The sequence below is a fragment of the Heterocephalus glaber genome, unplaced genomic scaffold, assembly GCF_053883595.1.
Source record: "Heterocephalus glaber isolate CG9 unplaced genomic scaffold, H.glaber_assembly_v1.0 deba00001673, whole genome shotgun sequence".
Classification (NCBI taxonomy): Eukaryota; Metazoa; Chordata; class Mammalia; order Rodentia; family Bathyergidae; genus Heterocephalus; species Heterocephalus glaber.
This window is the reverse complement of record NW_028258410.1, coordinates 12,997,979-13,068,433: the sequence shown is the minus strand read 5'-3', so window position 1 is coordinate 13,068,433 and position 70,455 is coordinate 12,997,979. Positions and strand designations below refer to the sequence as shown.

The 70,455-nt window shown below is 53.8% G+C and overlaps 2 long non-coding RNA genes across 3 annotated transcripts; one reads left to right on the top strand and one right to left on the bottom strand.

Moving 5' to 3' along the window:
• The first annotated feature begins 17,552 nt into the window (after positions 1 to 17,552).
• Positions 17,553 to 23,698, top strand: LOC147822171 (uncharacterized). The gene is made up of 3 exons (XR_015446069.1): positions 17,553 to 17,855; positions 23,280 to 23,449; positions 23,525 to 23,698. It is a non-coding gene; the product is annotated as an uncharacterized LOC147822171 (long non-coding RNA).
• A 17,770-nt stretch (positions 23,699 to 41,468) lies between these two features.
• LOC147822170 (uncharacterized) lies at positions 41,469 to 47,186 on the bottom strand. 2 transcript variants are annotated; one of them, XR_015446012.1, is made up of 4 exons: positions 46,800 to 47,186; positions 45,271 to 46,012; positions 43,630 to 45,133; positions 41,469 to 43,393 (listed from the first exon to the last, which is right to left on the bottom strand). It is a non-coding gene; the product is annotated as an uncharacterized LOC147822170 (long non-coding RNA). The 2 variants fall into 2 exon arrangements; XR_015446011.1 differs by having other exon boundaries at positions 41,469 to 45,133.
• Between the last annotated feature and the right edge of the window lie 23,269 nt (positions 47,187 to 70,455).

Sequence of the window (70,455 nt, the reverse complement as noted above, 5' to 3'; positions counted from 1 at the left end):
CCCCTTTTCTTCCTATTTCACAGTACCTATTATACATTTTAGTCCTTATTTACACTTTCAGTTTCTCACACCAGAGAAACTATTCAGTATTTATACATGTGTGTCCTATTTATTTCACTTAAGAGTATCGTCTCAATGTGCATCCACTTAGCTATAAATCCCTCTAATTTCTCATTTTTTATGTCTGAGTAGTACTCCATTTTATTAAAAAACCACATTTTCTTTATCCAGTCTCCAGCTGATGGGCATTTGGGCTGTTTCCAAGTTTTAGCTATCACAAACTGTCCAGCTCCAACTTTTGAGTCTTTCCTCCACCAGCTCCTGCCTCCTGTGCTCAGCTCCCCAGTATATGCCACACCCCTCTCTTCCCTCCAGTTGCGACATTGACCACCCATCCCTCCAGACATGACATTATGGACCATTTGGCTTATTAATTGACCCCTAGAAGGAAAGCTCAAAGAGGCAGGAATTTGCCTTGTAGCCAGAGGCTGTGTCACAGACAGATCCTGGCCCCGGGCTCCCTCTTGCCCGGTTCTCCAGGGAAGGAATGGATGACCACACAGGAAGTAAATCACTGCTTACCTTCACCTCCGTTAGGCCTTATCGGCTCCTGTTTTTAATGTTTTCCCCAGGGCCAGCATCAGACAGGTCTGAAACTGGCTGTTTCTTTCATGAGTCATGCACTCATGACACTGGGTGACAGGGGAAGGGAGAGAGGGGACAGGCACAAACCCGGGAACCCCTAAGTGTTTGGCCCACGTGAGACACCCGTGGAGACTTCTCAGTGACTCAAGAGCACAGGGAGAATCCAGACTTTCACCTTCTCTCTGCTCCTTGGAAGAAGCTGATCATCCGGTTACACAGAGCCCCTCCTCCGGCAGGAGCCAGCAGTCTTGTTGGAACTCAACCTGGCAAAGGGTCAGGAAACTGGGATTTCCAAAGAACATGCAGGCCTCGGCCTGGAAAGATCCTCACCAGGGCACGGGTCCCAGAAGCCTAAAGTAAGGGTCAGCATGTACCATGAAGAGAATTTTCCAGCTTTCTACAGAAATTGATTGATGATCTACTATTTTGCTTTTTGGGGTCTAATCCTTAGGTGACTGCACTTACTAACAGAATTCACAGAATGAGGTTCAAGTCCCTTGAGAATGGAGCTTCTTCTATTTTGGAGATTTTTTTGTTTTTGCTTGAGGTTTAGGGTGGATGGTGTAGAAGAGATTTTGGAAATAGAAGCATTTGTTTATTAGAATGAAAGCACCAGACTTTCTGGGATTGTACCCCTCAGCAGGCCCCTGCCAGAAAAGTCTGGGTCTAACTTATCTCTCCAAAGCTTTCTTTTTTTCTAACAGCAATTCTACTTGAAAATGCTCTTCCACACGAAATAAGAGGGTTGTGGAGTTAAGACAAATTATCTAGGCAGCGAGAAAGGAAAACAGAGCGAAACTGCCCGCAGGGAAAATAGATGTGTTCAAGTAGGATTTCGACAAGTGATAGCTGATTGATTTAGAGACTTAACAGTTCCTCCTTGACTATGACAAGAGAGAAAGACAGCTGAGGACAGCTCAGGCTGCTGAGGGGCATCGTGCGAGTGCCAGTCCTGTGTTTCCAGGTCCCTAATTACTCGTGTGGGGCACAGAGGCCTCTACCTGGCCCCAAGAACACATCAGTTCAACTCGCTGAGTTTCTCCCTGAGGTGTCACAGTGGAAGAAAAGAATGTTCTGTCTTTTTTTTTCTTCCTCAGACCTGAAGGTGATATCATCGTGACTAACAGCAAAAGGTATTCTCAGATCCCAGTTTTGTTTTATGAACTGTTATATATTAAACGCTGCCCCTTTGGCAAGAGCTGTCAAAACAGTCTCATGTAATCTTCCCCGGGAGAGAGATCTTTGTGAAGCCACATAACTCAAATTATACAAATAACTGTCAGGAGTCATTAAAATCAGCCGCAGAGTGGGGGTGGGAGGAAAGCCGAGCTGGGCTTGATGTTAGGAGAGAAATCAAGCTGTGGCATCTGCGCCTGTTGAGGAACAAGAATTCCTCGTCCTTGTCCTCATCTGGGGTCCACGGGTGAGCGCTTTCTGAGCTTCAGCGCCCCAACAAGAGCAAATGTTGAGTCTGGGTGACAGGCATGGCTCTGCCAGGCTGCCTGGCCTTGAATTCTGGAGCCGTCATTGCCCCTGCGACCTTGGACCTCAGACAGATGCCCTGGAGTCGCCTCCCCCTGGAGATGGTTCATTCCCTTCTTGCACACTCCATCTGCCCTGAGATGGTCTAAATGTGGAGCCCAGGCTGTGGGCTGGGGTGAGCTTGATGACGGGGGACCATGGGGAGTGGCTGTGGGGTCCTCTTCCCACAGGTTTGCACCCCGACCCTTGAGGGACCACAGGGGCACCCTGCCCGAGCAGAGAGGTCAGGTCTCAGCCTTCTCTGCGCTGTGAAGTCTGAGCTGCAGACCTGAGGCATCCCCTGGGGGGTGGCAGGGTCCCCAGGAGGCCGAGCTTCCTTGACTCCCGCCCCACGAGGGATGGGAGAGCCCCACGGCCACATGCCTTCTGCGCCTCAACACAGACACAGCCGTGGGAGCAGAGGCAGCTCGGGTGACTGCTTCGTGACCCCTGCCTGGGTGGTCTGCCGCTGAAATCCTTGAGTCCCTCTTGGCAAGTGAATCCCCAAGTCCAGCACTGTGATTTGTGACTTGTAGCAGTTGTCAGTAACTGCATGCAACTTCTAAAACATATTAGAAAAAACTAACCTGGCTTGTGTGGTGCCGCACGCCTGTAATACCAGCACTCCAGAGGCTGAGGCAGGAGGATTGCCATGAGTTCGAGACTCAGCAGGAAGATCACAAGTTGAATCTCAGTCGGGGATAGTTAGTGATTTAGTGAGACCCTGTCGTAAAAAAAAAAAAAACTTGAGTGTGAGGTCCTGGATTCAATCCAGAACCTGAAGTTCCATTACAGAAGGCTGAGGCAGCTTCTCCCCAGTGCCTATCTGTGGGTGGTGTCACTGTCCCTTCACTTACCTCACAAGCAGCTGTGGCACCTGGCTCACAGGGTGGTACGCCTGCCCTGGGAGACCCCTGAGCCAAGTGAGGTCCCCAGGGAGCAACAGCACCCTCAGATCTAGCACTGAGTGGGGCTGGGCTCAGGCAGTTCAGGGCACAACCCCCTGCTCCACTGTGTAGCTGGTCTTGTGGGAGAAGCAGAGGGAGACAGCTAGAGGGCGGGGGGCCCACACTGTGACTCAGGGACACCTTTGGGGCAGCCCGAGGGCATCAGCGAAGGCATTTCCAAGGCAGCCCTGAACTGGTCATCGCACAGTTAAAAAGTAAGCGGAGAAGAGGGTGGACGTGAACGGTAACATCGCAGCGGGGTGAGAGGCACAGTGACCCAGGGAGAAAGCACACTGAGGGTAGGAGGTGCCACCGCTCAGTTGCTGGGTGTCAAGGGGCCAAATCTCAGTTTAGAGAGGTCACTGTGGCTCCTGGGTGAAGGAGAGTGTGTCGGGCCAGAGGGAGGCCAATGACTCAGCTGAGTGAACATCCAGCTGAGGGAAGTGGGGGCCTGGGTTTGGGGCACTGGGGAAGAAATGGATTCCAGGCTTGGGGGTTAGGGTGGGCAGAGTTATTTTTTAGGGGGGCCTCAGTCCTGTTAGATACAAGTTACAGGATGGTATTGTTTTGTGATCCTCTTGCTTCAGCCTTCCAGAGTGCTCGGATTACAGGTGTGCACCACCACGCTGGATGCTCTGAAGGGAAGACTGCAGACTTCCCAGGATCCCCAGGATGGTGAAGTGGTCCAAGGGCACATGGGCTGCAGGGACTTGTGTGTGCTGGTTGCCATGGAGACAGCATCCTGGTCCACTGGGCCCTTGAGCACCAGCTCCCCTGGCTTCTGCACAGACTTGAGGCTGAGAAGTCTTGTGTGGATGCTGACAGCTCCTTGCCAGAGTTGGGCCCCACAGGCCAGCAGCACCCAGACCTGGATCTCATCTCTCTCTTGCTCGATTATGGTTCATCTATTTCTCACATGCTTTAGTATTATTCCAGTATTACTATTATCTATGAGTATTTCTCTTTAAAAGGCAAAAATAAATCTTAAAAAATTTATTAATGATTTTCATTGATTCTGCACTTGTTCCCATGTTTTCCCTTGTTCTTGTTTTCTGATTTGATTCCTTCAGTCACTTAATAAAAATACATTTATCCCCCAAGTCACTCTGGTTAATTTTCATATCTCTTTTTCAGGGTTCTGACATTTGTGAAAACTTTCTCTGGGGTCAGTGAGTACCTGCTGCTGAAGAGATGCTTCTGGAATGCCATTCTGATTTTGTGTGACCTTTGTCAGCAAGTTCATGTCAAGGGTCACTGAACACAGAGTTGGGGCCCGCCAAGGCCGAAACACGTGCATACGTGTCAGAGGCAATCTTCAGAGAGTCCCTACCTTGAAGCAGCCGTTGGCCTGAGTGGCTTGAGCCCCAGCGCGTTCCAGATGTTTCTCCTGGGGCTGAGGATGGTTCCCTCCTGGGGTTTGTAAGAGGCCCCAGCTGCACCTGTGGGCTCCAACAGGGCCCTGCAGAACCCGGCAGGTGTTTCCTGAGGGGTTTGCCCCCAGTTAACCTGCTCATGGCATTAACGGCTGAGTCACTGGCTCTGCAGGGCAGTGGGTGCCCCTGACACCTTTGTCCTGGCGTCCTTCTGCTGCCATCTGCAGTTCCCACTCTGCCCAATGAGCTGCGCCTCCTCACCCAGCCTTCAGATGCCTTCGTGGACCAGGCTCTTGCATGGTGAAGGCCAACTCACCTGTCCTTTGATGATTTTCATATCCGTCAGTGCTCAAATGTGCTAGAGAATAAAACCGCTCCTTACCCCACCCCACATCGCGGCCAAGGGGTCCCCTCCCCAAGGGAATCAGTATCGATGGCTCCTTGCTTGCTCTCCAGCTAGGTCAGCACATGAATATACCCCTCCTTTTCCTACAAATGGCAGCAGGCATTCTCCACAGCTCGCAGGACACTGGGCCAGTCTTTGGAGAGCCGAAGGAACAGGAGGAGAGCGGTTGATGGGACATTCACCAGGGCTTTCTGAGCCATGCACTGGCGCTTTCGCACTTCATTCTCACATAAGATAGTGTTAAGGCCTCCTTGGTGGAGATATCATTGCAGACGGACCGGAGCGCAGACAGATTCAGTGGCTTTCAAGGGTCAAGCACGCAGCCAAGATGTGGCAGACTTGGGCTTGAACCCAGGTCTGATGCCAGAGTTCAATTTCACCTTTACCCTGTGCTATGTCAGGTTAGGTTACATTTTGTTTGCTGAGGACCCACCGCACGCCAGGCACAGCACCAAGGCCTGGGGCCACAGCAGGGAAAGAGACAGGCTCCCCCCTGCCGAGAGCTCACCACTCATGTGGGAAACAGACCTTCAGCGGATGCAGCGGGTCGAAGAGCATCTGTCTGCCCCACACTCACCTCCATCTGACTCGAGTGTGACCTTGGGGAACACAGGCCCTTGTGGATGTGCTTAGTGAAGAGGGGTCACACTGGACCGGGAAGGGCTCTGGAGCCAATAACGGGGTCCTTATTAGAACAGCATAGGACTCGGAAGAGCAACTTGGAGACAGAGCAGAGGTGGAGTGGCACAGCGGCAGGGACAGGAGGAGGCCAGGAAGGGACTTCCTCAGAGCTGTGCAGCAGGAGACCCTGCAGAAATGTGGGAAAATGAAACTGTCATTGTAAGCCACCTGGGCAGTGGTCATGTATCACAGCAGCTCTAGCAAAAACAATACCAATCCTAAACACACACAAATAAGGGTGTAAGATGCCAGGGGAAAACAGGAGCCCTGATCTAGGATTGGAAGGATAGCACAGAAACTGAAGGCTGCCACTGAAAAGCCAACATAAGCACTGCCCCAAGAGAAAGAAAACGATGCTCCAGGAGCTTGACTTATTTGGTAGTTCTTGTAATTTGATATTTATTAGGTACCCCAAGTTTTAAAAAGAAATAGGGAAGATTGATCTTATCAATTTAATAAAATGATTGCATAAATAACTCTTTAATGTTGTATAATTTAACAAGTAATAAATATTATTTAACCCATCATATTGAAATATTCTTATTGTGACATGAAATCAATATAAAAATCAATAGTAAGATATTTTATATATATTTTTTGTACTAAGCCTCCTAAATCTAGTATCTCTGTTTCAACCAGCCCTGTTTCTGTACTCAATAGGTACACATGGCTGCAGGAGCGGACACAGATCTAGAAGATTCTAGCTCTTTCCCTGACATTCATTCAGCCCTTGATGAAAAAAGTAGTAGACAACATGTGTTCGGAGCTTGCTGCATTCCAAGCACTGTGTACATCACCTCAGTATTCTTTCCTTTTCCTAATCCTGGCCATGAATTAGTCCACTAGGGACTCCCTAAGCATGAGTCACTCATTTTTGAGCCAGTGACAGCACATGGTTGTCCTAAGGCAGAGCAGGTCCCACAGGGCAGACCAGCTGGGTGCGGTGCACCAGGTAGCTATTGCTCATCCAGTGTGAGCTCGATGCTGAGCAGGCCACTCAAGGGTCCAAAGAATCTACTCTCTATGGAAAGGATCACTCTACTCGCCCAGTCTCTGTCTAGGGAAAACCAGCCAAGTGCTAGACGTTGTCATACCTAGAAAGAAGTTCTTGCCTCTTGGCCAGATCCAGGCCAGTTCCTCGAGGTAACAGCAAATCTGAAATGAGCACGAACCTCGGGTTATTATCATTATTGTTAGGTATGTAGAAATGAAAACTTTGGGGATGATCTGGTTGAAGCCAGACTCATCTTTCCAAGCAGCGTTCAGGAGGAAAGGAGTTGCTTGAGCGGAAAGACCTGTTAAAGGAAAGTGAAGAATGAGGCCACAGGAAACTTTCCCTACTTGCCTTCACTTCGTAAAGATCCCCTGGGGTGCAGGGTGCAGGGGGCAGAGAGGTGGGAGGTGACATCACAGGCCCTGAATTCATCTCTCACTTCTCAGCTTCCCGTTCTTCCTCCAGGAAGCTGTCCGTCCTGGCCACCAGGTAGCTCCAATTTCCTCCCTCTGGCTCCAATGCACCCGTGTCTAACACAACAGTTATCTCTTAGAATTCTAATTGCCTAGTTTGTTGAGTGTTTTCCTTAAATCAGAGGTCTGCAGGCTTTTTTAAAAATAAAGATCCAGATGGGAATTATTTTAGGCTTAGCAGGCCGTGTGGTTATTGTCATTGTGACACAAAAGCTAACCCTAGGGAAAACCTAACCAAGCTCGGCTCTGTTCCCATGAAACTTTATTTAGGGATGCTGAAATTTGACTTTGGTATAATTTTCATGTATCATAAATTATTGTTCTTCTCTTGACTTTTCCCCTCAAGCCATTTAAAGCTGTGGATTATTTTCTTAGCTGGTAGATTTTCCGAAGCAGGGAATGGGCCAGATTGGGCCCGAGGGTCCCAGTTTCCTGATCACTGCTCTCAGCCACAAGCTCAGTAAGGAGCAGAGCCTGATTGTAATTGTCTCTTTTAACCAGTGAATTCCCAAGGAGCAAGGCCCTGCTCAGAGCCGAACTTGACAACCAGTTGCTGAAGGAATAAATTACAGAAGAGGGGAGATAATGGTTAAAGACATTAACTCGTCAGAAAAAAATATTAAATTTACAAATGGGTTTTATTTGCTCTAAAGTGTCATTGCTTTTTCCTCCCCTGCCGAATGTTATGAAATGCTAATTAGTTCCCATCACAACCACGGTTCACAGATCTGCTTGATCTCCCTCACTGGGGTGCATACACAGTGCCCTACTCTGCAGACTGAATGACTTGGCACAGTCAGGGACAGCACTCAGCCCTGTTGGGGAAACTGAGACAAAGGACCGTTGGACCCAGGGGAGAGCACAGGAGCCTAAAGGAGGAAGAGAAGTGGCCACAAGAAATAAAACAGACTCCAGAAAGGTCTTGTTCCAGGTTTATGATGCTGGACTACTGGGTGTCTTTCCCAGATGACTGGAAAGTTCTTGGCCCCACAGGAAGAGAAGACTTTTGGGGTCCCTGAGTGCAAAGGTCCCTTCTGCCCTCAAAGGGGTGCATGGAGCACTGCGTTGTCGCCTTCCATGTCTCTCCAGACAGGCATGCCGGGTAGACAAGCAACCCTCCTGCATTTCACAGGAAGCTGGCTTGCTGTCCAGCCCCTTTTCCAAGCCCCAGCCTTTCCCAGTCAGCACTACTGAGACCCGGAGGGGTTCCTCTGCAAGGTGTCCGGGGCACTGCAGGGCAGTGAGCTGCATGCTTGACCGCTACCCACGAGATGCCAGGAGTGCCCCCAGCCCCAGGTGGTGAAATAAAGCCATGTCACCTAGCATTGCAAATGTCCTCCTGGGAGCAAAACTGTCCCCTTCTCCCAGCTGGAACCACTGCTGGAGAGCAGAAATCTGAGTGCAAGTCCTTATGCCACGGTAAACCTGGAATTCGTCTGGCCTTTGCCAATATAAAAGAAAAACAGGGCCGGGGATTTAGCTCAGTGGTTTCTCTGCCTGCTGCACAAGTGCAAGGACCCAAGTTTGATCCCCGGTACCAAAAAACCAAACCAAAACAAAGCAAAACAAAAAAACCCCAAAGATATCAGAGTAAAATGTTTCTTGTAGACTAGAATGTGACTGACATGAAGAAATGTCCTTTTCTAGGCTGGTCCTTCCTATGTCTGTGGACAAATGTCTCTTGTCAGGTGACGATTCTATAGAAAGCAGCCTTCTTCCCCCTATAAATGCTTATGCCTGGCAGAACTGAGAAGTGGCAATCCTGTGTTAATCCACTTTTTTGTTTTGTTTTGCTTTGGAAGTGTTAGTGGAATGAAACACCAGCCTACAAATGGGCCGGGCAACTGTGAAAGAAAAATTGAGGTTTTCCATTCTCTCTCCCTCGAAGGCTCCTTTAACCCCAGCAATTCCTGGGGATTTGGCTCCATTCTCTCAACTGTAAAATGAATGTGATTACTGTGCCCACCTCATAAGGTTTTGCAGATGAGATGAGAAAATACACTCAGAGCATAGGCTTAGTTTATATCCTGAAGATCCTTTGGCTTAGAGCCTATAATTTACCCAGATTCACGTAAGCCCAGGATAAATGTTAGGGATTATTATTATTGGTATCTCCCAGCTCTGTGGGATGCAAGACAGTATAGTTCTGTTTGCCTTAGGCAGGGGCTGCATTCTGGCAACCTTATAGCCGGGCATGAACTATTCCCTGCAGAACAGAACCAGGAGCCCCCCACCCCGAGCTGCCCAAGCCGTGCCCCAGAAGACACAACAAACACTGGAAACCCTTCTTATATCCTTCCCCCTGCAGCCCTGCCTCTACATCCAGAAAGAGAAGGGAGAGAGGCGTAATTACCGGCTCATGCTGCGGTTCCAAGGGACCAACACGCCCTTGCTGGCTGCACCCTTTAAAAACAGGTGTCATTGAAACGTCCACACCACTAATTATTGGGTAGGGAAAGTGAAAGGGGGGGTGCTGGGGGGCAGCCGACATCCCGCCCCTTTCCTTTTAAGTGCTCATTATGAAATATTTATCTGATTGACAACCCAGCCCAGTCCCCTTTCATGCAGGGGCCCTACGCTCTCCTCCCACTGGGGGCTCCCCCCACAGCCAGTGGGAGGAAAGGGCGCTGGGGTCACCTTGTCCACTGCCACACTGGCCTTCTGCCTCCTGAAGCCACCTGAAGTTTGGGGGCTCATCGCCCTCACTCTTGGCAGACAACTTCCTAATCCTCGGAAGGCAAAACAACAGCACTGAAGAGGCTGTTTTTTAACAGACATTTCAGACACAAAATGAGTCCCCCAGAAGGATGGGTTGGGGAGAAAAGCAGAAATGAGTCAGAAACATACGGATTAAATTTTCCTGATGCAAAACCTCAAAAACAACCTCAAAGGCAGCAAACAAAATGCCACTGATCTGTTCTCAGTGTTGAACAGCTGAGGAATTGTGACATCCTGGAGCCAGCAGCACCCTCATTCCAGATGGCTCCAGCATTCATTCATTCATTCACTCACTCAACAAATGCTTAGTCCTGTGTACCGAGGATCCAGAGGCCAGCCGAGGTCCTGCCCTGTGGCACACGCGGTCAGGCTGGGAACATGGTGCTGGCCAGGGAACTCCTCCAAGCAGCAGTGTGGGTCAGTACAGCAGGGGGCTTATGGAGGGCTGTGCAGCAGCCTTCACATGGACAGCACTTGGCTTTTATGACTTCCTTCCACTCAGCCAGTGTGGCCAAGCCAGGACTCCATCCAGCACTTCCGCCTGCCCCATCCACCTGTTCCTTCCCCACCCTGGATTGTGGCTCTGCCTCGGAGTCTGGAATCTGCCACTGTCCTGTCTGGAGTGGCTGCCCTGGAAAGTCAGGCCAGCGGAGCCCCCACTGCGAAGTCAGCTGCAGCGCTGACCCTAGCAATGTGGCTGAGGCTAGGAGGGACATCGTGCGCTCGATGCCAGGCAAACACACAGGGCAGGTTGGAGCAGGGGACATTGGAAGAGGCCTGGACAGGCCGATCTGGGGACGGGGACACACACAGGAGTGAGAGGGCCTGTCTCTCATCCACTGGTTTCTGCAGGGGGACATCAGTGTCCCTGGGCTCCCCACCCTCTGGGGGAGGCCGTGCCTCTGGCTCTCCTGGCCTCCTCTCATGGGGATTCATCTAACTGCTGCGCCGTGGCTGGAACCATGCCGCTGCGGAGCCCCCAGACCTTTGCATCGATTTCCTACTAGAAACCAAGCACCACCATGAAGACTCGATTCTCAGCCCTCTGCTGAAGGCCCAGGAAAATGTGGGAGCCCCTGCTGCAAGCCAGGTGACTTAAAATGATAACATTTTCTGTCCGAAGCTTCTTCACCATTTCTGCCTCTTCAGATCTCAGCTTCCTGCCTCTCCTGGCTCATCTCTCTGCCCTTTGCTTCTAAAACACACGCTTTTCACCAGCTCCCTGAGCGTTTTGTCCTTGTTTAACACTACGTTGTGTCCTCCTGAGGGTCTATAAGGCAATCTTCCTAGTGCCTAATTCTGACACCTGCTGGGTTGAGAGAGAGGATTATTTTTACTCTTCCACAGTAGAAGTTTTTTTCTCTGTAGAGGGTCAGACAGCAAATAGTTTCAGCTTGTGGGCCACAGAGCCTCAGGTCACTCTGCCCATGTGTCCTTCATAGGGCAAAATCAGCCACAGACAATATGTAGATGAATGGACAGGCCTAGGTTCCAATAAAACTTTATTCATAACACAGGATGCTGGCATTTGGAGATCCCTATTCTAAATAAATAATCCAGGTTGCCAAGTGGTAAGGAAACCACTGAGTCACTGGCAGGCCTCTTCCAAGCTCCCATTGCGTGTCTAGTGTTAGGCACAGGGTCCCCTGGCTGCAGGTAGGGCACCGCATGGGCCTCCATGCTTGTTCAGATGGTGATGTTGCTCCAAGACCCAGTTTTCCCCAGATATCTCATGGAGGACACAAATCCAGGCTGCTGAAATGGAGACCTCGGAGACCTCAGCAGCCACGACATGGATAGGAAACAGCTGTGCATAAAGAGGTGCTGATGCGGGTGAAGAATTCAGAGTTTTGTGAGCTGATTGCAGGGTTGAAAATTCTCCCCCTTGACTCAGGGTGCCATGTGCTATGGAGGAGATGCATTTCCCTGAAAGAGGGACACGGATAACACATGACTGTTACAGGAGGAGACCATCAACACAAAGCCGAGGGCTGGGAGTGAATCGTGTTTCACACACACTCGCTGATGACCTTAACTTCGATGTTAACGCTGATGGCTGCAGTTTGGCTCTAGATAGGACTGTGTCTGTGACCAGACTGCGGAATTCTTCACACTCATGTCGCAATCAGGTTCTGTGGGTGCAAGCAACAGAAGCAAACTGTTCCCACAAGGAGAGAGGATTTACTGGCAGGGTGTGGGACACTCGTGGGGATTGTGTGAGCTCTTTAGTTAATGAATATCCCCCACATCTCCTCTGGGGGCAAGAGGAAGTGCCAGGGCTGTCCCTGTGAGCAGCAGCATCAGTGAACTCTCTGGAACCTAATTTCCACCTATGCTTTTGGTGGGTGGTTGTGGGCCCAGAGTTATCCACTGTGTGCTCAAAGGACAGTAGTATCACTGTTTTCAGAGACTCTCATCATTGCAAATGTTTATGAAAGCCCCAGGAAATGCTGCTCCAAAGTGGGGGCAGCACCTCTGGCCCAGGCTGGTGCTATCTTCACCTGGTTTTGGGTCATCTTCTCTGGAACAAGTCCATGCCTTCAGATGCCAAGGATCCGGGCAGAGGCTGGCCAGTGATGACTTGGCCCAATTATATCCTCTCTCTGGGGAAGTGTGGGGAGGCAGTAAGACCTCAGAAGCCTGCAAGGTGTCCCCAGTGAAATCTTGGAGAAAAGCACTAACATCTACTCCAACCTTTCCCCACTTTCTTCACCTTGACTACTGCAGGACCTCAAGTCTACTTCACCACATAACATCCAAAACATGCGAGCTAAAGACAAAAAGAAAGAAAAGAAAACAACTTCCCAGCATGCCTTGGCCAAGTGGCTAAGCTCAAGCACAATGTTTTAGCCTTCAGAAAGATAGTTTCCTTTGTCCTTCCAAATTTCAGTGTCTCCAGTGATTTGGCCATTTGGTAGGATGGTGATGAGCCTTATTGTATAGATGAAGAAACAGTAAGCACTCAAAGGAGTGAGACTTGCTCCTTCAAAGATCCTCCAAGTTTCCCGGTTACAACCTCCAGATCTCAACTTTGCCTGAGCAGGGGACAAATGCACCATCTCTCCACAGTGAATCATTCTCCAACCAAGTTGAAGGCAAACTCCAGAAGATCCAAGCTGTCCTAGAAAGAAGCAGTGAGACAGTGGTTTCCATGGGTACAGATTTTGACATTATCAACTGCAAATGTTTGCCACCCCAGGATGACAAAACTCTGGTGACTTCAAAGCTGTTAAGGATAGCTTTGGGGCAAATTTTAATTAAAATTAGATAGTATATATGAAAAGCGTCTAATTTGTACTCTATAAAAGAGTTTGGGAGGCTCGACTCCAGAGCCTGAGGACTGTGGCTGTAACAATTATCTTGCAACTTTTCACAGCAGAATCACAACATGTTAATTTGTTAATGAGTCAGTCAGAGCCGGAGAGAGCTCCTGACAGCAGCGAGGAAAACATACAGATTACATTTACATTTCTATTTTTAAATAAATTAAATGTTTCAAGTCAAACTCAAACTTCACATCAAAGTTTGAATCCCTACTGATTTTTTTCAAACTCCTTTTGCCTGCTGAGATGTGGGTATTCAGATTCTTCGGATTTCTCAGAGAGAACTAAGTAATTTTCTTATTTGAAAGTGGCTGCAATTACCTATGTGCTAAATGTGACCATTAACAAGAGATGAAGTGGCATTTTTCTCTCTCTCTCTCTCTCTTTGCCTTTGTGAAGTTCTGTTTCTTCTAATTAATGTGGACGCAGGGAGGAAATAAAAGTAACAAAAGACATTGGTAGAAATTGCACTCTGCTGATTTCAGTTTTCGATGTACTAGAAAGAACGACAGATGACAGAGAGGGAGGGAGGGAGCCGTCGGGCAGGGATGGAGGTGGGTGAGGGCCAGGTGCACTTTGGATGCAGCCATGGCTCTGGTCCTGTGCCTGCCCCTTAAATCACGAGTCCTTGCAGCTTCGCCACCTCCCTATGTCCTGGTCCCCAGGTCAGAGGCTGAGCTCACGGAACCCCAGCTTGGTGATCCACTGTCCTCCATGCCCTGGGACACACGGGGACCCCGGAATGGAGCAGGGGAGTGGAAAGCGATGGAGTGAAACCACGGAACTCCTGCAAATGTCACAAAACCGTGCACCCCAGGACACCCTGCCTGGCTCAAGCCTGGGGGCATCATCTGGGTCCTCTCTACCAGACCCTGGGAGACGGGTGGGGTGCTGACCAGTACCAGAGAGAGGAAGAAGTCGAGGCAGAGAGGGGCTCCTGGCTGATCCCAGCCTACCCCCATCATCCACAGACCCACAGTCAGGACCCAGCTCTGTTGGTCCCCAAACCTTTGCTGTCACTTCCACCAGCCCCAGCAAAGGGTCTCTGCTCCAGGGGAATGAGACAAGGGCAGGTGTGACAAACAGAGGTGTGACAGGTTCAGGGATGACAAGAAAGGGGGCAGTGTAACACACAGGTGTAACAAATGCAGGCGTGACAAGCACAGGTGTAACAAGCACAGGGAACTAAGTGTGACAAGCACGAGAGACAGAGACTCGTGTAATGAGCCAGGTGTGACAACCACAGGTTTCCTGAGCGCAGGAGAACGAGGTAGAAATTCCAGCAGAGAAGACTTGTCCCCAGATCCGAGGTGAAAGGAGATTTCATCAGCCTTGGGGAGTGGAGGGAAAGAGGGGGAGATTCCGGCATCCCGAATCCTGGGGCCACTTCTTATTTTTTTTAACTTTTATCCTCCTGGATAGGTGAGGTATGATATTAGCTATCTCTGAGGCTCTTAGGAAGATTAAACTAAGCCATGGAACAACTTACAAAATGACAAGGAGCTATCACTGCACACCCGATAGAATGGCTATAATTTTGAAGAATGAAAATGCTGGGAGGATGTGCAGAAGTAGAAGCCCTGATGGGCAGCTGATATGGGAATGAAAAACCATTGTGAAAAGTAGTTTCTGAATTCCTTAGAAAAGTTAAACATGAAATATATTTCCAAAAAAATTAAAACATGGACTCAAATAGATATCTGTACTCCAGTGTTCAATGTGACATTATTCACAACAGTCAAAAGAAAACAGCCCAAGTGTCTGTCAGCAGATGAATGGATAAATGAAGTACAGTTCACCTATACAGTGGAATATTAGTCAGCCATAAAAATGAGTGAAGTTCGAATACATGCTACAATGTGGCTGACCCTTGAAACCAAAGGTTTCACACGCTAAGTGAAATAAACCATGAACAAAAGAGCAAATATTTTATGATCCCACTGATACGAACTATCTAGAATAGGCAAATTCATAGAGACAGAGTAGATTAGTGGCTCCCGGGGCTGGAAGAGGGGAGGATGGGGAATTATTGCTTAACCAGGCCACAGTTTCCATTTGAGATGATGAAATGGTTCTGGAAATAGGCAGTGGTCCTGGTTGCACAACACTGCAAATTTAATTAATGCCACTGAATTAAACGGAAAATTTTTATATATGCTCTTCCTAAAAAAAGTTTTTATATGATCTCTAAGCGCCATAACATCAAAATTGCTTCTGTTGCAGGTTTAAAAGCCTCTAGTGTGCTAGAGGAAGCATCTCAAGTTCTTTGCTTCCCTCTCTGGGCAGTGACCTTTATTTCTGTCCCACAGTGAATCACAGGAGAAAATCCAAACTCAACACACATACAGGCTTTTGCTTCAAAATGCTAGCCCAGTGGTTGGAGCGGAAGTTAACCTAAAAGGAATGAAAAGAAAAGGGATTGGTTTTTCTTTTTGCCAAATTCTGAGAAGGAGATGACAGCCCCTTTCAGGCAAAACAAAACCAAACCAAGCTGGCCTGAACTGTTGGTGAATCCAGACTTCTGGCAGCAGCAGAAACCAGCACCCAATCGCAAGGGAGACCCAGCCAGACACCAGCACAGGTTTGTTTTGGAAACTGGGGCTTTCATAAATAAAATTATAGCATTGTTTATTTAAAAACAAACAAAAGCCGAAATGCCGGATAACAAAGGGTTCAGGAAACAAATCGGGCCGCAACTACATGACGAGAGGCTGCAGCCCCCAGCTGATGGCACCACACTGCTCCCTGCATGTTGGGCAGACCGTGTCTCAGAGATGACGCATCTCCCCAAGGTCATGTTAGTACAACAGACCCAGGATGCAGGCCCGTCTGGCTCCAAAGATGGCACTCAGTGTTTTTTAGAAAAGTATTGGCTGAGGGGGAAGGGTGCTCACTGCACATTATGTGCGAAAATAAAGCCATTTTTGAAAGAAGCTCAGTAGTGAACTTCTGGGCAGAGATCTCCCCATCAGCCTCTGATCTCAGCACCGTCACTAACAGAGGTCCAGGGGCTAGTGCCTCCTGTGTCTCCACTGAAGAACAAAGGAAGGTCCCCAGGAACCTCCGACAGTTTCCTCCAACCTCTTGCTGGCCAGGATGGCCTTGCTGCCCATGCCTGGACCAACCACTGAGTGCAGAGTGATCATCACAGTTGGCTCCTATGGAGAGGGACTCTGTCCTGAGCTTGGGTGGGTACCGGAAGTGAATGGACTCTCTTAGCTGGGAAGGAGGGCCTGAATGTTTCACGAGACAACCAATTGTGTCAACTGCTAGAGAAAACTAATTTGGCTTGCAAACAAAGCATTGGTTCACCCATTGGCATTGGGTGTGGCTCAAATCCAGATTCAAGCAATGTCACTGGAATTGGAGTTGTGGTTTACATCATGGCAGCACTTCCCCACCAACATACAATGGAAGAGAAGGTACTGTGGACCTCAGCCAATCCACCTCACGCATTAGTGACTTTAACTGGATCATCAAGTGACCCTGAACTGCTAACTAACATCTGAGTTGCTCTCAAAATCCGGAGCTAAGGGCCAGGCATTTAGCATGCCTGCCTCGCAAGTGCAAGGTCCTGTTTTCAATCCCTGGTACTGGGGAAAAAAAAATCAGGAGCTAAGAAGGGGGCAGCACTTTGTGCTGGAAGCAGAGAAGAATAGATAAGGACATCCAGCTGTGGGTTCTGTCTCAAGATGACAAACCAGTGGCAAGACCAGGGAAAGCAAAGGCCTGGGAGCCACCTCAGGTGCCTTCCTGAGAACAGTCGCCACCCTGGATGGGTACAGACGGTGCCAATCACACAGGTGCAGAGAGAGAGCATGCAGGGGCCAAGTAGAGAGAGGCCTACAGACTTTGCTTCTGAACCAAACCAAGGTGGAATTTTCTCGACTCACTGAAGCAGGGAAAGAGGAAAAGCAAGCCTGTTTGAGCCGTCCCTCAGTGAAAGGGACCATTTCTATGTGTATTTGTCTAACCTTTTCTTTAACCAGGAAATCACAATGGGATTAGCAATTTTCTGCAAAGAAACTTCGGGTGACCTTCTCTAGGAACAAACCTGTGTGGCACCATGTGCAAGTGACATTATTTTGCCCCTAATGGATTATGCATGCTGAGAGAAGGATCTTGTATATTTCTACATCTGTGTCTACCTCAGTGTACAGCCTCTATTTTTCTGTCTCCCAATTTAACCTTTTTTAATATAATCCATCCACTCAGCCAGCTAGCCACCCCAATTTTCTATCTGTTGTTCCATCGCACCTTTATGGATTTTTATCTAATCTGCTGGACTTTAGGAGGGCAGCTGGCTCTATCTTCCCACTGCCCCCCACAAGCGGGTACGACTCCGTATCCTGCTTCTCCAAAGTGAAAGCGGAAGCCAGGCTGTGCGTCATGCAGGTGCTCAGCATTTATTGATCATGCACCCTGTGCAGGTGCGGCACTAGGAGCAGAACATGCAGAGTCCCAGAGCTCACAGACGGTTGGAAGGAACGGTATTCATCAGATAGCACTAGAAACAAATGCTACGTTACAGCCACGTGAGAGGCTGTGGAGCAGGAGAGGGGCGGAGATGCCCCAGCAGAGACGGCCGCGCATGCCCCATGGAGATGAGATCCGCTTCCGGTCCACAGTGTGGGCCCACGGAGGATGGGACGGGGACTGTGTAAGTCTCCGCCCCCCCAGCCGGCTGGATGAGTATCTTGCAGGGGATCAGACTCAAAAGGTGTGTTGACGGTTCAAGCCCAGCGGAAGGAGGAGGAAGTGTGACCGGGAGCGGGTGAGGAGAGGGCATTCTGGGAGAGGGACCCTTGTGTGCAGACCTGGGGCTGATGGGGGCACAATGAGTTCAGGGCACGTTCAAGTCCAGGTGCAGAGCCATGGGCAGACTGGGAAAGACCTGGGGTGCACGCGGAGCTCGAGTTTGACAGGGCCTGGTGGCTCTGGAAGGCTTGTAAATCCATTCCAAAGAGCAACAGGAAATTATGAGGGTTTTAAATAGGGAAGGCCTCAGCCAGTTTTTTAAAGCCAACTTCAAATATCACAGAAAAGAATTATAATGTGAAAAATTGAAAGCATATACAAACCACCTGCCCTCAGAGAGCACAGGGTGAGGCCCTCCTTGAGGACCCCTTCGGCCACCTGTTTGTCCACAAACTGCTCTCAGCTGTTATTCTGGGAGAAGGCTCCCAAATTACAGCAAATCCCAAGTGTTTCTTCTCAGAAGTATGAACTACAATTGTGTGTGTGTGCCCGTGCGTGCGTGCGTGCGTGCGTGTGTGTGTGTGTGTGTGGTTCTGAGGGATGAATGCAGGGCATTTTCACTGGGCTACATCTCCAGCCCTTTTACTTTTTTTTTTTTTTTAATTTTGAAGCAGGGTCTCTCACTAAGTCACTAACTTACCCAGGCTGGTCTTGAATTCGAAATCCTCCTGCCTCAGCCCCCCAGAGTGCTGGGATCACAAGTGTGTATCACCACACCTGGGTAACTACAATATTTTTTAAAATGGTCATGACTTTGTAGCTTCAAAAGGTCTTTTTAGGCACCGGTCTCTGCTTTCTGCTTGCTTACATGTGTATGGCAGAGACCAAAATTCTGACATATATGTGTCTTCAGCTTCTCCTGTTCTCCCATGAGCATCGTCTGGAGGAGAGCAACACAAATGGGAGAGGGAAGCTTGCAGGGCTAAGGGAGGCTGGGAGCCGCTGCTGACCACGCAGAGGTGGAGGCAGCGGAGGACAGGCCAGTCCTGCTTGACGACAGCTGCTCCATCCCGACATCCCAGGCCCAAAGCAGGCTAGGAGCTGTTTCTCCCACTGAACAGCACTGCTGGGGCGGACCTGAGCTATGTGGTCAGTGGCCCATGCCCCGGAGATTGGCATGGGGCAGAGGGAGAGGCCGAAAGATGAAAGAGGAGGGGAAACTGAGCAGCCATGCATCCCCGGAATTTACCAAGTGGCAGCGCTGCTGCATGAAGGCCTGGAGAGCTTCGCTGCTTGCCAGCTGAATAATCCTCTTTATCTTCTGGAAAGTTCTACTAGGAATCAACAAGGCTTTTCCAGGCTGTGGGAACTTGGTTTTGTATTCCCTCTGAATTCAGTGCCATCTGACACCGGCTCAGATGCACAAGGCGGAGCTCCAAGCGCTGTCTGGGACAGAAACAAGTTTCGCCTTGGAGTCAACACGTATGGTTCATGTGGGATTGTCTGCCTGAGCATCCCCCCAACACAAGCCATTACTGAAGTCTGGATTACTGTTAATGGCTTCTTAGGATCAAGGAAATGCAGCATTTATGTCTCTAACCATAATTTGTGGGACAGGCTTGATCTTAATTTAAAACACCCTTCTGGGAGAAGCAGATGCACAAAGGCAGTCTCCTCGGCAGTGACATCTCACAAAGAAGTTAAGAGAGGGACCCTTCACAGAGATGCCACGCCCACCGCCCAGGGTCCCTCCGGGTCCACACAGCCTCAGGCAGCTCGAGAGTGGCCCAGTGTACAGACCAGGAGTGTGGGGCTCTGAGAAGGACAGGGCTTGGGGTCCTCTGGGCAGACCCAGCACAGCCAGGGGCTCACCCGGCCTTTGGGTGCAGTAGGCTCTCGGCTGCGGCCTCACTGACGCTGGGTCCTGATCCTTGCCCGGCCTGAGCACTGCACTGCAGGATTCACAGCAGCATCCCTGGCCGTGCCCACCAGAGGCTAAGAGTAGATCCCAGTCGTGACGGGCAGAATGTCAGGGCGCCATTACATGTCCCCTGGAAAGAAGGGGAGCAAAACCACTCCCCAGCTCCCCTGAGAACTGCTGCATTGCACCGACCCTGACAGAGCCCGGGAGAGGCCCAGGCCGGCGCCTCCCTCTCGGTGGCCTTCCCAGGGCTAGAGCCTCTCACCCAGAGTTGCTTCTCTGCCCAGCTTCAGACGCCACTGACGCCGCCTGGGATGCGGACGCAGTTTTTAGCGTAGCATAGAGAGCAGGTGCTCTGCTAGCCTCCAAAGGGGACTTGAAAACGAGGCTCCCCCAACCGGAAGAGCAAAGTTACAAAGCAGCAGCCAAGGAAGGAGGGGTGACTGCACTGCTGACCGTGGGTGGGACAGAAGAATAACGGTGTGAGCCCACAGCCGAGCCAAGTGTCTCGAACAATAGCAATGCAGCCTCCCCCGTCCTGGGGGGCAGAAGACTGACACCCGGCCCGGCCCGAGTGCTCGCCAAAGAGGCACCAGGGAAGGGTCTGAATGGGCTCTCAGCGCCTGCACTTCCCTGGCCTGCAGCAGCAGAACCCCAGCCTTCTCCCTGTGTCCAACCCGCCCCTTTGTAAGAACAACAAAAGTATCCGAGACAGAGCCCCTGACTCCAGCAAGCCTCTGGCTAATTAATTGCATCTGTCCCAGTAGCATCACACTGTGAGGAACCGAGGATTAGAACTTCGACAAATGAACTTGGGGTGCCAGGGACACAATTCAACCCGTAGCGGTGATGGCTGCTGAAGGCACCGGGCTGTGTGGCCAGGCAGTGTCCCCCCTACATCTGCACCTGTTCCTCCCACTCCCGGAAGACCTCCATGTGTTTATCACTGTCACCGCTGGGTAAACTGAGGCTTGGAGAGTTGTCAAGGGGTTGTAGATTAACTGAGGGCAAGGAACATCTTTACTTCCCGTGCCTCGGTTTCCCTACTTGGTAGGGTTGTTATGAGAATTGAGCAAAGTATGATTTGTTATGACTGGTCCATAATACGCGTTCGTTAATAACAAACGTGTCTACATCCAGCAGCAAGGGGTGAATTAGAGAAAGCCAAGAAACATCGTTGGCCGAGGTGGGAACCTTGCAACCTGCAGACCCTGTGGACCCTTCATCTGGTCCTGACGTTTCAACATTGCAAGACTTCACTCAAGAATGTAAATCTCGGGTTTTGTTTGGAGTCTGGGGGAGCTGGCACCGGCCCCGGCACCAGAGTGAGGGGTCCTGCTGGGCTGTGACCTGTGCCTGGATTCGAGGTGTTGCTTCCACTGGCTCTTCAAAAATATCTGTGGCCTCTGGAACCCTATCCCCTCAGGGGACTCCACAGTAGGATCCAGGTGCTGAGTTCGGAAGAGCCACCCCTCTTCGTCCCCAACTCTGGGCACTCCCCACTGTTGCCCTCCCTCTCCCAGGACCGGAGGAGCCCAGCCTCGCCTCTGCCTCCTGGTCCCTCACCTCCACCCAAGGTAAAGCCCCACACTCTGGGCATGCAAACGGCAGAGCCAACCACGCCAGGCTTTTTTGTGTTTTTGTTTTCCCAGCGTCTCTCAGCTCTCCGTTTACATCTGCTTGATTTTATCTCATGGGGCAGCGAAAAGTGCATGAGAATGTGGGGAATTGGAACCAAATGTGCAGCAAGAGAGCTGCAGGGACAGCTCCGTGGGCCCCCTGCAGAGACTCAGAGCTCGGCAGCCCAGGTGCGGTGGGCGATGCAGTGCCGGGGCTCCCGGCCCACAGGCGGCAGAGGGGGAAGAATCCAGGGCGTTTTTACAAAGAGCGCTGCAGCCTCGGCACATTTGAGATGGGTAAACCAGACCCTGAGAGCCGAGCTTGGCGTGTGTCACCCAGAGTGTGGGAGGGAAGAGCCGAGTGACTCTATCAACCTCTGGCAGACTTCTTTCCTGGTATTTATGAGACTAAAGCTTTGTTTTCTTTTTTAAGAGAAATTTCTTTTAATCTGTCTTTGCTTTGGGGCCAGACAGATCTGTGTTCAAATGCCAACTCTGCCAGTGTAAGATCCCAGGACACTTGCCGAAGAGCCCTGCAGTGGTTAAACCTCATTGTCAGCTAGGTTAGCTTAGGAGCAGAGACCGGGTAGCACACTTCCGGGTGTGCCTGGGACTGTGGAGGCACGCTACTGTGTCCTCAACCCCTCCTCAGCCACCGTTCCCTTCCCTGCTTCCCAGCAGCCATGAACCAAGGAGCTGTCTTCTGCCGAGATGCTCCTGCCTTGGAGGCGGCTCACCATGGACTGAATCCTCTGAACCCATGAGCCACATAAAACCGCTCCTCTTTTAAATTAGGGGTGTTGAGTATTTATTGTGTCTCAGAAACAGGAAAGCGGAGTAAAACACTGTCCTGGCCATTAATTTCTTCATCTATGAAATGACGCTGCCTTAGATATTCAGATGGGAGAGACTTGGTTTCCAGCCACAGACCCCTGAGGGCCTGCTGAGCCCAGCGCAGGTGTCCCGATGGGAGGAAACCAAAGCCTCTGGGTTCAGGCAGCAAAGCCTGAGGAGCACCTGCGACATTCCAGGCCTAGCCCTAGGCCCTGCGTGCACTGTGTGAACCATTTGCTCAGCTCTCATTAGGCTAATGGCTTGGTCCTCCGCCCCACCCCGGGGACCTGTGGTGATGCTAGAGACATTTTTACACTTCATCTTAGCCAAAAGGCCAAGAAGCAATGCTAGAGACATTTTTGGTTGTCAAGTGGGAAGAATCATTGCCAGTGATATCTAGTGGGCAGGACCAGGAATGATGTCAAACATTCTCCAGTGGGCAGAGTGTTTTCACCACAGAGCAGTACCGGGGTCCATATGTCCACAGCTCCAGGGAGGAGAAACCCTGGGCAAGGAACAGCATGGGGTTGGAGTAGGGTGCAGAGGACAAGGAGAGTTGTTAGTTGAACAAATGAGACCTGAGCCCTGCCTGAGGCTGTCTGGTTTGCATTTGTATCACTGTTTACATGGCTTGCTTGTTTCTTCTTTGGAAAATGATCGAGGCAAACCCATCAGACTTTTATAAGATTCCAACTCAGCCCTTGTATTTCAGGTTAAAAATAAGATGGAGAGGGGCAGGCAGTGGACAGCTGGTTAAAGGAGCCCCTGATCCCTCCCTTGGCAGAAAAAGGTGCTCCTCCCCTGCATGAAAATGTGTGCCCTCCCTAAGCAAGGGAGGGAAATGTCCAGAAACTACACTTCTGGAGAGACTGTGTGGAAATTTCCTTATTAATTCCTCAAAGCCATGAACCCAAGCAACCACAAAATACCTAACCCAGAGCTTAAAAAAACTCAGAAAGTGGCTTCCAGGAAAATAAAAATAAATGGGAAAACCCCCAGCAGGAAATCAATCCCTGAGGTGGAGCGGTTCAGAACATTCTGTCTTAGCCTGGAACCAGAACCAAAGGCCTGGCCCCTTCCGCATGATCTCTTATATCCAAAGACAAATGACTGTGTTCTCTCCTAGGGTCCCAGAGTCCCCAGCCCCAGGGCAGAAGTGGCAAGGCTCACCATCCTCTCGCTGGCTCATTGCCTGGCTCGTGTGTCCTGTGTCTCCACCTATGCTGGAGGCCCCCAAGGTCCCTGCCTCCAGGTAATTGTGCCACACAAGAGCCCGACCCCTGAGTATGGATTCAGGTGAGTCACTTCTGACCAATGGCAGGTGGTAAAGGTGATGGATTGCCCATTCCGTGACCGGTGCCATCTCCCCAGCTGGTGCTCCACAAAGCTTCACATCGGAGGAGCCCGGCCAGGAGGAGCACCATGCCTTCGAAGCCTGAGCTCCACCCACACCCACAGGCTGCACTCACAGAGAGTCCCTCCCCAGGCAGGTGAGCCCTCATTCCTGGGGACCCTGGGGTTCCAGCCACACCCCACCCACGTCCAGACCCCCAAGTGGTTCCCGGTACCTCACTGGGCGGAGCCTGTCAGTGCGTGGAGTGACTGACAGGAGCCCAAGGACTCCCAGAGGCCTGTCCTGTCCGTGTCTCTCCCTGCAGAGTCCCAGACTCAACAGAGAAAAGTTGGTAACCTCTGCCCTCCGGAAAGGGCTGAGGGCGGCTGTGGGAAGGCATCGAGGGACGAAGGAGCAGCCAGGACCCCAGAGATGGGAGACAGGACGGCAGATCCAAACCATCCCTGTGCTGGGCGTGGAAGCACAAGGGTGGCAAGTTTGAGCCCAGCTTGGACAATGTAAGTGTGTCTCTGTCTCAAAATTTTAAAATATAATAAAAATTAAGGACTGGGGATGTAGCTCAGTGCGAAGGCTCAGAGTTCAATCCCCAGTACAACAACAACAAAAAAATTCTGCCTGCCTGAAGATTTCTGGGTAATTCTGGAAGACAATATGAGAAAATACTACCTCAGTGATGAAGAAAACACTCCGTGTCTTCTATAAACAACAGAAGCAAAGGCTGCAGGTTTAAGTCCTAGCACGGCCACTTCCAGCTGTGTGACACTGAGCAGGTTCCTTCCCCTCTCAGATCCAGTTTCCTGGCCTGCGGATGCAGGAACCTCTCTGACAGGGTCACTGGGGCCAGGGGGCACGATGCCTGTGAAACACTTAGGGTCCCAGAGAATGGGAACTGAGAGTGACCAAGAGGAGACCCAAGGTGACACGGGCACAGGGCTGGTGCCAAAGGGGCCTGCGGCTCTTTCTTCCCTTGTGAACGCAGATCATTTGTAATCCTTTATTTTCAGCTTGGTTGGATCAGCCATAAGTGAAAGTAAGGAAGACAAGTGGTGGCCAATCCACCATCTTTAACCACAAGTCCTTCTTCCCAGAAAGATGATTTTATGGCCCCAGACCCTCCAGCTTCCCTCTCACCCACTGGCTGCTCCTTCTGGGCCTCCTCCTTCTTCCTACTTTCTGGAGGCTTTGCGGGGTTGCAGGCCTTCTTCCCAGCCTGTTTCTCTAGTTCCTGCTCTTCCTTGCAGGTCCAGCCCTTGCTCCACCTACTTACCATGAGGCTGAGCACAGCTTGTCCCTGGGCCTCTCTCCCAGCCCAGCAGCCTGCCTGCTGGGTGCACCTGCTGGTCGGCTCCAGGGCCAGCAGGACCGGATGTTATCTGAACACAAACCCAAATGCCTGGTTCTCTCCACCAAAGCAGATCCGGATCCTGCCCAGGTTCCTGGCTCTGTGAGAACCATTACTCCCCAACTGGGAAAACCAGTCCTCTCCTGCACATGGCAGCTGTCACCTTGGAAGTGACCCTGAACTCTGTACTGGGTCATCTCCCTTCCTGGCCATTTAGTTCAGGGCAGATGCCTCAGCTTTGAACTTCAGCAGCCAGAGGCCTGGAGCCTTCCCTCCTCCCTGCCTGCACTGAAGCTGCAGGATTTCTCACACCGAATGTCAGACAGCTCAGCCCCCTGGTGTGAAATCCTGGTGCATGCTGGTTGCTTTTAGGATGGGTAGCAAGCTCCTGGGGAAAGATCAAAGCCCTTAAAGAACCCCGTAGCTTCCCGCCCCTGCCTCTGCCCATCCCTCAGCCTCCTGGAATCTGTGGTAGCTTGCACTCTGCTCCTGGCCTGGGATCCTCTGGGCAGGTATCTCCTCTGCCCGAAGTCACCACATCCTGCACTGCTGGCTCCCCACTGGGACCTGCTCAGCTTCCCTTCCTGAATGGGTTGCAGTCCCCTCCCGCTGTGGGACCACATGACTTGTACCTGTCAGACACCACGGCAGTGTTCTCGTCACTGCACAGGTGTGGGGTAGGTATTCCACCCCCCAGACGAGGACCACCCCGAGGGCAGCGAGGGGGCCTCCGTGGCCCTCCTGATTTGCACGAGGTACACACCCAAGGAAAGACCAATAGTAGTAAAATGTAAAGGAGTATCTCCGCGGAGGCCCTGGGTGTGGGAAGTGCTGGGCGGGAGGCCCTGGGCAGTGGGAAGGCCTCCTGGACCTGCAGCGAGCCCGGCGCCCCAGGGACCAGGGCAGCTCCAGATGAAGGCCAGGGGCACTCCCCAGACCTCCGCTGAGCCAGAGCGAGAAGGGTTAGCGCCTTGGTGCCACCCAGTGCTCCCTGCAAGTCAGGGCTCTGTCCCGCCGGAGCTGGAAAACAACAGGCGGCTACTCTGGGAGTAGAAGGGCCGCTCCCTGCCCTTAGCCCTCTGGAGGGTGTGGGGCGAGCAGATGGGAGATCCACGCCCACGAGGCTCTGGAGCACGGCCCCTTGGTGTCACACTGGCACTGACACAGGCCAGCCATTCCCTGCGGTGGGGCCGTGCTGGGTGTCGCAGGAGGGTGAGCAGAGCCTTTGGTCTCCAGCCCAGGTGCCAGTAGCAGCCCCAGCTGTGACGAGCAGAAACGTCTCCAGACGTTGCCAACATCTCCTGTGGGAGGGGCCGGCTCCATGATGCCTGGTTTCAAACTCCCACTCCAGAGGGCCACAGGGCCTCATTCACTCCTTCCCGAACTCCCACTCTCATGTGCCAGCTCCAAGGGAGCCACAGGAAGATGACAGGTAGATGCATGCCCTCAGAAAGCTACCATGGAACAGGGGAGGCAAGGAGAGGACAAATGAGCAAGGAGAGGCCGAGACCAGGGAGTGAGTGCTGGAGATGAGGCCGTGGCATCTGCTCACTGCTCTCGCTCAGGCCTGGCACAGAGCAGGTGCCCAGCACAAATTTGCTTCATGAGCCTAAGCGACTCCTCATTAGCTGCCAAGTGTGGCCACTTCGGAGAGGGCAGTCAGAGAAGTGGCCTGGGGAGCAGCATCCGGCCCACAACTGAATAGTGAGAGGGAACTATGGTGAGAAGACCCAGGGGAGAGTGGTCCAGGCTGAAGATGCAGCAGGTGCTGGGAGGGCTTGGTGTATTCCAAAAGCTGCCCTCCAGCGCAGCTGTTCACCTGGCTCAGGACTAGTGCCTGCAGGGTTCAGCTCAAACCTGGTGCCCTCTGGAACCAATCAGCCTAGGGGACTATGTTGGGTACCTCCACAGCGTTCTGTCCTCCTTGATGGTGTGGAGCACAATCTAAGCAGTTAGTTGTCTTGGTGAGATTGGTGGAGCCAGAAGCCAGAGGCCACATGGATGGATGGATGGATGGATGGATGGATGGATGGATGGATGGATGGATGGATGGATGGAAACATGAATGGATACATGAATGGATACATGAGTGGATGGATGGATACATGGATGGATACGCAGAAGATGAATGGGTGGATGGATTAGAAAGTGTCAAGGTTAAACCCAAGCTTCAAAGATAAAGAAAGCCTGAAGAAGATGGCCCAAGGCAGAGGGGGAGTCTCTTAGCCTTCTTAACTCAACAATCTGGATTCATTTCACCTACCTGGGTCCAAATTCTTGCTCCATGTTCATTTGAAGATGCTAAGAACTAAAATTCTTTTCAAGAAGATAGGAAGTTGATGTCATCCTACTATCAGGGAAGGAACCAGAGACAGCTGCTATGGCAACTTGAAGTATCAGTGCTCTCTCTGTAGACTGTGTGTGTGTGGGGGAGAGGGATTAGCACTCTTACATTCAAACAAACATTGAGACATTAGAAGGAATGTGAGCCAAGTTTATTGGATCTTGAAGGGTTTTAAGAGGTAAATTTGAACTTGTTTCCAAAATTCCAAGGTATAACTTTCAAGGGTTTAGTTTAAGTACAAATAAATACCTATTAAGTAGCAATCTCATAAGAGCCAAATACAAGAGGGGCTTAAAGGGGAAGTTAATACTTCCACTTTGAGAGTTAGAATGGCCTGGTGAAAAGGAAGGGGGCTTTGGAGACAGGCAGGTGGGATTCTGAGTTCTTATTATCAATGTGTTTGGGGAAAGGACTTCGGTTTTCCAAAGTTCAGCTTCCACTTTTAAAAAATGGGGATAATGGCAATACCTTGCACTGAAGGAAACAGCAGTGGAGTGAGACAAAGTGATAGGCAGGCATAGCTTATGCAAAGGCCCTGTGGGCCCGGGGGAAGAGTTCTCCAGTGAGCAAGGTGGGACAAATGTGAGATTGGCTGGAGGGGTTGTAGGGTCTGGATCATGCAGGGTAGGGTAGGGCATGGTGGTGGAAGACCTTGGAGGATTTGATCTGCATCCCAAGAACTGCATCCTTAGAATATGGATCTTGGACCATCCTCTGGGAACTCTTAGAAATGCAAATTCTCAATCTCCAGCCCAGATCTACTCAATTGGACACTGCAGCAGTGAGGCCCAAAACCTGCATTTGAATAATCCCTCCAGTGCCTCGGTTCCACACACACCATTGCTAATGGTGCATTAAGCAAGACAACAAGGGGATCAGGATTGAATTAGGAAAAGTCTCCCTGCCGTTTTTCTGGCATTTTGTTGGCCATGTGTCACCTTTGCCCAAAGAACAACAGTAGCTTATAGCTGCAGTTGCTGGATAAAACCCAGGAAGCCTAGTTAAATCTGAACTTCAAACAACAAACGCTTATTGCATGAGTGTGTCTCATAGCCTGTGTTATATTTCACCTTGCAACCTGCAACAGCCACCGAGTTGGGACTCCCCTGCCTGGCCCCAGCAAACCAGGGCTGGCTGGCTGGAGACCAGCTGTCCTGGCGTCTTGTGGAACCTGGGTGCTGTCTCGGAGCCTTGTCCAGTGATGGAACTGCTCAAGGCACCCCCACTTCTGGAGGAACGGAACGACTGCTCTCAGCTTCTGCAGAGCGACTCACACTGAACTGATTAGTTTCAGAAAGAAAAAGGATACTAATAAAAATGATTGAGTGGTTGTTTATTACTGGGCTACATTTCAAACAGCTCCTGTGTTGCAACGGCTGGATCTATGGCTCTTTCTGGGCCCACCCCAAGCTGGGAGAGGAGGCTGGTCCCGTCCCCTTTGCCTCCAGGCCCCTTTTCACCTGCTGGGAGTTGGGGCAGCCCTCTGGAGGTGTTGACATGGTCTTGTTCACAGTGAGGCTGAGTGGCCCTGGCTCCACTGCGGACTCCTCAGGGAGCTGCCCAGATAGCAGGAGTCTTCACTCTGCTGGGATCTTGGTTTCCAGCCAGTGCCGACCTGGCCTGGACTTCTCCGTTCACCCAGGACTCCACTCTGGGCCGTGGGATTCTGCAAAAGGTTGAGAAGACAGATTTGCCTCTGAATAGCGGCTCCATCCATCGCTTCCTGGCTGGGGCAATTTGCCCCAGTCCTTTTATCCCAGGCTCAGTTTCTCATTCCCTGAAACGGGCATACAAACCAGCCCCTTCCTCACAGTGTTGTTGGGTAAGGAAATGTCTTTGAGGTCCCAGATCCAATGTCTAAGGGCATCTTTGGGGTCAGGGGACATGCAGGGCCCCAGAGGTGGGGGCAGGTCGGGGCCAGCCTCCGCGACGATGTCCCAGATGAAGAACACGGAGGTGATACAATCCAGATGGGGAAACAGCCTCTGGGAAAACAGGATGCCTTCAAATCCATCGCAGCTTGTTCCAGTTTCAAACAATAGGAGGGCGAGGCGAGAAAAGGCAGATGTCTAACAAGAGACAAATAAAATCATGTTTCTGTGCTTTTGAAAATCTAAGTAGATTAATGGCTTCTTCTCACTGGCATTTTGCTCTGTATGCTTTGTGTTTCGGCATCTTTCATAACACCACTGCGATCACGCCGACAGTTCCGAGAGTAGCTGCGGGTGCGTTCACCATTTCTTCCCTCTCTGTGGTTGTGTTGACCGGGCCTGGCTCCACTTCATGACACCAAGTAGGCCCCGTACCTTGTGGAATATACCTTCTGCTGTTGTCCTGCGAAATGAGCTTCATAGTACTTTTATTGCTCCTAAGACTGGATGTTCATGCTGGAGATGGAGAGCAATAAAAGAGAGCAGAAAGCACTCAGATTCCTACCACCCGAAGCTCTCACTCTTTTAAAATCATATTTTTGTTCCTGATTATCGCCTGACATTAAAGGTTAGGAAAGTAGGAAACAGGGCTGGGGATACAGCCTGGCACGCACAGTGTCCTAAGTCTCATACTACAAAAAAAGAAAAAAACATAAAAAATAAAATAAAACCTCACTACCTACAGATAACTACCGTCAACATTTCCTCCCATTTTATCTCACACACACACACACACACACACACACACACAAATAAATTTGAGACCTAAGTATATAAACTCCTTTCATTACCAGTTTAGATGCAGTTTTTAATCATCAAATTTTAAGCCATGGGAATTTTCCCGTGCTGTTTTTTTCTCTTGGAAAACAATTCAGTCTGTGCTTGCACAAGAGCCCATCCTGCCCTGTGGTTGTGCCAGGGCGGAGCCACCCCCAGCCCTAGGCACTAGGTTGTTTCTGGCTTTTCCCCTTTCTACACCGCTCATCTCGGGATTCGCCCATTGATTTGTGCCCCTGTTTCTGATCATGGCCTTCTGAACATAGGTGCTTTAGACGTCTAAGTGCTTAGACCCAGCAACTACCTTACAGTTAAAATTAATTAAATATAAATCTGCTCATTGTATGTTGCTGCTCTTACAACTGGAATTCCCAGGAGGGAGGGGGTAAGGACAGCAGGTTTAGAACTTCCTGTCTCAGACTCAGTGATGAATGAATGACCGAATGCTGGGAATGGTTGGAAAAGCTACCCAGGAAAGCAGGAAGGGGATCATAGCTCTGTCTGAAATATCTGCCTGCCCCTCGGCTGCCAACACAAACGTGGACACAATGAGCCACAGTGCTCCCAGCCAGTGCCTGACATAAGACAGCCAGCGCGCCCGAGACATTCTGGGAGAGACTCAGCTCCGTTGGGCCTGGACTACACTCCTGTGGGCTCAGCCCCCAGCTGAGAGCCAGTGGCAGCATCCTGGGTCTCAACCACGTGCCACTGGGATAGGCTGGCTGCACGGCTGATTTTTATCTCAAATGAGTAATGCCAGGTTTCCTGGGATGAAAGGGAATTGCAGAGGCAACGCAGCCAGCTTTGGGGCCTCATTCTCGGGGTACAGTCCTGCCCCAGCATGCAGCTCTGGGCCCCAGGTTCTTGGGACGCACCCCTGTCTGTCTGCCCTGCCCAAGACCCCAGCCCAGAGTGGCAGGGACTTTCAGAGACCCGGGACACTGTTCCCATGCTGGTCCTCACCTTCATTTCCTTCCCTGGGAAAGACAGGGAGACTAGCACAAGTCCAAGCCCCGGCTTCTGCTGTGTGACACTGTGTGAGTCACTCAACCTCTCTGAGCACCAGCCTCCTCCTCTACAAATGGGGGCGATAATGTTACCCGCCTTGGTAAGCTAGTTCATGGAAAGCACTCAGGAGAGGCCTGCTGCGGAACCTTTTGTTCTTGTCGTTATTTCTGTTTGGGGTTGTACCGTGTTGTTTTGAGACAGGGTCTTGCTATGTTGCTCAGGGGGGTCTCAATTCCTGAGTCTGTCACCATCCTCCTCACCATCCAAGCAGCTGGGGGTGCAGGGCTGCACCACTACACCCAGCTGATCTTTGTTCTTTTTGCCACGAAAGTGAGCTCCACAGGACAGGCGTGTGTGCTGTGTCCCCAGTGCCTGGGATAATACCGGGCCCCATCAGAGCAGGCTCAGCACCCGCTGAACACATGAATGCCGCTCGACCCAGAGTTGGGATCTGAGCAGAGCGCCTGGTGCAGACCAAGCATACTGTTCCTAGTTTTTGAACCCAAAACCAAGTGTTCTGTGCTCCACTTGGGACACGGATGCTCAGATTCCTGCTAAAGACCAAAGGAAGATGGGAGGATTTGGTCACAGCTGAAGGAGCATCCGAGTGTGTGTGTGCAAACCACGTGTGTGTGGCAAAGACCTTCACTGTGTGTTTGCTGCCAGCCATGCCCTGTGCTGGGCAAGACCCCTCCCCCTTCTCTAGTGCTGGCCTTCTCCTCAGTGCCACATGGTGCCACACAGAAAGTGACAGTCACATGTCAGAGCACTGGGGTAGCCACACAGGCTGGGGGAATCTGTTGGGATATGGTGATAAACATCATCACACTTAAAATACTCTGCAATTATGATAAGAAGGACAAAGTACAAAGGATTACGGAGTATATTTAACACTGAATTGGGCTTAAAATGTCCAGGTCAATTCCTACCACCTTTTAAAAAAATAGAAAAAACTTGAGCACGGCAGGATGGTGCACGACTGTAATCTCAGCACTTGGGAAGCTGAGGCAGGATTGTTGTGAGTTCAAGGCCAGCCTGGGCTACCCAGTGAGTTCAAGGGCAGCCCGGACTACATTGTGAGGCCCTGTCTCAAAAAAGAAACAAAAAAAACCAAATTGAACTTGTGTCCATCAATATACCTAGCTTGTCAGCTTTTATGCTTAACATGACAACACACAATTTCGAAGAAAGAATTTTGCTGAGGATATCTTCAAATATCTTCATTGTCTCTATATTTATAAGAAAGTTCGAATAAACACAGACTAAAACTTTTAAAATCATTTGTAAACCAATATTCAAAACAACAGGAGCAAAAATGAACAGATGGGATTATATTTAAAGAATCCAAAGTTGGTTTGTTTTTTTCTTTAACGTTTGTAGTTTCTTAGGATTTCAAAAAAGTTGGCATGGAATGGAACTGTCCCCCCTCACACATTTCAGACCAATGCTGAGGCCTCGCTTCCCGGAGTGCGGGGAGGGCCATCGGTCGTCACCCCCAAGCCAGCAAGGACAACGTGGGAAGGGGTGCAAGCTGAGATGTAGGGTCACCCAGAGCTCGTCCTCAGGGGCCGCCGCCAGCCCTGCTACTGTGCCCGAGCTCCCCAGTCCCAGCCCCAGGGTCTCCCTGCCCCAGGAGCAGCAGCGCCTGAGGCCTTGCTACCCCTGCTCCACACTTTGTCTGATTGAGCACATCTAGGGCTCAGCCTTCCTCTCCGCCGCCGCGGCCGGGCCCTGAGCCCCTCTCCCCGGATGGCGCCCCCGGGGGCCGAGGCCTGCGGCTGGATGGCTCCAAAGCTGGCAGGGCCAGCTTCTCCTGGAGAACTCGTCGGAAATGCGGAATCTCAGCCGGCCGCACGCTGGTGCACACCGGTAACCCCAGCTTTCTGAAAGGCCGAGGGTGGATCGCAAGTTTGAGCTCAGTCTGGGCAACTTAGCAAGACCCTGCCTCAAAGTAAAAAATGAAAATAGGCGGCTGGGGATGTGAAGGCCCTGGGTTCGATTCCCAGTGCCACTACACGAAAGGAGAAAAGGAAGGAAAAGGAAGGCAGATTTCAGAGCTGCTGCGGACCTCCCAGCAGGCAGTTCAGGGGTGCGGGAACCTGTAATCGAGGGGGCCTTGCTCAGGTGCTGGCTCGGGTGACTGGGCTCCAGGACAGCCAACACCAGCCGTCAACAGCCCAGAGGCCCTTCGGCCTCACCTTTCTCTGGGTACGAAGCCCCCAGGGCTGTGCTGCTAAGCAAAAGACAAGAGGAGACCCCCGAAGAGTCCCCCCCCCACTCAAGCTCCAGTGCTGGGTGTTCCTAGGAAGTGGAATGTAGTGAGTTGGAGCCTTGTTCTTCCACGGAGTGCTGTGTGACCCTGAGCAGCTGACTTCCCTCTCTGATCTTCAGTATCCTCAGCTGCAAGCGGGTTTCTGGGCGGGGCTGGGAGGAGTCGGCGCGGCGCAGGGGCCTCTGAGCGGCTCCCCTTCCTTCTCACTTCCTCTCCTCAGCACTAGTGACGTTGGCAGAGGCGGGAGGATGCGCTGCAGAGTCCGCTCGGGGTGTGTGGCGGGACAGCCAGGCCCAGAGAAGCCTCTTGCTGGAGCTGGAGCGGTTGGGGCGCTCCTGTGCACAGCATCCCAGCAATCACAGACAGCAGCTCTGTGCCTCCTGGAGCCCACTGGAGCTTCATCCTTCAGGGCCCTGATGTCGGGGCACAGAGATGAACCCCTCAAGAGCCAGGGTCTTGAGGCGATCTCAAGGTTGTCAAGTTCCAGTTAGACCCAGGCCCCTCCTCCGGGCCCCGCCCTCTCAAGGCCCCGCCCCTCCGGCCCCGCCCCCGCCCACTCGCGTCCGCTCGGCCTGTCCTCGGGGGACCCCTCCTTGCTCCACAGCGCTCCTCACTTGCTCAGCAGGGCTCTGCCCCCTAGCGGCCCGGCCGGGCGCCGACCCCGGGGAGCTGTCTTTCTCTGAGGCTGGGGCTTCTGTGCGGCGCCCTCTCCGCTGCCTGCCCAAGGCCAGGCCCTGCTCTGAGCTGGGCATCAGTGAACGGCCGGAGAACAGAGAAGCCCCTGCCCTCAGTCCCAGCATCGTGAGAGGCGCGGCTTCTACTGCAGGAGGCAGCGGGCGACAGTGTGCGGGCCATGGGTTTGTCCCCCAGGAGTGGGCGGGGAGGTCACACGGGCCATCCGGGCGGGCTCACCCAGAAGGGTCATTTGGGTAACCACTACAAGGCGGGGAGGCCTGAGCCAGGTGGGTATTGGGGCAGGACTCACTGGGGCGTGCAAAGGTCCTGAGGCCAGTGTGGCACAGCCCCGGAGGTGGGGGCGGTCATAATCTCTTCATCAGTGGTTCTCAGCTGGGACGCAGTTTTGTCCTCAGGGAGCATTTGGCAACATCTGGAGGCTTTTTCCGTTGTCCAGCTCGGGGGACCCCCCTTGGCATAGCGTGGGGAGACTGCGCTAAGGGCCCCGAGGCCTTGCAGGAGTGACCTGGTCGGATCAAGTTCAGCAGCCCCTGGCTCTGTGTTGGGGGGCGGGACCAGGAAGGAGGCTGGAAGGGAGCCCCAGGGCGCTGGCCTGGAGTGGCGACAGTGGGCCAGAGTCCCGAGACCTCAGCCTCTAGCCAGCCTGCAGAATGGGGAGCGGGTGGGGGGTGAGGTGGAAAGGCGCTGATGTACTGAGGAAACTCGGAAGCCGTCCACAGGGTCAGCGGAGGCTGCGGGCCCCTCCCCGCCGGCCACCCAGGGCGAACCTGTACCTCGGGGGCTCCTGCACCCCGGAGCTGCAACTCACAGGGCTTGGCGTGACCCTGGGACAGGCAGAGAGACGGTGGGGGAAGCACATCGGCCCTTCCTACAAAGACCTGGCCCGTGGGTCCCCCCTCCCGGTCCACCCCGCCCCCCAACCTCGGGGTGTACTTAGTCAGCAGGTCTGCCAGGCACTCAGGCGGGACGAGGGGTACAGGAGCTGGGGTTTGGCCCGCCTCCGAGCAGGCGGGAGGTGTTTCCAAGCAACTTCGGCGTTTTCAATGAGTCCTTTACAACTGCTGAACGGTTAAGCCAGACATTCACGGGAGCAGCTGGTAGCCCCGAATCTTGGCAGCGAATGAGAGGACCCGGGCCCACCCGCGCCCTCCAGCCGGTGAATTGTGTCGGCCGGGCCCAAGCCAAGGGGCCCAAGCACAGCTACCCAGCTACCGGCGGGGTTTAGCGACTAAAGTAATAAGCGCCTCTGCCGCCCCAGGTGCCGGGGACCTCGGGTGGCTTCTCCGTGGGTTCCATGGAGGTCCGCACTGAGCACGTCCCTGCCGCTGGCCGCGGCACCTGTGGGTCACAAGTGGGTGGGAGCCCGCTGCGGGCTGGAGTGGCCAGAGCCAGGTAATTTCCAGGACCCGCAGGTCAAGTGGAACTTCAGAGAAACAGGAAATCGCTTTTTAAAGTCTCATTATGTCCCCCATATGGCACGGGACACACCCACGCTGAGACATTCTTTGTTATTTGAACATCAAATTTAACTGGGTGTCCTGTATTTTATCTGGCAATTCTATTTCCCCTTGAAGGCCTGTTTGAAAAAAATATTGTGTGGGCCAGGGATTTAGCTCAGTGGTTCCACCACCTGCCTTGCGAGTGCAAGGTCCTGAGTTCGATCTCTGGTACCAAACAAAAAATATTGTACCTGGAGAAAAACCCTCAAACACGGTCACTACTTTCTCACCGGGACCTTCTAGGACACAAAGAACTGTCGGGCACCCGTGCTGAGCCTTTGGCACCCATGTGTGAACGCTGCCCCTTCCTTCCGGTGTGACCCTGCACAAATCTTTAGACTCTGTGAGCCTCGGTTACTCCCTGTGCCAAGAGGAGTGGCAGCAGAACCGATTTTGTAAATTTGTTTTGAGGCCGACACGAGAAACATCGCAAGGTGCCCACGTCCTGGCAGCGATGAGGTGCTGACATGTGTTGACTGGTGTTTTATCTGTTTCGCTTCCTTCTTTATGGAATCCACGCCCCCGTCCTTTGTGGTCTTTCTGTTAAGGGGCAAGAGCAGAAAGCACGGCCCCAAGTCCAGGGGCTGGACCCCAAAATCTGGGATCCTTGGTTTTCAAGGTCAGACAAGTCAAGGACAAACTCAGCTCACCTGCCCCCAGCAGTTCCCAGCACACCTGGGGACCCACCTGTGGGGCTACCTGGTCAGAGGTGCTGTCCGGGTTTGAGATGCCCTGGGAGGTCACCCCAGGGGAGCCCTGGGTGCGCTGCGTTGAGATCCTCCCGGATGGGGGACCAAGTGCACTGAACTGTTTGAGTCACTTGACTTTTTTTTTTTTTTTTTTTTTTTTTGCAGTACCAGCGATGGAACTCGGGTCCTTGGGCTTGTGTGGCAGGGAGCGGAACTACTAAGATAAATCCCCAGCCCTACTTGACTTTTGAATTTGCTCACCTCTGAGCACTGGGCCAAGTTCGAGGTGGAATCAGAACTCTGCCCCCTGGCGTTGGTGCTGCGGAAGGCGAGAGCAGCCCGGGGCGTGAATGCGGCACAAAGGCAGGGGAGGGGACTCATGCTGCCGTCTGGGGACAGCCCTGAGGGGTAGGAACCAAGGCTCACGGACAAGGGCTGGGACTTCAACCCAGCCTCGAGGCCACGTGAAGGATGGGGCAAAATTTTAGGTCTGGTAGAAATGCAGGTGTCAAGATGAAGGTCGGCGATTCCTCCCTGAAACCCAAGGAGAAATTTCAGTCATCTAACAAGAAACAGTGGGCCCCGTCTCTACACTTACACAAGCCACATCAAATCCAGCACAAATCCAGCTTCTCGCTCCCACCACCCAGGTACAGGGCTCCACAGCCCCATACAGCCTGCGGCTACTGCAAGGGACAGGGCAGAGGCGGAGGCCACCTCCAGCATCTCCTCCAGCCCTGGGGTGTGGAGGAGCTGACGAGTCCTGAATCTAGACCCAAGTGCTCAGGAAAGATCCATCCAGGCCTCCAGTGAAAAATTCTGTCCCAAGTAAATACTCAGGTCGCTCAAGCTTGAGGATGAAGTCTAAGTTATGGGTCCATGAGAGGCAGCGCGGAGAGCTCTAAAGAAAGAATAAACCAGGGGAGAAAGAGCACCAAAGCTGGCATTGGGATAGTTCTAGAACCCTCAGAAAACAACCTAGAACTTTTAAGAATAGATTTCAACACCAGCCTTTATAAAAAAGCTTTGATGGACTGTCTGATGAAATGATCCTGCTAAGATGTCTTGGGAGATTCTAGTGCCCCAGCCTTCTAAGGCTGCCTCCGGGACAGTTTGCTGCAGTGATTTTTCTGTCTTTTTTTTTTTTGGTACCGGAGATCAAACTCAGGACCTTGTGCTTGTGAGGCAGGCGGCGGCACCACTGAGCTAAAGCCCTCTGCAGTGATTTTTGGAAGGCCAAGTCCAGGCTATAAACCCAGAGGCCCCTGGACACCGGAAAAATATTGCAGTATTATCTCTCTGAGGAAAAGAAATGAAGGTAAAAAGGGAAAGCATTAGAACGACATGGGTGCTTGGGACATGGAAGTCAAACCGGTGACTCACACAAGGCGGGCCTATTTCCTTCTCATCCAAAAGTCTCTGGAGGACTGCGAAGTGGCCTCCAGTCTCCTGCTTTTCCTGCTCTGCACTCTTAGCATGAGACGTCGTCTCAGGCCTCCTCATGGCTCAATATGATTGCTGGCGTTCCAGCCATTATGACTTATACCAGGGAGAAAAAAGGAGCAAAGGAATTTGCACTGAGACCGAAGTCACACTTAATGGCTGAGCCTTTATCGAGAGGCCCCACCCCCCAAACTCCCTCTTGCATCTCATGGGCCTTTACCATCTACAAAGATTCTAGAAATAAAGTCATTTAACTAGGCACATTTTTGCTCAAAGTAAAATCAGGGCCTTCTCTGGAGGAAAAGAGAGAGAAGAGAGAGAAGCGGGGGAGGAGAGTGGATGGGCACCTAGCTGTCCCAGTCACACACGACACAGAGGAGCTACTATGCCCCAAACACCTAGGAGCAAGCAGATTAGGAAATCGGGTCTGCACACTGGGGGTGCAGGCCTGGGGTCTCGAACCCCACTGCCTGGGAGTCAGGGGAGCTGGGACAACCTGGGGCTCCGTGTGTCTCCAAAGCCACCCGCAGCTCTGCTCTGGCTGATCATCCCATGACAGTCCCAGTTTTTGTTTTATAAAAATGAATCTCAAGATACCTAGGTTATAGAGTTAGATCTCTGTATTTTTAAATGCTGAGTTTACAACTTGGTTTTTTAAAGCAATGTGGGTGGCAAATAAAATCAGCATGATTTTATTGGGGGTTGGTGGGGTTTTTATGCTCTGATTATAGACAGGAAATTGAAACCTCCCCAGCTCGGGAAAGATCTGATGAAATTCATGCATTGCTCATGCAGGGGGGAGTCATGAACAGATTCACGACCAGCCAGGCTGGCAGTGGTCGGAGACCCGGGGTGAAGGGGGGGACCCAGGGCTACCATGGGGACCCAGGTGCCAGAGCCACAGAGCGCCAAGGAGTTCTGGGCCCCTGGCACGTTGTAAGCACCACCACCTCCCAGCCTCTGGGGGTGCTGGGCCCAGCCCGGCAGGAGGGCAGCGGAAGGGTAGGGGAACCCTTCGGGATTCCCTGCGGCCCTGTCTTGGCTTCTGGGTGGATTTCTCTGGGGTGAGGCAGGCCCTGCCCAGGTCCCATTGCAAGGCCCAAGTTCTGTGCAGAAGCTGAAGGTCACCGGGGCTGACCTTGCAGAGCAGGCCCGGGATGGGGCCTCTGGGCTTCAGTGGGCTCTCAGGGTGGAGGCAGAGGCCAAACCCTCATGCATCAGTGGCTTGGTGCCCATAGTCAGCTGCTCGATGCCAGCCCGTGAGCGGAGAGCCAGGGCAAACATGCTGCTACTCTGCAGCCTCCACTTCAGGCATCGGGAGGCCTGATCCTCCTCGATGACCAGCACCCCGATTGCCCAGGACAGAGGGTCCCCGGGATGCGCAGCCTCCCCTTTGAATTCAGGGTGAGCTGGCTCCCAGGGTCCACCGCCCCTTCCCACAGCAGCCCGTTTGTTTCCAGGGATGAGCGAGGAAACCTGTCCAGGCCTGCAGGGAATCTTCCCCGGGAAGGCTGACACCCCGCCACTCAGGCGGGGCTCAGGACCATTCCCACCGCAGCCCCAGGGAGCCTTGGTCCCGAGGGGAAACTGAGTCAGGCGGGAGAATCTCAGTACAGCGGCTTGGAAAAGTCATCTTGGTTCAAGATCTGCAGAGGCAACATCCATTCCCCCTTGTGCTGAATGTCCTCTGGCTCTCGGCACAAGGTGAAGACAGCAGGCTTCCAGGTTTGTAGTGAAACAAAGCACAACTAGACATGGGCACCCGAGGGCGTGGGGGGCCTCAGCCCACCATGTCGGTGAGTCTTAACACCTGAAGCGCACGAGGCTTTAAAACAGAACTAAAAATTTCTGAAAACTCACCCACTTCCCATCTCATCTGCCACAGCCATTGGCAAGAATGAGTTCAAAGCAGGAAGCAAGCTGCAGCCCGGGATGTGCAGCGTAATTGCAATTAAAAAATAGATCCAGAGGCTGCACGTGTTTGTACAAGTGTCAGGGAAGGTCTGAGGGCCACAGCAGGGTCCGAAATTAAGGTAGCAACTTTTAAACATACTCTCATCCTCTAAGGCTAACTTTTTTCCTCCAGACTATGGACTGTCTTGGTTTTTTGCTTTTCTCTTTAAAAGCCACACGTGGAAGCGCCAGTAACAGAGCAGGTGGGCCTTATTTCAATCAAAAGCTAAGTGTGAAAACATCAGCGCTCACAAATCTGTGAGAATGACGGGGTTCCTCCTAAAGGGCCGTCCCTCTGGTGCAAAATGGGACACATTTTACACACCTTTTCAAGAGCAACTCCCGCGTGTAATTAATTAAGCCTGTAATTATAGATCAATCTTTAAAAATGTAATTTGTAGTTTCCTGGCAACACTCACTTCAAACCCGACTTCTGACGTGGCCTAAATTATATTGGAACCAGTTTTTACTGCTTGGACACTCCGGAGAAACCAGGCTTCCAATTGATTACAATGTATCGTCATGTCCACATGGGCCCGCGTTTGTGGGCTGCAGACACCCTGGGCATGGGGTGCTTCCGGAGACCTTCTGGGGTTCTCAGGGCTCTTCCTCTCCTCCTGCAGACAGGGGTGCGGTGACTGAGGGAGGGACCCCAAAACCAAGAGGTGAGGGCGGGAGTCCTGGCGTCAGCCCGGCATCTACACTAGGATCTCGGAGCTGAGCGTGGCACTGCAAGCAATCCTGGTTTTTCTCTATTCTTCACCATTATTATTATCATTATTCACCTTCCTCCCTGGACTGACTGATGATATCACAGGACAGGCTATATTCTTTCGGGTTTTAAAAGAAGACCTGGATTTGAGCAGGATCCTCTGGGTATGAATGAGCGAAGCGGGGATCTCTAAAGAGAGAAACAGGACCTCCCCAAACACTGCAGGTCTGAGGTTCCATCCTGTTTTGCCTGGTAGGAAGAGGCGGTGTGCAGTGTGGAGCTGACCCTGGGCAAAACTCTTAAGAAGGCTGACAAGGTAAATAGCCCCAGAGGAGAGGCAGCCACAACGTGGGGCCACGGGTGAGGGGTCTCTGGCTTTGTCTCTGCCACCCAGAGATGGCGAGGCTGCGACTCCACAGACACCGAGGTATCATATAGAGCAGAGAGCTCAGTCCTTGTTTTCCAGCTGCAGAGCAGGACAAGTAGGTGTCCCAGGTGAAGCGCTCCCCCGGGGCACTTCCAGCCCACTGCACACCGGTAGGTGCAAAGGCCCTGAGGCCCCACCTGACTTTTGAAGGACGAGGGTCCAGCTTCATTGCTGAGTGGGGTTGCTTCCCCGGAAGCTGGCTCTGCACCGGGTGAGGAGCCCCACCTCCAGACACCTGCCCAGAGCGGACTCTGAGCCAGCCCCGCCCACCAAAAGGTTTCCTCCCGTTGGACTTTCACCCTGGAGACAGTTCTCTCACGAAGTGCCTGGTAATCTCCAGGATTGCTCACTCTGACCAGCCGCTCCCGAAATACCTTTTGAGTCATCTGGGGTTTCTGCTGCCTTGCATAAACTCTGAATTATTCTTTTTGTTGAAAAGATTATCATTAGGAAACACGTTCCCGAGCAGTCTGTACATGTCATCCCGCCTCTCCGGAGAGCAGACCAAGCTCTGGAGGAGGAGAGGAGACACTGCTGAGCTGCTGCCCCCGACCCTCTTGGCCCAAACCCGGGCGGCTCAGCCCGGACTGGGGGGTGAGGGTGAAGGCTGCCTGTGGGGCCGGGTTCTCCACCCTCTGCCAGGGGCCTGAGTGTGGGACACACCACAAATTTACACTCCCTCCAAACTGTCTTCCTCTGAGACTGAAATAGACAGTTGTCCTGGCAAGGAAGAAGAAAAGCTTACCCCCTGCCCATATCTTTATTTTGCTAGCAGGGTCTGAACTCAGGACCTCAGGCTACAGCCCCAGCCCTTTTTTTATTTTTTATTTGAGACAAGGTCTCTCTAAGCTCCTCAGTTGCCCAGGCTGGACTCGAACTTGTGACCCTCCTGTCTCAGCTTCCTAGGGTGCTGGGATTAGCACCCCCCCCCCCCGCAAGCCCACCATTTTGTGATAGCAGCTGTATTTGGCAGAATCAAAATTAAACCTAGGGAGGGAGCAGTCACTTACATTCGGGCGCCCAGCCCTGCCCCAGGCCGGCGGGATCAGAACTGGGACAGACTGCTCTGCTTTTATCTAACGTGCCTCCGGGGCTCAGAATGGCGGACGTGAAGTCAGGAGGCTTTGACCAAGGAAGGCGACTCAAATCCAAGGTGCGAACAGGAACAAAGAGCCACCAGGCAATAGTCACGGAATCCGAATCTCCCGCTTCTAGGCCAGCCCGGGAGGCTGGGATTCAGCGTTCCTGTGGCGCCCTCTGCTGGCCACAACACGAAGATGTCTTCCACGAGGGGGGCAGGAAGGAGTCGGAGCCGGAAGAGGGGACCCCCGCCGGGCACAGGGCAGGACAGCGATTCCAGGAAGGGCGAGTCCGAGCGGAAATGTAACCCTTGGCAACGCCTCCTTGCGTTTGCGCGTCTTGTTTTGCTTTATAGCAGTGAGCCCTCTACGGAGATAGGAGTTTGGGGCATTTGGGGCCTGAGCATCCCGTGGGGTCCCCTGTCCTGAGTACATCTCAGGTGCTGCGTGAGGTATGCTTGTGCTAGAAACTGCTTATCGTTTATCCGAATTCAAGTTTAATTGGACATTTTTGTTTATTTAAATGAGCTGGGTGCAGTGCCATGTGCTTGTAATCCCAGAACTCTGGGAGGCTGAGGCAGGAGGATCGAAAGTTTGGGCCCAGCCTGAGCAACTTAGTGAATCAGAGAGAGACCCCCATCTCAAAATAAGAAGGCAAAAAAAAGCACAGGGGATGGGGTTCAGTGTGAAACCTTGTGTTCAGTCCCCAGCCCTGAAAAACATTTGTTTATTCATTTATTTTTGCTAAATCAGGAATCCTATCACCTACCTACCTACCTTCCTTCTGTTTTTGTTCAGTTATATGGAGGCCTTGGGCTTCAAGGGTGGCTCAGTCCCAAGGATGAAACCTGACTCGTCCATGGGAATCATAGTAATTCCATTTCTTGCCAGTGACTGATTTAGGAAAGAGTATGGGACACAATTCTGGCCAATGACAGTTGAAAGGAAATCTGCAGTTTGGGGAACTTTAGGGAAAATTTTTCACTACTCTTTAACAGGCTCACAAAGACACTGCTCTCCTTCATTCTGTGTTGGGATGAAAATATTACATACGGAGCTCTGGCAGCCACCTTGCAACCTTGAGGGAAGCCCAAGCATGAATACAACCTTGCTGTCTACCCATAAGGAGCGCGGTGCTGCCCCCCAGTCTCCTATCCCTGTAGTGTTAGTGTTGAGAGACAACACTCTGTGACCTATGCCCTCACCTGAGTCTGCGCGTCTTGTGAGCAGGGGCCCCAGTGCCTTGGGAAAGACGGGGAATGTCTTCCTCCAGGGCAGGGGCAGATTTGTTGCTGTCTGGCCTATAGGGCCGGCTCTCTCTGGGGTGAGGTCTGTTGGGTGTGTTTGTAAATGGCCGGGAGTCCCGGAGCTGAGAGTTCTTGGCTGTGGCCCAGCCCCGTGGCGTGCAGAGGTGGCGTGGCTGGGACCTGGCTGCGATGGCAGGAGCCCTCCGGGGTTGGAGGAGGAAGAACGGGGGACCAGTGAGCTCCAGTCCGGGAAACCCCGGAAGTGACCCTGCAGCGGCAGGAGGCAGCTCTGCCCTATCCTCGGGGGACTGTCCTTGTGCTTGCTGCTGTCCCCTCCTCTCCGCAGTGTCCCCACACTCAGCCCTGGGCAGAGGACCGCTGGCTTCAGGAGAAAGAATCTGCCTGGCTCGCCGTGGCCCCTCAGCTGTGATGGGTCCCAGAGTGGCTGTCATCGCAGGGAGCAGAGCCTTCCAAGACAGGAGGTGGTGGGGGGGGTTTTACTGTTGGCCCTGGAACAACCAAACTCAGAGCCTGCATTTGCAGGCTACTAAAGAGATACGTGAGTCCATACCGAAAGGCCAGTACACATTATAGACTCAAAAGAAGGTGGCCATGTATTGATGGAAAAGAGTATTACCTGCAAATCTTTTGGTTAAACAACAGAAGCATAACTCAAACTGACATCTATGAAAATTATACTTACTGGTTTGCCTCATTGAAAAGCTCACGAGTGGACTTCAGGCATGGCTGGATATAGGCACTCCGAGAACATGGTCAGGTACTTTCCTGGCTCCAGGTCAATCTGTGTGTAGCTGAAATAACTTCTAGCAGCTTCCCCTGTGCCAGGCTTCCCTCCCCCAGCTTCTCCACCTCAGCCAAAAGAGTGCACCTGTTCTCTGGGGTTTCTACGAAGTCCTAGGACTGGCATTCTTTGGCCTGCCTGGGGTCACACACCCTTCCCTGACCTCAAAGTGGGAGAGTGGCACCCAAGGGTTTCTAAGCTGTCTGTGGCTTCCATCGCTGGACTGCAGTTGCTGACTTTCGGCCTTGAAGGCAGAGACGTCAGTGAGCACAGGCCCAGTGGCCTTGTCGCCTTCTGTCCCGCACACAGACATGGGGTGCAGAAGGGCAGTCAGTGCCGCCTCAGAGAGTGGGCACCCCCACTGAGAGGGGCCCTCCCGTCAGGGGCAGGTCAGGCTGCAGCTGAGGAGCCACCTCCAGGGCAGCCTCACTGGCTGCTACGCCCAGGCAGGTGACAGCACAGGGGGAGTTTCCGCCCTGGCCGGCCCTGGGGCCCCCCGTGGAAGCACCCTCTGCTTCCTCTTCACGGTTGTTCTGAGGACGAGGCCAGTGACTGGTACAGATCACAGCCAGATGACCTCCACTCCTTTAGCCCTGGCTCGGGCCCCTTGATTGTAACTGTATCATTAGCATTGAGGCGCATTTAATGGGAGGCACAGGGCTTGGGATCCAGCCAGCACCCCAAAGACAGGCTCCACAACCCACCTCTTCCCCACTGGAGGACCTGGGTGAAGGCCTCACTCCTCTGAGCTCCTTTTCTGTCCTTGGTAAGTGACTCGCTTCTGCAGGGTGACAGAAGCATGGAGCGCTGGCTCGCACCACCACAGAGCCAGCATTTCTCAGTCCGAGTCAGCCTTCGCTCATTCCCTGTGCCCCTAGATCCTAGCCCGGAGATCCCAGAGCAGACCTGGGTTTGGTGCGTGGACACAGGAGGCTGTGGAGAGGCTGGCGAAAGCAGCCCCAGAGCCAAAGAGGGCAAAATCTGCCAAAGGATTGGGGGAGGGAAAGGGAGCCAGGACAGGAAAGCGTCGGGCAACAGAGGGAGGGGAGTGGCGGGGAGAACTGGGGACCACCACTTGGCCAGGGTTCCCTGTCACAAGCAACAGAGCCCGTCTTGGTGGCTGCAGCGGGAGGGAATTCCACAGAGGCCTCGCCGGACTGAGGGAGGCTAGAGACCAGGGCTGGGGAGGGACAGGACCAAGGCAGGCTGTGGCTGTGACACAGGAAGCATCCCGAGGTCCAGCAGCAGGAACAGAGTGATCAAGGCGCTGCCTGTGGTGGAAGGACACACAGAGTGCACCAGCCCCTCTGTCCCCTTGGGCCGAGACTCACCGTCCAGGGAGGAGATGTCCCGCTGGCTTGTTTGGCTTGTGTACCTGCTGTCTGCCTGGTACTCAGGGCCCCATCTGTAAATGGAGATGAGGAAACTCTGGGAACAGACAGCATGGTTGGGAAGCGGACATAGATGCCAGCCCCAAAAGACCAATGTTTGTTACACTCTCTGATGCCCTTTTATGGCAGCAAAGGAGGAGCCCTGAATTACCCTTCTGACACCTTCTCGATCCTCTCTGGGGTGTGGGTCACAGGGGCATGGCTCTGGGCTCCGGAAAGTGGCCTCACTGTTGCAGAGATAGCAGCTGTGCATGCTGTGATATGAATAAAAGGGGGACACAGAAGACACAACCTGGAGGTCACTTCTGAACAGGGTCTTGAGGATCAAGTAGAAGTTTGCCAGACAAAGAAGGTGGTAGCCAGTAATTGGCCAGTAGTGCCTATTTATTTGCAATACATCAAGCAATGCAACCGTACGTACACAGGGTCTAGCTGAATTGTTCTTCCTAGGAATCAGAGGCAAACTCTGGTTTGCCTTGTCACTCCTAGCTTCATTTAACCCAGACACTTCTGGTTATAATCGAAGCCTTTGGCTGAAAATTTTGCTTAAGAAAAACCAAAACTCCCATTGAGACAATAGATATGGAGTCAAATAGTGCAGGAGAGAAATAGGGGTAGAAGTCACTTTGGATTTATCAAATGGTTTCTGAGAGTTTTGTCTGCTCCTCCACGTCTGTCCCAACTTCTGCGGGTGCCCTGAAGGGCCTCTGTCCTTCCGGGGGACAGGGAGAGCCCTCGGCCCCCACCCGCTCCCCAGCTCAGCGTTACCCCGGGGATTTGGGTCAGAACTCCACCCTGCAGTCTGAAAACACACTCACCGGACCCAAGTACCGCAGCTGCCTTGCTTGTATGTTTTATTCCAACGAAAGTATTCAAATAAATTGAAAAACATCCTGTGAAAAATGAAAAGGTGCAAAGCAACCTGCAGACTGACAGTCACTAGTCCTCCACCAGAGTCCCCACTTGCCCTGTCCCCAGCTCTGCCCGGGACATGAAGATGAGGCCATCCTAGTGGCCAGGCTGCCGGCAGGTCGAGGTGCAGACAGCCCCCTCTCCCGCCCTCGCCCGTCCCACCCGACCTCTCCGCGCCTGGGCTGCACCCGGAAGCCAGCGACCCGCAGCCCGCCTGAGCGCTCTGACCTCAGGCCGGCTGACCTCAGGCCAGGCCCAGAGGTAGAGGGCCTGGGTGGGGCGGGGCCCCAGGTGCTGGGCCAGAGGGAAGCCATGTTTTGTTTAGTCTTCTCTCATCGCAGCAGGCTCAGGATTTAATAAACCCTGGAGCAGCCCGGAGGGGCCTGGCTTTTCTGGGCCCCGAGCGGTGCTGTGCTTCCCAGGTGGTGGTGGTGGTGGGGGGGGGGCTTGACCCATGCAGCCTATTCCAATTTCCCTCCCGCCCCACCTGGCTGCTGCTCCTCCTTCCTCCAGAGGAAGGGACGCTCGCAGGACCTAGTGCCCTCCCAGGAGTCGCGGGTGGCTTCTCTACTTTAAAGGAAGCTTCGAGAATCTTAACAGTGATGATCTCCAAGTTGTATTATGGGTGACTTTCCCCCTCAACTACCAGCATTTATTGCAATGAGAATCTATTATTTTGTGTGATACTGGGGATTGAACCCAGGACCTTTGCACTGGGCTACACCCCCAACCCCCTCCCCCCTTTTAAAATAAGAGACAGAGACTCACTGAGTTTCCCAGGCTGCGCTCAAACGTGTGATCCTCCTGCCTCAGCCTTCCAGAGTGCTGGGATGACAGGCAAGCACCACCACACCCATCTGAGGATGTCTTACTTTTATACACATCTGAAAACTAATTATTTTGCACAAATTGAATTTTTTCAGACACCAATGGGGCCACCAGCTCAGCATCTCCTCTCTAGGAATGGAAAAAGAACCCTTGGATGGAATCCACCATATACACACTCTCTTAAATCAATAGAAGCGGCCGTACTGGAATACAACTCTGACTTCCTGGTTTCCTTTGATTGGCCCAGATCTGAGCCAATCAGCTGGAGAGGATTCCAGATGAGCCAATCAGAGTCCTTCTCTGAGAAATGCTCTTTGGATACTTGGCCGGTAGACTGTGATCTTGGAAATTATCGGTGACCGGCCGTGAGAAGCGAGTCGACCGGTCTAGGAAGAAAAGAGAGGCAGAGAGGTACAGAGAGCTGGCTCCAGGGGGATTCCCCTCACGTCACTCAAGGCCAAGAGGTAGCACCGAGGGCACGAGCCCCAGTCGGTGGCAGCACCACCTCCTGCAGCGCAGGGCTCTGGGCGCGAATTCCATCTGCAGCAGCCCTGCCACGCGCGCGGTGGGCCAGCGTGGGCTCCACGAAGCCACTTCCTGTGCAATACTGTCAACCCTCCGGACGCCCTGAGAGGGGACCGGGAAGAGGCTGAGGCTAACCACCCCCCCCCCCCCCGCATCCCACTTCCCACCTTCCACGCCTGTGAACCTCAGGTGTTTTTTTACCCAAACATCTGGATTCCTCCCCCTGCCGCAGACTTCAAAACGATGGGAAATGTTTCTCACACCTCGCCTTTGGCTCCCAGCCCCTCGGGCGCGGGCTCTTGCTCCTGCCCAGGCCTGTGCTGCCCACATCCAGGGCCCAGCTCCAGGGCCAACACAGCTGCTGCCCGGCTGCATCGACGCTCTCAGCCGCGTCACCCCCCCCCCCCTTCAGCCCCTTGCTAATCGGCATGTGGAGCCCACGGTAAGAGCGGGAGCTGCCGGTCTAGGCCCCTGGCCCGGCTCCAGCGTGAGCTTATTATTGCCGACAGCTAAGTGAGTTAAAAGATATTATAAGACAGTTGGGCAGGGCTGGGCCCTCAGCGTAGAAGACAATTAAGGTGCATTCACTGAAGGTTAACACTGAAAAGAGAAACTGCCACCCCGCACTGCCCCTAAGGAAGAGTAGCAGGGATGGATAGTCTAAATAGACCTGCATCACCGCAATTTAGGACCAGAACATCCCTAGCCAGCCCATTCCTTCTGGCAAATCCGCGAATCCCCGTACCTTGCTGTGTGACTTGCTTCCCCCTTTGATCCCCATTGAATCAGTATCACCTGGGCGACTGAACTTGTCATCTTATTGGTTAATCGTGGCTGTGTCCCACCTCATGCCCACCTTGTGATTTTCCATGGGGTTTATAGTTTGGTCCCACTCTGTACCTCCTCACTGTGGCTTTACCCTAGAATACACCTTTGGGAAGTGGGGTGAGCGGGCAACCCACTTTCCAGTCCCCCTTCTGTCTCTTAGACAGAAGCTTTCTTTCAATAAATGCTTCCTACTCCTAACCTCCGTTGTTCCTAGAATTCCTTCTTCGATTTTAGAGAACAGGAACTCGAGTGTTGGATACCCAGCAGGTTGGGAGTTGCAGTATTTCCCGGTTCTGGATTTGCTATTTTGGATGACGTGGTGCCTCTGTGGAGCTGACTGAACACCCTTTCTGTGGCACAGTTCTCCTCTCAGACCCAGCCAGGTGCTGAAGCATCCAGCGGGCCAGGGTCTCCTGGGTGCAGGAAGGGGAGGCTCTCCTGGGTCCCCAGAGGGGTGGCAGCCCAGGCCACCTGGCTGCCCGTGAGCCCTGGCAAGGCAGAAGGCACCCTGCCCATCTTTGCTCAGGGTTCTGTCCCCCAGCATCACCATCAGACCTCTGTCCTCATGGGTCTTGCCCTGGAGCTGGCGAGATGGGAAACCCGGCCGTGTGCATTTCACCTCGCCGAGGGTGATGAAGACCAGAGCCAGGGGCAGAGAAGAGCTGGGAGGGAGCCAGTGTGTCCGGGAAGGGTCCCCAGACGCTGAGACCTGGGCAGCAAGGCCATGCCTGTGGGAAGGGGCTTCTGAGCAGCTGGAGGAGGCAGGATCGGCTCAAGGGACAGGGCAGGGTCCAGGTGTTGGGGTGTCTCAGAGGCTGGCAGGAGGGGTCACCAGCACCCCCTGCATCCCCGAGTCTGGGAACACTCAGAGCTGGCCACGGCACTCAGACACGGAACCTGCGGAGAGGCCCCCACACCTGGAGGAAGCCGGGCTCTGAATTGCCCCACCCCTGCCAGGCTCCCATGGGGCACTGGGTGGACCCCAGCCCTGAGGGACAGCCCTGTGAGCTCACCCAGGGGCTCCTCTGTTCTCAGTCTCCTGCACTCACTCAGCTTTTAATTTTGGGGGAACACTGGGGACCGGACTCGAGAACTTGTGCTTGTGAGGCAGGCTAACTGGGCTAAGTCCCTGGCCCTCAGCTTTTAATTCTAACAAAGGAACATAAAGGGTTCTGAGAGCCGAGGGAAGTTCCCCTTTCGTACCAGAAAGTGGAGCCATCAGGGGCTTCATGGAGAAGTCCTGGCTCCCGTCAGCCTCTCCTGAGTCTGGGCCTCCAGGGCAAGGTGCCCCGGGACATCATCACTCGGCCACTGACCCTCTCTGGTGAGACCCCTCAGTCCACACTGACACTGAGGGACAGAGACAGACTGACCGACAGAGAGAGAGGGCAGCTGGGTTCTCCAACTTGGCTCCAAAGAATGATGCCTATTTGTCCAGTAGCCACTATGCACACTCAGTGTCCGAAAGGCTTTTATCTGGTTGCTTTCCATTGTAAATAACTTCCACTTCTATCAGCCTAAACCATCAGGGGATGATTTATAGAAATTGCAGAAATCATGCATTCCTGCTGGGAAGCCTCCCATTTCCATACACGGCAGTACCTGTGGTTTTGCGCATACTGGATTCAAAGGCTGCTGCTGATTTTCCTCTGGAATCAAATCAGATTGCTGTTTCTTCTACTCAGCACCCTATAAAACAAACCCAGTTAGGTCAGGAATCAATTAGGAGGCTTTTAGCTATAAAGAAGTGAACTTCTGGAGACATAGGATCCTTCTACATTCACATGTTAACTTCGGTCTGAAAATTCAACCTCACACCACAATGGGGCTGCACCAGCTCCACCAATCACCTCCTCATCAGCAGCATCCACATGCAGGAAAACATATTTCCATCCAGAGTATCTTTTTCAAACTAAAGAAAGCCTTGCCCCAAATCCCTTTAGCACATGTTCCCTTAGAATACGTGGGCCAGAACCTAGCCCATGTTCCTCCCCAAGATTCACTGCAAGAGGGACTGGGTTCCTGGATTTGCTAAGACCAGAGCTTCACCATCTAGGGTCTTAGGGCCTCATTCCTCCACTACCTGTTTGTAAACAGTCTCAGGCATTCGCCTGCATTCGCCAGCGTCTGTGCTGCTCTAAGGCCCAGGGGCGGCACTGTTATGCCTGACACGCTTGCTCGAAGGCCGTTCACAGGAAGAGCCTGCAACCCCTCAAAGATGAACAGGCTGCTGCCAGGACCAGGGCAGGACGTCCCTGAGCACCCAGACCTGCTCGGTGAGAAACCAGGTGAAGGAGGAGGGGAGCGATTTGGATAGCAATAGGGCGGTGCCGGTTCAAATCTAGCTCTGCTGTGGGCTGAGTCTCTGGGGGCCCCCAGGCTCCCTGGGCTCAGCTCCCCATCCGTAAAATGTCAGGGCTGAGGTCCTGCCAGGCAACTCAAATCCCCAGGGAACCAGGACTGGAGAGTCCTCTTCCCCAGAACAACTTTCAAGTCGGTTCCATGCCTCAGACTCACCCAGGGGCAGAGGCTGCTGGAGGCTCTGTGGTTGGCCAATGAGAATCGAGGATGCCGGGTCACCCACTCTAGCGGCCTGGGAGCATTAACAGTAGACAGAGCTGAGGACCAAAGCCCGAGGGAGCCCCGCTGGCCTCTCGCTGCAGGCTGAGTCGAGGAGGACAGGACGGAAGCTGAGGACACTGGGCCACCAGCACGGCAGGCTGGGTCCCCAGTCCGCTCCACATCTTGGTCCCTTAAGTTTGGAAAGAAGCAGTTACTGAACAAAATGCTCCCATCAAGGCAATGGCCACCCGGACCCTGCCAGGCCGCGGGGTCCTGAGGAGCTGTGGGCCTATGTGGACTGGATGTGCATCCCAGTTCTCAGCTTTGGCCCACCCAGAAGGCTCTGTGGTACTGGGACTCAGTTTCCTTGCCTGTAAAATGGAATTGAAACAGCCTCACAGCACAGCAGTGCTGCCCCTGCCAAGCAGAGCCCGGGTGTGGGGGTGATGGTGGCCTCGCTACCAAGCAGCCTCTGCGCTGGTGACAGCTGGCAGGTGCAGGCCGAGGTCACCCCACGCGGGCACCAGAGGAGAGGATGCCCACGCGAGGACCCAGGCGCGGCCTAGGCTCAGGGCGCCCCCCGAGCAGCAGCAGCCAGCAGAGGGCAGCAGCCACCGCCCGGCGTCCCCTCTGCACCCGACTTTGGGACAGCAGAGGGATCCTCGGGCCTGGCGTGCGGGGCTCCTGGGGTAGGAGTCGCAGGCAGGGCCCAGGGCCACTTCCTAGCACCCCAGTGAGCCCAAGCTCCTCACACGGCAGAGGCGAGAGGTCAGGGTCACAGAGGCCGCGTGACAGGGACGCCGAGGTCGCAGGGCGCAGGCGGGAGGCCGGGCCGTGTCCAGGACTGCTGCGCACCACACGGGGTGGGCAGCTGCTCCTTGACCCCAGGCCGGGCGGGGTCCCCAGGACACGCGGCTCACCTCATCCCCTCGGTGGCCCGGCCGCAGTCCGCGCTCCTTGCCGGTCACTGTGGCGGACAGGGGCAGACAGGGAGGCTGGCAGGGGTGGCGGGGTCCCCAGCGGGGCTCACGGAGCAGCAGGGGGCGCTCAGTGCCCCAAAGCCCACGGGGACAGCGGCACTCGCAGCCGCAGTGAAGGCGCCCGGGCCGGCGGGGGGCTGCGGGCCTCGGCCTCGGGGCGGCGGGGCGTCTACACCGGCTGTGGCCGACGGAGGAGGCTAGGTCCCCGAGGGCTTGGCCGCGAGGGGGCCGGGAGACCGCGCGGGGCACGGGGGACACGGGGGACAGGCTTCGGGTCTCCCTGGGAGGACACCGGACACCTCTCTCCCCCTGTCTCTCTGTCTCTGTCTGTCTGTCCCCCGGCGGCGTGTGTCCCATTACATCCCCACCCAGGGGGGCAAACGCCAGCGCACGCGGGGCTCAGGGCCCAGAGAGCCGAGAGCCCGAAACCTGCGGCCGCCAGAGGGCGCTCGCGGGGCGCAGGGCAGCGCCTGCTCGTACACATGCGCACACAGGAGCACACAGGCGCACACGCACACTGTCCACACGCACACGCACACTGATGCTGACAGCACAGGCACACTCTTCCTCAATGCTCAAACACTTCACAAGGTCCACTTGTGTTCACAGCCTCGCACGCACACACCTTTCTCACGCAGATTCTCAGTACACACTCGAGCACCCAGCTGCTCACACACTGTGCACAGTTCACTCTCTCACACTCATGCGGGTACACTCACACCCCAGCACCAGGGCAGGCCTGCGGTCCCGAGAGCCCGCTGTGCCGGGGACCCCTGCCCTCCCGGACCCGCCCCAGACCCTCCAGCCGCACCCTGCCGGGGCACAGGGGCAGCAGCGTCCCCAGAGCCGGGTGGGCAGCGGGAGTCCCACGGGTCCCCAGTCTTCCTCCGCGCCCGCTGCCGGGGCAGCTCCTTCTGCACCGACGGAGCCTCACTGTGAGCCGGGCCATCCACGGACAGATTGAGGCTCGGGTGCGAGAGTCGGCCGGCCGGCGGGAATCCCCAAAGGCCCGAGGGGGACCAGGAGGAGCCGGCCTGCGTGGGCAGGTGTTTGGCAGAAGCGGTGACGGCCCAGGGGACACTGCTGGTGGCTGGTGTCCCAGCCATGCCGCTGCACAGGCCGGGCAGCTCCACTGTCCCCCGCATGGAAGGGGAGACTGAGGCACAGGGATGTTGAGGCCTTGCCCCAGCTGGCGCCAAAGCCCCCCCCCCCCCCCCGCCATGCGTCTCCCTGCAGGAGGACGGGGCGCCCCACCCGGTGCTCAGGCAGCAGACTCTGGGGACCCTGGAAACCCAGGGCCACGGCCTGCAGTGTGGACAGCGTCCAGGAGGACTGGAGCCCGTGGTGTCCCCAAGGCCGCCGGCCCCGCTTGGGCCACGTGGAAACCTCCGGCCCGACCCTGGGCAGAGGGCTGTGAAATGGGGCCTGGCGCTTGCCAGGAGCAGAAAAGCCCCCCACAAAGGCTTCCTCTCCTTTGCATCTGGCTTCGCGGCCGGCTCTCTGCCCCTGGTACAAGCCGCAGCCGGGCGGGGTCAGAGCGGGGCTGTCGGGCCGCCCCAAGCGTCTCCTTCACTCTGGGCTGCGAGGTGCCAGAGGACAGCGCAGGTCCCGGATTCTCCTTCAGCCAGGCCGCGTGAGCCGTCAGAAACACGCGACGGCAGAGACACACAGACCCCAGGGGCCTCATCAACCTGCATCAGGCCCCTGGTTTGGGCCACACCCCACATTTTTCTCCACACAGGTTCATCCAGCCCCAGGTTCTCCCACCAGAATATAAGTCCCTCCTGCTCAGCTCACATGGCAGCGTCTGCTTTGGGAGGGCGGGGCCTAGGGTCGGCGAAGCAGGCTGGACTCTCAGCTTCTCCGCATCTCAGTTTTCTCATCTATAAAAATTGGTAATTCTCGGGCCAGGGATTTAGCTCAGTGGTTTCGCCACCTGCTGCGCAAGCACAAGGACCCGAGTTCGATCCCCGGTACCAAAAAAAACAAAAACAGAAACAAAAATTGGTAATTCTCAAAAACTCTCTTTACTATGACTTTTCTTTATCCCCGGGCCCCATTTCTTGAAGTTAGAGACATCAATCTGCATTCAACGATTCACTTGTTTTTTCATCACAACCTTTTGAGCAAGTCACATGGTTCTAGGTGAGAAAACCAGAAAGACGAAACTGGGAATCTCCTCCTTTCCTCTCTCCTGCCAGCTGGGAAAACTAAGTTTTCACTTTTCCAGACTTTCATGGTGACACAGCCACAGTTCCTGCCAATAAAACACGAGGGGAAAGCCTACTGGAATCCGAGAAAGCTTCTGATTTCATGCTAAAAGGGACAGACATCACCGACATCATACATTCTTCCTGCTTTGATCATTAATCTGATGCCTGAAGAGGCAGCAGCCTTTTTGTGACCTTGAGCCCAGAGAATCACAGACATCAGCATTTGCATCACAAAATGGTAAGCCATTGCAGCTGCTGCCTCCCTACCACCTCCTTGACATGTGACATAGAAAGCCCCTCTGCACTGAGACTTCTGACCTTGGAACAGCACACCAGCACACTCTGTCCTCAGTACGTCTACAGATGCAGTAACCAGTATATGGTTTAGACTCCTGACTCACAGTGGTTTAAGCAAAACAGGGACTTCAGTGGCTCACATCTTTGGGAAGCAGAAAGGGAGGCTGTCTGGCTTCAGCTGCAGCTGAAAGCAAAGACTTCTTTCTATCCAGATGTCTCAACCCCAGCACTGTAGATGTCCCAGCACAGGATGGGCCCTTGCTGTGGGCCGACCACTCCCCTCAGCTTCTGCCCACCAGCTTTTCATTGCTCTGACAAAACACCCAACCAAAATAAGCAACTTAAAAGGGGAAAGGCTTTGTCTTGGCTCACGGTCTCAGAGGGTCCAGTCCATGGCCAGCAGGTCCAAGGTAGAAACATCATGGTGGGTGGGCTCAGTGGAGCAAAGAGAGCAGGAGAGACCCAGGGAGGAAGGGCTGCAAACCAGAATCCCCCAGTTCACACCCCATGGACCACTCCCTTCAACTAGACGCCACCCTGTTTCTATCACAAATCCCAGCAAATTACGATCCCCAAGTGGATTAACCCACCGATGAAGTCAGACCTCTCATGAGCTGCCTGCCTTCCCGGAAGTGTACGGCTGGCTGGGTTTGGGCATCTCCACAAGGCTGTGTGACCAATGCCAAAGCCTGATCCCAGCTCATTCACTGCCCCAAAGCAAACTTCCTTCCTGCCACCCAGGCAGCCTCTCTTGGGAATGTGAGAGGCAGTGATCAGAGCTGAAGCTCAGCAGGCCAGGTGCCATTTCTCGAATGCACAGTGGCTGACCCGAGCGGCTGGGGCAGGGCTGAGAGGGTGCTGAAGCCCCGGAGCCCAGGAGGAGCCATGTGGGGAGGGCAGGCTCGAGTTCAAACCCTACCACCGCCTGCAATGTCATCTGAATTTCTGGAGGCCTGGGTCCTTCCTCTGTAGCATGGGACCGCGGTGGCAGCGGCATGTGCTGAGCTACAGAGGGGCCAGGACTGTTTGTTACCACAGCAAAACCCACCCGGTCCTGAGCAGTGCTCACCCCAGGCGGCCTTGGTGCAGAGCCCCAGGCTGTCTCGCGCCATGCTGGGCTTCTGGGTGCTGGCACTGGCAAGGGGCATGGCAGGCTGAGCTCCGTCACCCATGCTGTTGTGCATGTGCCGGGGCCTCTGCATTTCACAGCTGTCATTCACGTGACTGAGGGGACGCAGGAAGGAATTGGGTTGTGATGGTGGGTCTGGCCTAAGCAGGGACGAGGCCCATGCCAGGCACAGATTTCCCAACCCTCCAAGAGAGCTGGTGGGAGGCACGTCGAGCAGGCAGAACCCAAGTCCACCGGCCACAAGCCCTGGATTGTGCACACCACCTGAGAAGGACCCTGTCACAGTGTGTGACTTCCGGCCTCTAGCCTGGGACACAGAGGTTTAATGAAGGCCCTATATTTGTGATCGTTTGTTGTGCAGCCTTGAAAATGGATGCAACAAAAGGGAACCTTGCGTATGGCGAGCTGGGGACCTCGCTGCAGACCCCCACTGCCCGCATCTCCCCTTCCAGACCCCCTCGCCCCGCATAGCCGAGACCCTGCGGGCCCCTTGCCTGCTGCATTCTCAGCCGCTGTCCCAGGCCCCCACTTATCCCATGGACATAATGAGCCATGTGACACCGAGCATCCCTTGCACCCAAGCTCTGGAGGGGAGGCCCCAGGCAGGGCTGGAGACACCGGGCAGTTGGCACAGGGCTGCCAGCTTCCTGCCAGGGCCGCCGATGGCGGGATTTCACACAGAACAATGCTGTCCTTGAGAGGATTAGCTGCCGACAGGGAGCTCTTTGTTTGGGGAGAATTTAAGATGTTGCTGGGATAGAAAGAGGGGTAAGGTGACACCACCAGGACCACACCGTGTAAATCCAGGATTATCCCAAACATATTTTTTTAACTTGTTGGCAAATATGGACGCCTATCACCCCAGTGTGCCAAATCGTCTATTTGATCTGTGGCCCAGTCCTGGGCCTCACGTTTCCTGGGCAGGCGATCCCTCCGCAGATACACACGGACATGTGTAGCTCCGGCACACAGGAAGGCCTTTTCTCACTTGTCAGCTTTTCGTATTCTCAGAAAAAAGGAGAGAAACCCTCCAGATACGGCGCTCATGCTTTCCCCAGGCAGCAGAGCTCGGAGGTGGGCAGAAGCCATGCGCAGCTCTAGCAAGGGGCGGAAAGCTTTGCCCAGAAACAAGCCCTGGCTACCCACCTTTCTTCCCAGGGCTTCTCCCAGGGCCTGCTACCACCCCAGGGCCTTTGTATGGCCTTCCCTCTGCCAGGATTCTGCTTCCCCAGGCCCCCCATCTGGCCAACTCTGTGTCATCTTCTACCTGGTGCTGGTGCTCAGTATCCTCTCCTCAGCGAGAGGCCCCTGCCCAGCACCACACCTGCCATGCTGCATGCACTGGGTACGTACTTTCAAATTGCTGAGCACATGACACCAGAGTTATGGTTATGAACAGCTTAGAAGGAGATGAGCTTCGAGAACAGAAGGCCCTTGACAAGGGAATGGCAGGTCCCTCGGTGCCGTGACCAGTCTGCCATTGGCACCTGCAGCTTCTGTCCCAGGCAGGGGCTCTGGGGTCAGGACTGGGCCTGGGCCAGGGCCCCACGCCTGTGAGCCCAGCAGGGGAGATGTACACGCCTCCTGCCAACTCTCAGGCTCAGGGTCACTCGTGGGGGGTGCGTGGGGGTGTGAAGTGGGAGAATGGACTCCCGACCCCTATAGTGGGACTCTGTCCCCTCAGGTCCAGCCCTGACTCTGGAGTGACCTCAGGCAAGTGTCACGGCCTCTCTGGGCCTCAGATTCTCCAACTAAGAGGTGAAGGAGGGACCTAAACCCAGCGGGGCCGAGGAGCTGTAGTTCAGCTCCTGTGGTTTAGGGTGGACGAGAACTGTCTCCACTGCGGGTAATGGCAGCCTACCTCCCTGGCTCAGGGAAGGGCAAGCTGAGCGCAAGCCAAATGGCAGTGACTAACTGTGGTCTGGGGTCCAGGGCTGCCGCCCCCTGTTGCTGGTTCTCCGCAGGCTCGGGGAGAGGTGGGAAGCCTGTCAGGCCCAGGGTTCAGGGCCTCCCGATCACCATTCTGCTCTTCACTCCCATTTGATGGGGGAGGAAACAGGGCCGGGAGGAGGGGTAACAGGGTCTCCTCCGCCACACTGCGACCCACAGCAGGGCACAGGCCAGGTAGGTCCCGGGAGGGTGGAGGAACTTGGCCATTTAAAAACTACTCCAAGGGTGAGGAGGGCGGGGTCTCTGTCCGAACCTCCAGTCTGCAGGGCCTCATGGAGATCCCAGCTTCCTCCTGCCCCTCTAATGCCCCCCAGGACATCTCCACCAGGCAAAGCTGCCCCAGGGCCCTGCCAAGCGCCTGCCTCCCCAGCACACTGGGCCCCTCGAAGGAGCCAGAGTTCTCCAAGAGGCTTTGTAGCTGCCAGCCCCAGACTCGGGTGCTTTTGTGGAATTGGCCAGCAGAGTCCCGGGAGCCCTTTTCAGAGCTGGTTTCCAGGCTGGCCAACCAACGAGGATCTTTTGTAGCTGTGTAGTCAAATCTGACCTGCAGTTCAACTCTGCTTAATGAGTACGTGAGGCCCACCAAAGCCCAGCGCTATGAGGAGTGAGGCCATACTCGGGAGGCCAGTCCTGCCTGGTGACCTCAGTGTCCCCGCCCAGTCCCACAGAGCCTGCATGGCAGATGTGAGGTGGTGGCTGCTCAGGAGTCAGACCACAGCTCCTCCTGTGAGGTGGAGGGGGACCCTGGGAGTGCGGCGGTTCTGCAGGGCCTGGCAGGCTGCGGAGGGGCCCAGAAGGCCTGGGTGGGGCTGGGATCTCGGCCATGTCCTTGGTCTCTGAAAACCAGGCTGTTAACAGGGTGGCCTCTGGCATCAGACTCCCGAGTTCCAATCCCGACCTCCCATTGACTGGTTTGTGACTTGTCTTAACCTCTCTGAAGGTTCTGGCATCACCTGCAACGTAGTTTAAGCCCACCCCCTGCCCAGCGTCACTGTGAGGATGGCAGAAGTGGCATCTACAACAGCTCTGTAAATGCCAGCCCAGCGTGCTCTGGTCCCACTTCCGGTGCGGGGCATTGGGGACACACCCCCGGAAACAGGGTGCAGCTTCCCTGTGAATGAGCGGGGCAGGAGGGAGAGGCCCGGGGCGCCCGGCCAGAGGGCGGGGCTCTGTCTCCTCAGACAGCATGCCTCACCTTCGGCACAGACTGGTCTCCCAGCAGCCACTGTCAGGAGGCCGCCTCCCCGGGCGTATTAACCCGCACCCATGCTCAGCAGTCTCCGAGCGCTGCCAACCCGCAGGGCCAGCGACCTCACTTCCCCAGCCTGGCATGGCAGCATGCGGCTGCGCTGTGGGCCTTCCCAATGTCCGGTGGGAGCGGCCAGGCCCCAGGCCTGAAGGACACCCCTGACCAGGCCCCAGCACCGTGCCAAAGTATTACCCACCTCGCACCGCTGGGCCTCCAGCCTGCCAGCGACCCAGGCTCTTTCCGCCTGGCAGAACTAGAGCTCGTCGGTCCGCATGACGCCTCCTCTCCCGGCGCAGTCCTCTGGTTCTCTTCTCGGTGGTTTTGACTGCGCTCCCTCTGGTGATGGGCTTGCTGCGTGGCCTGCGCCTTTTTGTACCCGGCTTCTGCCCTCTGCACAGCACCCTCCAGCCTCACCCAGGTAGTAGCAGAGGCCACAATTTCACTCCTGGCTGGGCCGAACTTTGCTGGTCCCCTCATCCACGGAAGGGCACATGGTTACTCCTGTGTTTCTGTCCCCGGGGCCGATGCTGCTGCAAATGCAGATTGACCTATGTCTCCCCAAGACCCAGCCTCTGATTCTTCGGGGAAAATGGCCCCAAGTGGAATTGTATAGTCCTATGTGAATCATCATTATTTTTTAAGGCCCTGCCAGGCTAATTTCCACATCGGCACACTGCACACCACTTTATTTTCCTGCCAAGAGTGCACAAGGGCTCCAGTTTCTCCACAAACGCCAAGGCATACAGTCAAACTCCCTCTTACAGAAGGGGAAACTGAGGCCAGGAGAGGCCAGGCCGCTGGCCCAGGCCCTCCGTTTGGAGGTCACGGAGCCAAGTCTCACTGCCAGGTCCAGCCCAGCCTTGACCCCTCCGGGCCCCAGCTTCGTGCACATTTCGTGGGGCCTGGATGAGAGGCAGGGCCAGGTGTGGGGCAATGAATGTCCAGGTCTGCAGCTGGGCCACACTGGTCCTCAGTTCCCCCAGATCCACAGCAGCAACGATGGGCCCCAGCGTCCGTGAGGCGATCAGTGCCGAGTTTTAGATTCGTGCACGCCACAGGGCGACTGCTCAGGGAATGCCCACCTGCCATGGCCCACACGTGGCAATGTGGGCGGCCAGCAGGGCCTCTTCCACCAGGCCAGTGGCCAGGCAGCCTGAGCATCAGTCATCACAAGGCCAGAAAGAGCCTCCGCAGAGCTGACTTGAGCCACGCTGCCCCTGAGGCCGAACACCCTGAAGCCTGTGGCAGCGAGGGCCGAGAGGAGGGACTAGAGCCAGGTGGGGCAGTGGGGCGTGTAGATGGTGCTAGCAGCTCAGCCATGGCCAGGGCCCTGTAGAGAGGAGGGAGGCCAGGGAAGCGGGGGCGGGGTGTGTGCTCTGGGAGTCATTCCTGAGCAGAGCCAGGCTGTGGGGCACTTCCGGGCCCATCCACTCTCAAGTCTGTGCCCAGGCTGCCTGAGGACAGCTAAACCCCGCCCCCCCCAGAGCTGACCCCCAGGACTGTAGCCCAGGGACAGTGCTTGTCGGGACGCGCTGCCCTGGAGCCCCGGGTGGCTTCCTGAGGTAGCCACACATGCCTGCTGTGTGAGGGGAACCCAGGCCCCAGCTGGGATCCCAGGCAGATTCCAAACCTGCTGTGCCTCAGTTTCTGTCCGTAAAATGAGCTAGACATGAAAAGCACCCTGGTGCCTGAGCTCTGGACATCCTCCAGGACCACTGCTCTGCTCACCGCGGAGGGGCACAGGGAGGTCGTGGGTGTTCCCGGGAGGCCGGGGAAGGTGCCACCTGTGGGGCTGGTGTATGTGGCAGTGTCACCTGGACTGGCTGTGGCCCTGGCGGTCTCCGTGGCCATGGCATGTGGCGGTGCTCAGGCTGCAGGTGGGGTGGTGACAGGGTGATATGTGGCTCTGCTGGACCGGCCCCAGGGGAACAGCAGTGGCTGACGACCCCAAGGTTCAACTCTGGGGCTGTGGGACAGTCTGTCCCTCCCTCCCAGCTTCCTCCCCCACTGTGTAAACAGCCTCACGGCTTTGCTCCCCCTGGCTCCCAGGGCCGGGGTCACCTGCTTAGGGACGTAACTGTCTCTGTCTGAAGGAGGGGTTGGGTGCCAGGACAGGTGTCAGGCAGGGACAGCGACCCCACAGACACCTTGTCCCCTGTCCAGCTGGGCGCTTGCCTGTTACGGCTGCGTCTAGAAGTCCCGCCAAGCCTCAGGCAGGCACAGGTGGGGCTTTGTCAGAGGTGGCTGGGTCTAGTGTGTGACTGGTTCCTGGTGCAATGCTAGCACTGAGGACTCCGGGAGTGAGGCTGTGTGGTGACTAAAGCAGCCCACTGACTGGTTTAGCTCCAGCCAGTCGCCCGAAGCCCGGGAGCCCGGATACAATATAAAAGGGCAGAAAGAAGCTGCTCTTGTTGCTTGCTTGCTTTTGCGGTCTCCTGCCTCCCATGAGCTCTTTCTCCTCTGCCATGTGCCACGCTGACTTGGAGCCAGCCGATTATGGGCTGAAACCCCTGCAAACTGTGAGCTAAATAAACCTTTCCTCCTATAACTTTGAGTTAAAAGTTGGGTGTTTTGTCTCAGCAACAATAAAAGTAACTAAGATATTCCCACACCCCCGTGCTGCTCACGAAGACTCTAGGGGTTCTGGAGGTTGGGGACAGGGACTGGGGACTGGGGACGGGAGCAGCCACTGGTCTGCTGAGCACCTAAGGGGACCCTGTTTCTGTTCAGCACAGGGTTTTGGGCTCCACTGAGCACCTGCAGGATCTCCAGCGAGGGGTTCTGATACTCAGTCTACCCTGAACACAGGTGTACATTCAGAGAGAGCGGGACAATACTCAAATCTCCTCCCTCAGCACTAGGGAAGTCCTTGCCAGTCCTCAGCTGGCCCACAGTGAGGTAGCACCAAACACCCAGGAGGAAACTGAGGGGGAGGAAGTCACTGCCCCGGCCCCGGAAGTCCCCTCCACCGTGGGGTCCCCACCAGGCTCCCGTCCGGGTTTCCAGAGGACTTAGCTGTGCTGCTGTCTTCACGGAGCATGACAGAGGCACAGGGCCTGGGGGTGTCAGATTCCGTAGATGAAACATAGGGAACCCCACTAAACACAGGCCAATGGCAGATGACATCCTGCTACAGATATGTCCCGTGCGATACTTGGGAATGTTTGTACTCAGGCAGGATTTACTTTTACTCTGGATTTTATCTGGCAATCTCAGTTGGGTCTGGAGCAGAGAATGTGAGATGGAGGTCCAGGTGGGCCTGTACCCAGGCAGACTTCCGAACACTCCCACCCCACAAGCAGGTCAGCTTGGGTTTCTCCTGTGAGAAATGCAGCAGCTCAAATGTGCCCCTTTGGCTTACAAGAATAATTAATAGAGAAAATTAACTTATTCCTGATCAGGTGCTAAGTTTTTTAAAGCTGTTGACTCATTTAAATCTTCACAGCCTTTTGAGGTGAGCATATCAGTTATGATCAAGTCCAGTGTGAGGGACAGAAATCCCCGGCTATCAATGACTTAAAGAAAATTTTAAAATTCAGAGGTAAGGAACCCCCATCCTTAGTTCTACCATATGTAGCCTCCACATATATAGTCAACCCCCTCCCCGCCTCCATCATCCAAAATGGCTGCTGGAGATCCAGCCATCCCCCTAGAATTCCAACCAGCAAAAAGAAAGGACACTTTGTAGAAATTGCAAGCACACGTCAGTTTATTCTCCTGTTAACAAAACCCAGTCATGTGACCAAGGTGCATGGAGAAACTGGAAAATAGTTTTTATTCCAGTCGGTCACAATTTCAAAAACATTCAGGTTGAGTTTTTTCCTATTCTTTCTTTTTTTCTGTAAAGGAGTAGGGAAAATATCCAATTAGCAGATCTTGCCACAAAAGCTACTGTGGTCCTCAGTTTTAGATGAAATTGAAGCTCAGGAAGCTACAATACCTTACCAAGGCCACTCAACTGATGGATTGCCCTGACAGCCTGTGCTGTAATGCCACAATGTATCAGTCCATTTAATTATACTTCATAAATGCCAATTAGGGAAGGTCTGACAATCAGAAAACCCTACTTTAAAAAAATCTAACATTCAAACAAGGTTGATGTTCTAACATTAGCACTCTGTGAACCACTCTAGTGGTTTTAGCAAATGTAGAAAAACAGGCAAAAATGTTTAAACTACACACACCCAGATCTGACAGCGAAGCAAGACCCCAATTCTACACAGCTCAGCAGGCCGACTAGAGACAGGAGACCCGTGGCACGCTCTGGGAGCCACTTTAACCAGGATGATCAAACAGAAGGGAGAAGGGAATGTGGCAGGGCAGGGAGGTCTCGCCCGGAATCAGGGGGGTCTGAGTTCTTGGGAGTGGATGGCTTTCACCAGGCTCCGTGGGTTTAAGAAATACAGCGCATGACGCCCCATGTTAGCTTTGAACTGTCGGATCTCAGGGAAATGGCCTTGGGAATGAGAAAATTCTCCAAGAGAAATATTATTTGTATTCCATGGTTGTAAAAGTTAATAGCCCTGCCCCATTCTAAACCATGGCATTCTGAAGGAGAGGAACGGAAATTGGAAACATGTAATTTAGAAGCTGGGCTACAAGGGAAGGGGGCCTGGCTCCCGGGCAAAGCTGCCTGGGGCAGTCCCTGGCCAGGTCCTGGAGCTGAGGGGCTCTTACTGTGGGCAAAAACCCTCTGAGACTCCACAGCCTGGTTTACCTTCCCCCTGCTGGGAAAAGGCTGCTTACAAGACCACGGTTTCATCAAATGCAAAGAGATTATGTGGGGGTTCAGAAGAGAATCCTGGGAGAACCCCTTGCTCCCCATGGCTGCCTGGGTCACTGCACTGGGCAATGAGTGAAATTGAACCTGGGCGGGGTGAAGTGTCACTGTGATTGATTGGTAATGTCTGCTGTGGACATGGAATGGTGCATGGGAAATCCGTGGTATATTTGTATTGCATAGTGCATATTTTCTGACTGTGAACTTAACTAAGCACTTCACTTTGTAGATGGAGTAAAGGAGGGTTTCTGACGGAGACCAAATTGCCCTAAGTCTTTTGGTAGCTCACTGGGCTAAGTCAGCTTCCTCGTATCTACTTTGTCTTCCTATTATCATGAGCATCAGGTCGGCAGGGAGTTTCTCCAGAGCAATTCCTAAGGCAAGATCCGCCCTTCCAAGAAAATCCAGTTCCACTTTCTTCAGTTCCCATTCCGGTCTGAGATGGCACAGTTAAAACCAGAGGTCTCTGTAAGGGGATGCTAGCAGGAGCGAGCCCTTGGTGTGCTGCTGAACAAGCAACCACAGAACCGGATGGCAGCATGCAAACAGCAGGCTGAGAGATGGCCCCCGAGGGTGACCACACCTGTGAGTGCCACTCTGCACACATGGACTGTCCTCCACGCCTGTGTCTGCATCGGACCAGCCATTCCTGGGCCCCGGCCATGACGGAGGTGGAGGACAGGTGTCCCCCAGCTGTCAGGTGCCGGAGCCGCGTTCCCAGCCACACCCCCGGCAAGACCCCAGTTCTACCCCAGTGCCAGGTTGGTGGAGTGGAGAGTGCTGGCTCCCTGCCCAGGCAGAACAGCTGCGGGGGACCCAGGAGACCGGCAGAGGCCCTGGGGCCAGCACATGCCCAGAGCAGTCCTCTGTCTCCTCTGGGGTCCTCAGTCCCCGCATGAGCTGACCCTGCCCCTGGAAGCCACCACAGGCAGAGCCCCTTCCTGGAGACAGTTGGGCTGGAAGTCCAGCCGAGGATGTGGCAAACGGGAGAATATGGCCATCATGACGGCACACCCTTGCCACCAGAAACATTCAGGTGCCTCCTGGAGGTGACAGCCTGTGGTTCATCACAATCTGGCACCTAGTAGACAGAGGCTGGGGTGCTGCCAACCACCCTGCAAGCCTTGGACAGCCCCCTCCAGGGGGAACAATCCAGCCCCAACTGCCAATCAGGTGGAGGAACAGACAGAATGTCTGTAAGTATACAATATAAGCTCCACGAAACCAGGGTTTTTTCTATCATGTGTCTGGCACATAGTAGCTGCTCAATAAGTACAGTCATCCCTCGATACCCATAGGGGCTAAGTTCTAGAGCCCTGAAGACACAAAATTCTGCAGATGTCCAAGTGCCTAATATAAAATGGCTCAGTATTTGCTAGAATCCACCCCATACCCTTCCATGTGCCTTTTAAATCATGTCCAGATGACTTATAATAGCTGATACAATGTAACTGTTATATAAACAGCTGTTATACAGTATTGTTTATGGAACAACGACATTCAGCACAGATGCAATTTTCCCCCAAATATTTTTATTTTGTGGTTGATTGGTTTTCAATTTATGATTGGTCGTGGATTCAAAACTCAAGGATTTGAAACCCATGCACACAGAGGACCAGCTTGTAGAATGAAAACATGCGCAACTGGATCTGAAAGCTGCTCACAGCATTGCTGTCTCCCCAGAACATGCACTACCCAGGTTTCTGCCTTCTCTTCCGCTCCCTAGGATTTATGGGATTCCATCATCTGGCATCTGCCACCACATGGCCTCGTTCCTTGTCCCTCTCCTCCTGGGTCCTCATCCTATGGTTGCATTGGCCTTCTGGGGTCTTCACACCTGCCCCCAGCTCAGCCCCTCAAGAGTCCTGCCCCTGGGGAAGGGCAGGGTAATATTCTTCCCTGACACCCTTCTCAGATAAAACCTATCCCCTCCTGACGACTTCTGACCACATCCCTCCATTTCCTTCCTGGAGACCATTACCATAATACGCAAGTGTTGTTAGCTTGCTGTCTCACGTCCCAAGAAGCTACTGCCTTGCCGGGGCTCCTCTGCTTCCCTCTGTACCATGGAGCAGGCCAGAGGAGGGTGGGCACGTAGTACATACTCAATAAATAATGAGTTTCCTGTTGGTTGAATGAAAAAATGAATTGGCAGAGTACCTTGGCTTTGGGATACTCAGGGCCCAGTAAGCTTGGCCTCAGGGAAGTCGGGACTAACAGAAAGACAGTCCAACCTGCTAGACAGAGTGACCACCAATTGCCTGCAGGTCTCTAGGCAATGAGGATTGAGCAGGCAGGGCTTCCTGGGTCGCTGGGCTCCTCCCCTGGAGCTATAAGGGACCAGTCCACCCAGGCAGGGCAGGGAGAGGAACCTGGCTTTGCACCAGGACGGTGGAGGCAGAGGGATTGGGGCCAGATTTGTCACAAAGGGAGCTATCTGCCCATTGCCAAGGGCAAGGGACTCCTTTGCACCCCTAAGGTGAGGCTTGGGGCTCACCTGTGACCCCGAAGGTGTTTCCATTTCCCTCTCTCTCTTTTGATCATGCCCCTAGAGTAGAATGTGTCCCAAGGCCTGAAGATAAACTGCTAGTTTTATGGGGTCACGGTTATTCCCACCAGAAAATAAAACCAACACATGGCACTGTGTTTGGGGGGACTCTGCATGCATCTCTCACGGGCCTCCCTCCTGCTTTGCCCACAGCTCTTCACCCCACAGAGGGCTCCCGGCCACCGGGCCCAGCCTCTTTGCCTTCCACCGAATTTCACTCCCGCAGGACCCAAGGAATCGAAGTGAGATGGGTACACCTGCTCACCTTCCCCAGCACACCGGGTGCACGGAAGGGCACGTCCTGAACTTACAGTGGATTTTCAGAAATCCCTGAGGTGCAGCTTCATAAAAAGCTACCGTTGCAAGTCCCTTTCTAACAGACACCAAGAAGTGATAACAATACATGTGGGGTGTCTGGGAAAGGCCGCACGGCCCAGGAGAGCCACTCGGACGCCCTCTCTGCAGCCATGGCAGATGTTAAGGAAGGACACTCACTGGTCTGAAAGAGGGAGCTGGCGGCTGGGTTAGTGCAGGGAGCCCCAGCAGCTGTTGCTGGGGCCCCAGAGCTCCCAGTGTAGAACCTGCGAGCAAAGCGCTCCCCAGCAGGGTGGTCAACACCCCACCTGGAAGTGGCCCCCAGGCCCTCATTGGTGGGGAGGTGAATGCAGCTCTGTGCTGCCAGCTCAGGGGTTCCTATACCCTCCCCCAGATCCCCCGGGGAGACCAAGCCTCAGGTGCCCACACCAGAAACCTGCCCGCTTCCTCTAACCAGTGAGCATAGAGAGGACACGGCACTTCCAGTCTATGGAGAGGGACCTGGGATTTACACATGCCCCCGCGCCCCAAGAGGTCCTGGTCCTGGGGTGCAGTGGGGGTGGGGGAGCCCCAGCCAACTATGCCACCCAAACCCCAAAGTCTGCTGCTAGTCACCCGGGAAGCAGGTGACTGGGGCTGGGTGCAGTCTCCCTTCCCTGGTCCCCTCGGTCAGATTCTCAGCTCTGGGTCTCAGATGACCGAAACTCCACGCTGGGGACTGTCCGGGCACTGCTCAGGGAGAGGGAGAGCCCAGGGCCCTGCAATCAGGTTTCTGCTGCCTGGCTCGAGGGGCTTAGCCTCAGTTAGAGTTACATCCCTTGCCCACCACAGGTAATAGGCCAAAAGCCTACGATGACCCAGAGAATTTAACCCCTGGGAAAAGAGGACATTGTACTTGGACTCTGTGCATCTCAGGCCTCATTGGACTAAACCGGGCTGGCAAGCTAGGGCCCTTGGGCCAAATCCAGCTGACTGCCTGTTTTTGTAAATAAAGTTTTATTGGAACAGCCAGGCCCCTCTGTTTGTATATTGCCCTGGCTGCCTTGGCAAGGCTGAGTGGATGCAACAGAGACCATCTGGCCTACAAAGCTGCAACTAATTACTCCCTGGCTCTCTATAGAAAAACTTTGTGTCCCTCTGCACCAAACTGTCACCAGTTCTGTATTCCAAATATGCCACACGGGTCTCTGCTTCCTTATGTCCACCCGGACTCTTGAGCGGGCTGGGGGCCAGCCCCTGCCCACCACAGAACTCTCCAAGATGTGCCCTCCAGACAGCCAGGTGGCCATGCTGGGGCTGTGGGACCCCAGACCTTTATACCTGTTCCAGTCCGAGATGGACACCTTCCCTGGTGCCAGCAGTTTCAGCCCCTGCCCACCAAGCCCTTCCCTCCACCTCCCTCGGGGGAGGAGCCTCAGACGTTGAGCTCCCCATGGAAATCTGCTCTGGCCGGCCTCCGCTGGGCCCACAGATGCCAGCAGAAATCCAATGTTTGTCTCTATTAATCACAGGCCGAATCTGCAACTTGAGCCCTGTGCACCAGAAATGAATGGAAAAAACTGCAACTCGACCACAGAAGTATTATTTTATAAATAAGGCCCTTCAGTAGTGGTTAATTGGATACACATTTTGCAAGACTCAGGAACATTAAAACTATCGTCCTCAGATTGGCTGGCTGGGCTCGTGTTACAGCAGTGGCCATTTTCTGTGCACCACCGGCCTCAGGTTGAAAACTCGAACTTGGAGACTTTATTTTTCCCGAGGGATGTTGCTCCCCCATCTCCATCTTAAGAAAAAACAAGATTGATCTAGTGTATCTTTCATGGCTCCATAACTCACTCAGTGAACTCCATCTCCTCAAAATCCTGCCAGTGATGATTTCCCCTGAAGCAGATGGCTTGCCTGAGAAACCCATCCGGATGCTCTCATTTCCCCCAGTGGGAGGCACCCCTACTGTGTCGGTGCACACCTAGCACTGGAAGGAGGTGAGGGAGTTACATCCAGTCTATAACCCTCCACCCCAGAGGAAGCCAAAATGGAAAATGGATGTCAAGGGGAGGGATCCCAACCGAAATCCAAGGCTATTCAAGTCTCTTATAAAAAGAGCATCGTTTTGGTATAGAACTCCTTCAATCTTCCCATGTACTGTACATCATCTCTAGGTGACTCATCATAACCCGTAGAGAGTAAACACCATGTAAGTCATTGTTACACTGTGTTGTTTAGGGAGTATGACAAGGGGGAAAGTACCTATTCAGTGAAGATGCAATGTTTTTCTGAATATTTTCAATCCACAGTTGCTTGAACCTTGTGGACATGGAACCCACAGATTCAGAGAGTGATTGTGAGAAATTGGCTGGAAAAACAAGGGTACAAATCTTGCTATTGGTGTGAGATGGTTTAAGCACATATTTATATATTTATATATATTTGTATGTGTGGAGGCCGAGAATATGGGATCCAAGACCAGCTTTGAGTGCTTCCTCCTGCTGTGCTTGGGCTCTGTGTACTGTGGGGACAGCCACGGGACCTGAGCATGCCTGTGACAGAGGGAGGGCCCTCTGGACTGCAGGGAGGCCAGGCTGGGGTGGGTGGGGACCCGCTTCAAGGAAGGCTGAGGGGGTAGTGAGACCTGTCATGCCAAGCCAGAGAGCCACCAGTCAGCCATGCGATCCACCACACTAGGCTGGGTGTCCCCAAGCAAAAGTGAGAGCCAACTCTTATACCAGCAAGAACAAGGCTGAGTAGGCTGAGAAGTCAGGTAAGCACCAGAGATGAGAATGGAGCAGAACTGGAGAGAAGAGTGTGTGAAGGAATGGGGCGAGGTTAGGGGTCGCTGTGGCCTCAGAGCCAAGATGCCTCTCGGGAGCCTCGCTTCTCTGAATGTGAAGATCTGTAGTAAGTAATAGCCCCAGTTGAGATGTGCAGAGAACTCCCCCTGTGCCAGGAACTTCATACGCATTAGGAGGCCGCTAACTACTCTGCGTGACCCTGTGAGGTGGTTGCAATTGTTAGACCCGCTTCGCAGATGAGAAAACCAAGTCTCTCAGTTTTCTTGACTTCTCCATCAAAACGCTGCAGAGCAGAAGAAAGTAAAAACAGCTGAGAACCTGTTGTTCACCCGGACAAGTGCCATGGAGGGAGGGAGACAGGTGAATCCGTGTGACCGTGCCGTGGCTGAGTGGATAAGGCCAAGGCGTGCCAGTCACTGGGGGCTCTCTGTCGGCGGGAGACACAGCCCCCTGGCCCTCCACATTTTGACTTGACTGTGCCTCTTTACTTCTCACCCTCGTCACCCCTTGATCAGGTCCACACTAGTTGGCTGCTTCCTACACTCGAGGAGCTCCCCAAATTCACCTGCTTAGAAGCAAAACTTGCTTTGTTCTGGCTTTTCACATTGATTTGTTTTTCACCTTCTGCTCTAAAGTTTCTCAATTTGTTTTAATATAAAAATGATGTTTTTAGTTGTCCATCAGTGAATTAACCCCCCCCCAATAAAACCCTTTCTAATAAAATTACTATTCTCAGAACTTGAAGCTTGTTTCCTCTGGGGTTTTTCCAACTGTCACCCACTGACTTGTGCCCAGAAGCGAAAGCATGGTCCGGTTTAAACTGAACCAGACAGCAGCTCATGAACTGGTAGCCTCTGGGCCTCTGGTTTTGTTTGTCCTGCATGCTCTTTTAAAGTCCTCACCCGGGCCAGGGATTTAGCTCAGTGGTTCCCTCGCCTGCCTCACAAGCGCAAGGTCCCGAGTTCAATCTCCGGTTGAAAAAAAAAAAAAATCCACCCTAAAGTCCTAACCCTACCCCACACTACCCCAATCCCATAAAAAAAATCCAGATTTTCAGGGCCTTTTGAAAATAGTCCCACTACGGCCACAACTGGAGTAGTGGCGGCCTCTTCTGGTGGGACACGGTTCAGCAACTCGCCACGGTTCTGCAACTCGCCGCAGACCGCTTCACTCCCTAGTGTGCTGTACCCAGCCTGTTACTAAGTTACACCTTCCGGGGGACCCTGGAACATCTGCGCATGTGCTCTTGCCTCGAAACTGTTGGTATTTGGGTTACAAAGTGCTGAAAAGCCATGAGGCCTTCTCTAGAAAGGCAATGAGGGCTCCCCGCACACACCAAAGAAGCAAGAAAAAGTCCATTTGCAAAATGACCCCGAAGGGCCCTGTCTCCAAGGAGGAGGGAGGAAAAAACCCACAATGATGCTCATT